The sequence below is a fragment of the Triticum aestivum genome, chromosome 6A (assembly GCF_018294505.1).
Source record: "Triticum aestivum cultivar Chinese Spring chromosome 6A, IWGSC CS RefSeq v2.1, whole genome shotgun sequence".
In the NCBI taxonomy this organism is placed as follows: Eukaryota; Viridiplantae; Streptophyta; class Magnoliopsida; order Poales; family Poaceae; genus Triticum; species Triticum aestivum.
The window spans coordinates 322,513,859-322,585,947 of record NC_057809.1 but is presented as its reverse complement, the minus strand read 5'-3'; positions in this window follow the sequence as shown (position 1 = coordinate 322,585,947).

The following is a 72,089-nucleotide window of genomic DNA, read 5'->3' as shown; positions in this document are numbered from 1 at the left end:
ATGGGCCGTGCTGGGCCCCCTTTCGAGCCACGCCGCAGGCCGCAGGCAGGCAAGTCTAGGGACCCCCGTTCCCAGAACGCCGACAGCACCGATTCATGGGAATCAGTCCTCCCTCGACCAGATCATCGATGTCGTCCTGACTAATCGCCGATCGAATCTAGTTGCCCTGGAACCAGCCGTGCGGCTGGCCGGACCTCGACGAAGATCCGCCCGGACTGGACTTCTTCCCCTTCGCCTTCGCTATCGCCTTCTTTGCGCGCTCCAGAACCACCATCTTCTCCTTCCCCATGGCCGCGGGCGAAACTCGAACAGAGCAGCGATGCTGGGAGTAGAGGTGGATGTGGCGGAGAAAACAGAGCAGGAAGAAGGAGAATGTAACGCACTGTGCAGAAAACCCCAATCCGACACCTTATATGAGGCCGCTTCCGAGTGGCTAACCTGTGGGTCCGGACGATCCTATCAAATCCCGCAACAGTCGTGCGTGAGGTACATGGCAAAAAACATGGCACGGTGATCGAGGTGGCCTTGCCTAATCCCATCCGATTACTATGGCCTCCTCCGTCCCGCGCGCTTCCCCAAAATTTGAATCCCACGATATCCACGAGCAGCAGGGCAACCTGTCAGATGGAAGATTTTTTCCATACCAGTACTCAAAACATCGCAGTGAAAGTTCTCTCAGCAGAACCAAGAATGGATCAAGGCGACCGAAAAAGAAGTTGAAGTCGTCATGATTGTTCATTTGGTCCCAATAAGATGCTTCCGAAGCGCGAAAATTGAATCAGAGGTGTTCTCAACTCATTCTCCACTCAAGACCGGAACCATTCGGGGGCGAATGATGAAGCTATGTACCTAGGGTAGGGTCATAGGCCTGACATAGACACCCTCCCCTAGGATGCCATCCTAAAACCAGAAGCTTTCAAGGGATAGCATCATCCACTTGACTACAAGTCGTTCCACTCGGAAGATTCAAGATCACTCGACCGCAACGGTTATCACTCGACGGACAGAAGACCTAAAGTCACTCTACACGGCAACGGTCAGATGTTTACTTCATAGACTTAATAGGCATTTATGTTGCTTAATTACTAGCATTACCAGTAACGCCTCCTTCTTAATGTACTTCAAACCCTTCGTAACTTGGGCTGGCTGGGGTCCTGGCACACTCTATATAAGCCCCCCCCCCTCCGCTGGCACAAGGGTTCGCACGCCCTATAAACACACACATACATAATCCAGTCGACAGCCTCAGGGCACAAAGACGTAGGGCTGTTACTTCCTACGCGAAGGGTCCGAACTCGTAAAAATCGTGTGTACAACTTCGCCATAGCTAGGATCTTGCCTCCTCATACCTACCCCCCATTCTACTATTAATCTTAGATCCACAGCAGTCACCCTTTGAAGGGATCTGTTTATTTGTATCCGACTGCATTTCGGATTGTTCGGGGTCTTCATTGTTATTCCCCGGACCCTAGGCCGCCGAAGTATCACCTTCGTGTAGCGTCTTCATCATCCCTGGCACCACTTGTTGGTCGGGGGAGACCCTCCGCGATGACACCTCAAGGTCGTCTGCCCCATTGGACGGAGAAGCCGGTGGGGGCGTCTCGCTTTCCATCATCTGCGGGAGAAGGTCCCCCAAGGAAGAGGATTGTTTAAGGGGACTACATGCTGAGCTGCAATATATATATATATATATATATATATATATATATATATATATATATATATATATTCCAGGCTTCATAAGAAAAGAACAGGATAGGTTTAAAACAACCTTGATCACTTACGATTTGGCTGGAGGCTCGTCCTCATCATGAGATTGCGCTTCGACGTCCTCCAGGCCCGGGCCGCCCCTAGAGGCATCTTGCCTCGCTTAGGAGCCTGCTTCTCCCAATCTTCGGAGGTGGCCCTCTTCTTCCTAGGAGGGAAGGAGATAGTGGCCCCCCTTCACTTTTTTCTTCGGATGAGGGGATTTTTATTCCTCCGGACACAAAGTCCAAGGTTACCTGGGAATAGAGGCCATCCTTGGTCCTCTTGCCCTCCACCTCGTCCTCCTTCTCCGGCATCTGGTATGGTGCTGGGGCCAGCATCCTTGTTAGGATAGGATTCGCTGGACCCTCGGGCAGAGGGGTCGAACACATAATCAGTTCCGCCTTCTTTATCTAGCCCTGGAAAAGATAGCTTGCTCAGTACCATATTACTGTATGCATGACCACAAAGTATTCGAAAGCCAAGTGCTTATCGGGGTATCCGGACGATTACAGTTAAGGCCAGCGTCCTCAGCAGTATCCGGCCAATGTTTCTGCTTCCCAAAAAATAACTTCCACATCCCTTCGTGTGTGGCGCCGAAGAAGTGTTGGAGGGTTTGTGGTCCTTCTGGATTAAACTCCCACATGCGGCGAGACCTGCGCTGGCAGTGCAGGATTCGGCGAACTAACATCACTTGGATCACATGGACGCGATCGATATCTCTCTCGAGGAGGGTTTGGATGCGGCTTTGTAAGGTCTGCACTTCATCCACTAATCCCCAGTCTAGCCCCTTGTTGACCCACGACACGAGCCGTAATGGTGGGCCAGGACAGAAGGTGGGCGAAGCTACCCATTTAGCACTGCGGGGCTCTATAATATAAAACCAGTCCCGCTGCCAGTAATTGTAAGCCTCAGAAAAAGAACCTTTTGGTGAGGGAGTGTTGGCGAGTGGGCTAATTGTAGCACCACTGCACTCCGCATGTTCCCCGTTGAGGGAGTCCTGGATTAGGGGGTCTACGGACAGCCGGATTATATCCTTTGGCCGGACTGTTGGACTATGAAGATACAAGATTGAAGACTTCGTCTCGTGTCCGGATGGGACTCTACTTGGTGTGGAAGGCAAGCTAGGCAGTACGGATATGTATATATCCTCCTTTGTAATCGACCTTGTGTAACCCTAGCCCTCTCCGGTGTCTATATAAACTGGAGGGTTTTAGTCCGTAGGACAGATCAATAACATACAATCATACCATAGGATAGCTTCTAGGGTTTAGCCTCACTGATCTCGTGGTAGATCTACTCTTGTACTACCCATATCATCAATATTAATCAAGCAGGATGTAGGGTTTACCTACATCAAGAGGGCCCGAACCTGGGTAAAACATCGTGTTCCCTGCCTACTGTTACCATCCGCCTTAGACACATAGTTTGGGACCCCCTACCCGAGATCCGCCGGTTTTGACACCGACATTGGTGCTTTCGTTGAGAGTTCCTCTGTGTCATCGCCGTTAGGCTTGATGGCTCCTACTATCATCAATAGCGATGCAGTCCAGGGTGAGACTTTCCTCCCCAGACAGATCTTTGTGTTTGGCGGCTTTGCACTGCGGGCCAATTCGCTTGGCCATCTAGACCAGATTGAAATCTACGCCCGTGGCCACCAGGTCAGGTTTGGAAGCTTAAACTACAAGGCCGATGTCCGCAGAGACTTGATCTTCGATGGATTCAAGCTTCTGCCTTGTGTGTCACGCGGTCACGATGAGTACGATTTAGCTCTACCATCGGACAGTGTTCAGGAGATCGCACCGGCAGCCGCTCCGACCCTCAATTCGGAGCCAGTTGCACCGTCCATGGACAGGTGGATGGACCCCGCCACGGAGGCCTTACCCTCAGTGGCGATCGAGCCGAACATCGACCTTACCTTGCACGAGAGCTGTATTGTTAAACTGTCGGATCTTTCTCCGGCCACGGACTCCGAACCGCCTGCGCCCATTACTATCGAATCCGATTGGGCGCCGATCATGAAGTTTACCTCCGCGGATATCTTTCAGCACTTGTCCTTCGATGACATACGGAACTCATTAAGGTCTCTCTCCCGGTCACGAGGATCCTGGCCGAACTATGTCCGGCAGGACTGGGATGCGTACGACGAAGAAATTCGCGGCCCACCCACCACCCACTTAGTAGCCACCGTCGATGACTTAACCGACATGCTCGACTTTGACTCCGAAGACATCGACGGTATGGACGATGATGCGGGAGACGAAGAGGAACCACTGCCCACAGAGCACTGGACAGCCACCTCATCATAGGATATATACATGGTGGATACACCCAAAGAAGGCAATGGCGACGAGACAGCAGAGGTTGACCCCTCCAAGAAGCAACCCAAACGCCGACGTCATCGGCGCCGCTCTAAGTCCCGCCAAAGAAAAAGTGGTGATACCGGCACAGGAGGTAATAACACTCCGGATAGTGCCGAAGACAACAATAACCCCCTCCAGCAAGAGTTAGAGCAGGAGGATGGAAGAGCCAGCCCTCCTGAGAGAGCGGCAGATGGAGATGCGGAGGATGATAATTACATGCCCCCTCCGAAGATGAGGCAAGCCACGGCGATGACGAATTCTCCGTGCCAGAGGATCCCGTCGAACAAGAGCGCTTCAAGCGCCGGCTTATGGCCACGGCAAATAGCCTTAAGAAAAAGCAGCAGTAGCTTCAAGCTGATCAAGATCTGCTAGCTGACAGATGGACTGAAGTCCTCGTGGCCGAGGAATATAAACTCGAGTGCCCCTCCAAGAGTTACCCAAAATGCAGGTTGCTACCTCGACTGGAGGAAGAAGTGTATGATGCGGCTGATCGGCCACCTTGTGGCTGTGATAGAGAGGCATTGCAGCCAAAAGCTCAGCCGGCACCCTGACGCCATTCAAATAAACAAGCATGGGGAAACACACCACTATGCGAGACGTATTGGTGGACAAAGCAAAACATGCAAGATCGATCTACGGATCACGAGAGCGCGCCACTATGCGAGACGATAAACGTCACGCCGGATACAGTAAAAGTAAATCCGGTTGGGCCGAACACAGCGGGCAAGACCCCTTATGCTTCACACACGAAGTAATGGATCATAAAATCCCAGAAGGTTTCAAACTTGTAAATATTGAATCATACGACGACACAACGGATCATGTGGTATGGATCGAGGATTACCTCCTCCACATCCACATGGCCCGCGGTGATGAATTACACGCCATCAAATACCTCCCACTAAAGCTCAAAGGACCAGCGCGGCATTGGCTTAACAGCCTACCAGCAGAGTCCATTAGCTGTTGGGAAGATCTGGAAGCCGCATTCCTCGACAACTTTCAGGGAACTTATGTGCGATCACTAGATGCCGATGACTCGAGCCACATAATTCAGGAGCCAGAAGAATCGGCCAGGCAATTCTGGACTCGGTTCCTAACAAAGAAAAATCAAATCATCGACTCTCCGGATGCAGAGGCCTTAGCAGCTTTCAAACACAACATTCGCGACGAGTGGCTAGCCCGTCACCTTGGTCAGGAAAAGCCGAAATGTATGGCAGCCCTCACGACACTCATGACCCGCTTTTGTGCGGGAGAAGACAGCTGGCTGGCTCACAGTAATAATATGTCAAAGAACCATGGTACTTCGGATACCAAGGACGGCAATAGCAGGTCACGTCGCAACAAACATAAGCGCCGCATTAACAGCGATAATACTGAAGATACGGCAGTCAATGGCGGATTCAAAGGCTCTAAACCCGGTCAGCGGAAAAAGCCATTCAAAAGAAGCACTCCGGACCCGTCCAGTTTGGACCATATACTCGATCGCTCGTGTCAAATACACGGCACCCCCGACAAGCCAGCCAACCACACCAACAGGGATTGTTGGGTGTTCAAGCAGGCTGGCAAGTTAATTGCCGTAGACAAAGATAAGGGGCCACATAGCGATGACGAGGAAGAGCCCCGGCAGACGAACACCGGAGGACAGAAGAGGTTCCCCCCACAAGTGCGGACGGTGAACATGATATACGCAACCCACATCCCCAAGAGGGAGCGGAAGCGTGCGCTCAGGGACGTATATGCATTGGAGCCAGTCACCCCAAAGTTCAACCCATGGTCCTCCTGTCCGATCACCTTCAATCGCAGGGACCACCCCACTAGTATCCGTCATGGCGGATTTGCCGCACTGGTCCTAGACCCAATCATTGACGGATTTCACCTCACTCGAGTCCTTATGGATGGCGGCAGCAGCCTGAACCTGCTTTATCAGGACACAGTGTGCAAAATGGGTATAGACCCCTCAAGGATCAAACCCACAAAAACGACCTTTAAAGGCGTCATTCCAGGTGTAGAGGCCCATTGCATAGGCTCAATTACACTGGAAGTGGTCTTCGGATCCCCGGATAACTTCTGAAGCGAAGAATTAATCTTCGATATAGTCCCGTTCCGCAGTGGTTATCATGCACTGCTCAGGCGAACCACATTTGCGAGATTCAATGCGGTACCGCATTATGCATACCTCAAGCTCAAGATGCCAGGACCTCATGGGGTTATTACAGTTAATGGAAACATAGAGCACTCTCTCCGAACGGAGGAGCACACTACGACCCTCGTAGCAGAAGCGCAATGCAGCCTCTCAAGGCTATCCACCAGTTCGGCGTCTCAAGACCCGAACACCTTCAAGCGCGCTCGGAGTAGTCAGCAACTAGACTGCTTGGCAGGATCTGAGCCTGCGTAGCAATGCGGCCCCCACTCCAGTCCCAGCCAAGCGGCGAAATCCGTGCCACACGTACATAATTATGCATTAAAAATACCATGGGCACAGGTGGGGAGGGGGGCACAACTACGGCACGCTCCAAGAGGCGGCCTAAACCGCACTAGGGGCTTCCCGCTTTGTTATTTTTCTCTTTCAGGACTTTAATCACTGGAAACCTTGTCCGGCAGCATGATTGCCAAACACATGATGCAGCAACCAAGAGAGGCAGAAAGCTACGTCACACCACGGAACTCCCAGGTGGATTACGATAACGAGTGAAATGTTTTCTTTAATACTATTCCTCAGCTTGCCCTTGGAAGGGACATAGTCCTACTTTTTGCTTATCGCACTATCTGTATCATTATGCTTTAACACACCTCTTTGTATAAACAACGCATAACATTACGACTATTATTGCATTCTTGTTATATATATGTGTTCATTAATGACACCTTCCAACCGTACACTTTGGTACGGCCAACACACTAGGGGCTTAAGTACCCCACAATATGGTGTGAGAAGTCTGAACACTTTCGCAAGTGCGGCACCCCGAACTTATAGCATTATATGCATCAGCTCCGAATCATGTCTTTGGTCAAATGTTGGGTTTGCCCGGCTCCTATGTTTTGGTACCTTACATTCCGCTCTATTGGCTAAGGTAGCGCTAGGAGAACTACTGCGATTGTGCCCCGGTTCTGCTGGGCTAAGTACCTCAGTAGAGAAAGCTAAAACTGACTGTCATGATAAGGCGAGAGACTGGTCGCTGTTCAGCGCGGTTTCGAGTCCCTAAAGACTTATGCCGCTTAGAGTGAGGATCCGGTCCTAACTGGCTTAAAGGCGTGTATCGTTCCCCGAATTTGGCCTTCCGAATACCAGGGGCTTCGCCGAAATTTAAAATTATTGAATTCTATGGCTAAGTGAGAGTGATAATGCATTATTAGTTCGGTTGCCTTATTCGCTGTGCTGAGCACCTCCCTCGAAGGACCCAAACATGGGAACAAGAGTGCTCAGGTTTATCCCGAACACCCCAACACTAGCGGCACGGGGGGCAGAAGCCGATGACTAGCCATCTCTCAGATTGGATAAACAGCCAAACAGAAGGTAATATTTTAAATTCAAACAAGCGTTGCATAGCGCATATGAAACAAGTTTTCATCATACAGGATCACACGAGCAAGTTTACTCAAATATTACATCCTTTGAACATTCGTCCGCTACAAGACGGGCACCCTTCAGGACACCCTCATAATAAATTTTGGGGGTGCGATGCTCCTTGCCCTGCGGCGGTCCCTCCTTGATCAGCTTCACAATGTCTATCTTGGCCCATTGCACCTTCATGCGGGCGAAAGCCCGTCGTGCACCTTCGAAGCAGACATACCGCTTGACGACCTCCATCCGTGGGCAGGTGTCCACAAGCCGTCTCACCAGGCCAAAGTAGCTGTTCGGAAGGGCGTCGCCAGGCCACAGCCGGACTATAAAGCCCTTCATGGCCTGTTCGGCCGCCTTGTGCAGCTTGACCAGCTGCTTTAGCTGGTCGCTCATAGGCACCGAGTGTTCGGTCCCAGTATATTGGGCCCAGAACAACTTCTCCGTTGAGCTTCCCTCCTCGGCCTGGTAAAAAGTTGCGGCATCCGACATGCTGCGGGGCAAATCTGTGAATGCTCCTGGAGAGCTCCGGATTCGGGTAAGTAACAGGTAATTTACTTTCACATGCTTGCTTTGCATATAGAATGCCTTAGCCGCCGCTATCTTCCTCATTGCATCAATCTCCTAGAGGGCCTTCTGTGCTTCGGCCTTGGCACTCTTTGCACTTTCACGGGCGGCGGCAAGCTCGGACTCTCGCATCTTCGAGTCACGCTCCAACGCCTCATGCTTCGACACGAGAGCTTGGAGCTCTTGCCGCACCTCGCCCACCAGTGCTTCTTGCCTTTCCCGCTCGCTCCGCTCCTTGGCCGCTTTGTCTTCGGCCTCGGTTAGCGCTTGCTTCAGGGTCGCCACCTCGGTCGTGGCCCCTAGCAAATATACGATGATCCTATCATTTTGCAATCGCGTCTTCTTTTATATATACATAGACAGGGTATTACCTACCCTTGTTCTCCTCGAGCTGCCTCTTGGCAAGGCCGAGCTCTTTCTTGGACCCCTCGAGGTCCTGCTTCAGTGTGGCGACCTCTGCAGTCAGTGTGGTTGAGGCCAGCAGTGAAGCTTGCATATGCATATAGACATAATTATGTTAGACTCCTGCGGTATTATTTGATCCTCTATTCGGCTTTTCTTTTTGAACACCGAACAGAGCATCAGGGGCTACTGTCTATGCAGTAATATTTTTCCTATATTTCGAACACTTACCTCAAAGCGTGTTAGAAGGCTGGCACAGGCTTCAGTCAATCCACTCTTGGTGGACTGAACCTTCTGGACCACCGCACTCATAATAGTACGGTGCTCCTCATCGATGGAAGCGCTGCGAAGCGCTCCCAGCAGAATGTCTGGCGCATCTGGATGGACAGAGGTCACCGGCACAGGCGTCTTGCCCCTCTTGGAAGGAGGCCGCCTGCTCGAGTCCGGAACCACTGGAGGTTCCGACGCGGTGTTCGGCTGAGGGACGAACTCGGAGCCCTCAGGAGCCTTGTTCCCTCTGCTCCCGGAGTCCGGAAGGTCGCCTTGAGGCGCCTCCGTGACTGTCTCCCCTCGACCCGGTGCCTCTTGAGACAATACCTCGGCGTCGTCCATAGGGCAATGGGAGGTGGCGGTCGGAAGTGGATGGCTATCCATATCCGACGAGCCCAGGGAGCCGTCCGACGATACATCGATACTGGCTCGTTGAGGCCCGCATAATCATATTCAGCGTTAGGGGAAGCAGTGCGACAAAGGAATGCTATGAGTTACTCTTGTATTTGAATACTTACGACTTCGCAAGGGGCTTGGCCCTGATTAGCCAATCGTCTTCGCCTTCGGCGGCGGTGGTGGAACTGTCCGGAAGGAGAGTCCTTCCCTTCTTGGACCCTTCGGCCTCCCCAGTTGGGGCGGCATTCCTTTTCTTGTCTCCCCCAACTAGAGGGGGAACATCTTCTTCTTCCTCCTCGTCTTCGGGGGAGGAGTGCGCCGCAGAGTTATCGGACGATGAGTCCGATGACGCCTGGTGTCGGAACTCTTTCGGGTTCCCTTGGCCTTCTTGGTCTTCTCTGGCACCTTCTAAGGGGCCGGAGTCAGCATCTTCGTCAGGAGAGCGTCCGCTGGGCCTTCGGGCAAAGGAGCCGGACAGTCGATCTGTCGGGCCGTCTCCTGCCACTCCTGTCAAAGGTACGGGAGTTTAGATCCCGCATAGAGTCAAACTATGAAAAACAAGTATCCTGCGAGAGGTAAAACAGGTTACCGCGCTGTCTTGGCGCTTCGCGCAGAATCTGCGATCCTCGGTAGTGGGAGGGGGAACCTCGGCACCCTTGAATATCACCTTCCAGGCATCCTCATGAGTTGGGTCGAAGAGCCTGTTCAGAGTTCGGTGCTGGGCCGGGTCGAACTCCCACAAGTTGAAAGCCCGTTGTTGGCACGGGAGGATCCGGCGGATGAGCATGACCTGGACTACGTTGACGAGTTTGAGCTTCTTGTTCACCATGTTTTGAATACATGTTTGAATTCCGGTCAGCTCTCCCGAACTACCCCAGGACAGGCCCTTCTCTTTCCAGGAGGTGAGCCACATGGGGATGCCAGATCGGAACTCAGGGGCCGCTGCCCATTTAGGATCACGCGGCTCAGTGATGTAGAACCACCCCGATTGCCACCCATTTACAGTCTCCACGAAGGAGCCCTCGAGCCATGTGATGTTGGGCATCTTGCCCACCATGGTGCCTCCGCACTCCGCTTGGCGGCCGCTCACTACCTTTGGCTTGACATTGAAGGTCTTCAGCCATAAGCCGAAGTGGGCCTTGATGTGAAGGAAGGCCTCGCACACGACGATAAACACCGAGATGTTGAGGATGAAGTTTGGGGCCAGATCGTGGAAATCCAGGCCGTAGTAGAACATGAGCCCCCGGACGAATGGGTGGAGAGGGAATCCCAGTCCGCGGAGGAAATGGGTAAGGAACACTACCCTCTCATGGGGCCTGGGGGTGGGGATGAGCTACCCCTCATCTGGGAGCCAGTGCGCGATGTCGTCGGGCAGGTATCCGGCTCTCCTCAACTTGTTGATGTGTCCCTCCGTGATGGAGGAGACCATCCACCTGCCTCCCGCTCCGGACATGGTTGGAGAAGGTCGAGGTGGGAAATACGGACTTGGGCGCTGGAGCTCGAGTGTGCGAAAATGGATGAGCAAGGGAGGAAGAAGGCGTGGATGAAAAGGTGAATCCTTATCCCTTTATATGGGCGGACGAAACTATGCGTCCCCACTAGCCTAGTAAAACTTGCTTATCCCCCAAGCGCCGTAATCGATGGCGCAGTTGGGTTACCCACGCCCATATTGATGAGAATCCCGTGATAAGGGGACACGATCTCTGCTTTGACAAGGCGTGTCAAAAAAACTGCCTCGCGTTATGTGCGGAACTAGTTAAAGGAAACGGTTCGAATAATCACCGGGCCATGACATAATGTCGTGCTGCCAAAACAAGTCAGCAAATTAGATTTGTGGAAATATTATTCTCTCTACGGTGGTATGTGGAACTTATTTTGCAGGGTTGGACACTATCCTTGTATTCAAATTCTTCCGTGGTGTATTCGGAGGAGGAACCCGCCTTGCAATGCTGAAGACAATACTGCGCGCCGGACTCATCGTCGTTGAAGCCTGGTTCAGGGGCTACTGAGGGAGTCCTGGATTAGGGGGTCTCCAGACAGCTGGATTATATCCTTTGGCTGGATTGTTGGACTATGAAGATACAAGATTGAAGACTTCGTCTTGTGTCCGGATGGGACTCTACTTGGCGTGGAAGGCAAGCTAGGCAGTACGGATATGGATATATCCTCCTTTGTAACCGACCTTGTGTAACCCTAACCCTCTCCGGTGTCTATATAAATAGGAGGGTTTTAGTCCGTAGGACAGAACAATAACATACAATCATACCATAGGCTAGCTTCTAGGGTTTAGCCTCTCTGATCTCGTGGTAGATATACTCTTGTACTACCCATATCATCAATATTAATCAAGCAGGATGTAGGGTTTACCTCCATCAAGAGGGCCCGAATCTGGGTAAAACATAGTGTTCCCTCCCTCCTATTAGCATCCGCCTTAGACGCACAGTTCGGGACCCCCTAACCGAGATCCGCCGGTTTTGACACCTACACCCGTCGACTACCTTCGGCTTCACACTAAAGGTTTTGAACCATAAGTCGAAGTGTGGGGGGATTCGAAGGAAGGCCTCGCATGTAATGATAAACGCCGAGACATGGAGGATAGAGTCCGGGGCAAGATCATGAAAATCTAGTCCGTAATAAAACATTAGCCCTCGGACAAAGGGGTGAAGAGCAAACCCTAACCCCCATAGGAAGTGGGAGACGAATACCACCCTCTCGCCTGATCTGGGGGTCGGGATAACTTGTCCTTGAGCAGGAAGACGGTGGTGGATTTCTGCGGTCAGATATCTGGCCGCCCGAAGCTTTGTGATATCCTCCTCTATAAAGGAGGAAGCCACCCATCGGCCTTGGGAGCTGGATCCGGACATGATGCGAAGGCTAAAAGCAATCGAATCGAACCTTGGTTGCTGGAACTCGGGGTTGGGGAGGCTTAGGAGAGGTTTTGCATAAAAATACGGCCCTTGGTTCCTTTATATACACCTCTGGTATTGAACGTCTCCTCCTAAGCCTAAGAACCTGCCTATTCCTGAGGAATCTTTCTCGCATGATGGTTGGGTTAGCCACACTCGTATTGATGAAAATCCCGTAATAAGGGGACACGATCTCTGCTATGACAAGACGTTCCAATGACAACCGCGTCTCGAAACATGGGATGAGAAATGGTTCGAAATTATGACCGGGCAGGCGTGATGTCACATTACTAAAGTTGTCAGTAGATTGTACTAGTGTGTTATTATATTCTCTTTGCGGTTGTGTGCAGTGTGTGTTATAGGTCCGTTCACGATCAATTCGTCTGGAGACTATTCGGGAGTTCGGAAGGAGGAACCCGCCTTGCAAAGCCGAAAATAGCACTACACGCCGGATACCGTGTCATTGAAGACAGGCTCAGGGGCTACTGAGGGAGTCCTGGACTAAGGGGTCCTCGGGCGTCCGGCCTACTATCTATGGGCCGGACTGATGGCTGTGAGGATATGAAGACCGAAGACTGTACCCGTGTCCCGATGGGACTCTCCTTGGCATGGAAGGAAAGCTTGGCCAACAATTATGAAGATTCCATCTTATGTACCGACTCTATGTAACCCTAGATCCCCCCGTTGTCTATATAAACCGGAGGGTATAGTCCGGACAGGATATACTCAATACCGTAGTCATATAGGCTAGACTTCTACGGTTTAGCCATTACGATCTCATGGTAGATCAAATCTTGTAATACTCATATTCATCAAGATCAATCATGTAGGAAGTAGGGTATTACCTCCATAAAGAGGGCCCGAACCTAGGTAAACATCGTGTCCCCTGTCTCCTGTTACCATCAACCTTAGATGCATAGTTCGGGACCCCCTACCCGAGATCCGCTGGTTTTGACACCGACAGCTCCCGAGTCATTGTTCCTCCTCTAGTCATTACCCTAACAACATGATGATTCATATTATTATTCATTTCATTAAATAACTCAATCCGAGATTTAGCAACTTGTTCTAACTAAGTTTGAACTATAGAAGCATGTTTTCCTACTCCTCTAACATCATTAGTGATTCTAAATAACATGTCACTCAAGTGAGAAATCATATCAGAATTTTTTTTTAACTGTTTCATAACATAGGCATTGAAGTGATCTTGCTTCATGATATAATTGTCAAATTCATACAAGTATTGACTTGGAGGTTTATTATGAAGGATGTCACCTTCATCAAACTTTAAGGGAGAATTTACCTCTACCACCTGTGGTGGTGTATCGAGACCATGTATTTCTTCAATAGGAGGTAAATTTTTAACATCTTCGGCTTTAATACCTTTTCCCTCATACATTTCTTTGCTTCTTGCGATCTTCAGGACTGAGAAATAGAATTCCCCTCTTCTTCAGAGTGGGTTTAGGCGGTGGATCAGGATGTGTCCAATCATCATAATTCTTCAATATATTATTCAATAAGTCCTCATCTTGTTCAACAGTTTGTTCCCTGAAAACACAACCAGCACAACTATCTAGGAAGTCCCTAGAAGCATCGATTAGTCTACAATAGAAGATATCAAGTATATCATTTTTCTTGAGAGGATGATTAGGCAAAGCATTAAGTAGCTAGAGAAGCCTCCCCCAAGCTTGTGGGAGACTCTCTTCTTCAATTTGCAAAAAGTTAAATATTTCCTGTAAGGCAGCTTGTTTCTTATGAGCAGGAAAATGTTTTTCAGAGAAGTAATAAATCATATCCTGGGGACTATGCACACAACCAGGAGCAAGAGTATTGTACCATATGTTAGCATCACCCTTTAATGAGAACGAGAATAACTTGAGAATATAGTAGTAGAGAGTTTTCTCATCATGAGCAAATAGGGTGGCTATATTATTTAATTTAGTAAGATGTGCCACAATAGTTTCAGTTTCATAGCCATGGAAAGGATCAGATTTAACCAAAGTAATTAACTCTGGGTTGACAGAAAATTCTTAATCCTTATCAGTAATAAAGACAAGTGAGGTAGAAAATTTAGGATCACATTTCATTCTAGCATTCAAAGATTTTTCTTTCAACTTGCATAATAATTCCTTAACATCATCTTTATCCTTACAAGCAAGAAAATCCCTAGCAATATCTTCATCCATAACACAACCCTCAGGTATCTCAGGAATTCATATCTAGGAGAGCTAGGTCTAATAGGTGTGTCATAATTCTCAGTTTCAAACAATTCACCAGTTTCACTAAATTCATCAGTTTCAGCATTGTCAATTTATTTAGCTCTAGCAAGTTGTTTACCAAGAAATTCTCCTAGTGGCACATTCTTATCAAGCAAGGTACTAGCATGATCATAAGCATCGTTCATAGCAGAAATAGCATCATCAATAAATTGTGACATATCAGAATTAATAGTAGGTGGTGGTGTTGCAAGTTTATTCAAAACATGAGGTGAATCAAGCATAGAGCTAGATGGCAATTCCTTATCTCCCCTCGTCTTAGAGGGATCGATCTTGGTTCTAGTATCTTTTAGATTCTTCATAGTGATCAATAGATATAAATCCCAAGTGACTCAACAAATATAGATATGCTCCCCAACAACGGCACCAGAAAATGGTCTTGATAACCTACAAGTATAGGGGATCGCAACAGTTTTCAAGTGTAGAGTATTCAATCCGAATTTATAGATTCGACACAATGGGAACCAAAGAATATTTGTAAGTATTCGCAGTTGAGTTGTCAATTCAACCACAGCTGGAGACTAAATATCTGTAGCAGAGTGATCGTAGCATAGTAGTATGATAGTTTGCACTACAAAAAAATCAATTCCGTCATGATACGTGTTTGTCACAGTAGGTCACATTTTCTGTCATGCATATACATCGATGACGATTTTATGACATAATCAAGATAGTCACACTTGTGCTGTCATAGAAGTGTTCCATGACATTACCAAAATTATCATCATAGAAGTGTCCACTTCCATGATGATAAATCGCGCGTCATAGAAGTGCTTTTGTCAAGGGTAACTGACACGTGGTATTGCTACCTCTTGAGCACTGTGTTGGTTTTCCCTAGAAGAGGAAAGGGTGATGTAGTAGAGCAGCGTAACTATTTCCCTCAGTTTTTGAGAACCAAGGTATCAATCCAGTAGGAGGCCACGCACGAGTCCCTCGCACCTACACAAGCAAATAAACTCCTCGCAACCAATGCGATAAAAGGGGTTGTCAATCCCTTCACAGTCACCTACGAGAGTGAGATCTGATAGATATGATAAGATAATATTTTTGGTATTTTTATGATAAAGAGAAATAAAGATGCAAGTAAAATAAATGGCCAAGGAAATAACTAAATATTGGAAGATTAATATGATGGAAAATAAACACGGGGGCCATAGGTTTCACTAGAGGCTTCTCTCGAGAGCATAAGTATTATAGTGGGTGAACAAATTACTGTTGAGCAATTGATAGAATTGAGCATAGTTATGAGAATATCTAGGTATGATCATGTATATAGGCATCACATCCGAGACAAGTAGACCAACTCCTGCCTCCATCTACTACTATTACTCCACACATCGACCGCTATCCAGGATGCATCTAGAGTATTAAGTTCAAGAAAACAGAGTAATGCTTTAAGCAAGATGACATGATGCAGAGGGATAAACTCATGCAATATGATATAAACCCCATCTTGTTATCGTCGATGGCAACAATACAATACGTGCCTTACTGCCCCTGCTATCACTGGGAAAGGACACCACAAGATTGAACCCAAAGTTAAGCACTTCTCCCATTGCAAGAAAGATCAATCTAGTAGGCCAAACCAAACTGATAATTCGAAGAGACTTGCAAAGATAACCAATCATACATAAAAGAATTCAGAGAAGATTCAAATATTGTTCATAGAAAAACTTGATCATAAACCCACAATTCATCGGTCTCAACAAACACACCGCAAAAGAAGATTACATCGAATAGATCTCCAGAAGAGAGGGGGGGTCTTTGTATTGAGATCCAAAAAGAGAGAAGAAGCCATCTATCTAATAACTATGGACCCGTAGGTCTGAAGTAAACTACTCACACTTCATCAAAGAGGCTATGGTGTTGATGTAGAAGCCCTCTGTGATCGATACCCCCTCCGGCGGAGCTCCGGAAAAGGCCCCAAGATGGGATCTCGTGGATACATAAAGTTACGGCGGTGGAATTAGGGTTTTGGCTCCGTATCTGGTAGTTTGGGGGTACGTAGGTATATATAGGAGGAAGGACTACGTCGGTGGAGCAACATGGGCCCCACGAGGGTGGAGGGTGTGCCTGGGGGGTAGGCGCGCCCCCCTACCTCATGCCTTCTTGGTTGATTGCTTGACGTAGGGTCCAAGTCCTCTGGATCATGTTCGTTCTGAAAATCACGTTTCCGAAGGTTTCATTCCGTTTGGACTCCGTTTGATATTATTTTTCTGCGAAACTCTGAAATAGGCAAAAAAACAACAATTCTGGGTTGGGCCTCCGGTTAATAGGTTAGTTCCAAAAATAATATAAAAGTGTATAATAAAGCCCAATAATGTCCAAAACAGGATATAATATAGAATGTAACAATAAAAATTTATGGATACATTGGAGACGTATCAAGCATCCCCAAGCTTAATCCTTGCTCATCCTCGAGTAGGTAAATGATAAAAACAGAATTTTTGATGTGGAATTCTACTTGGCATAATTTCAATGTAATTATCTTAATTGTGGTATGAATATTCAGATCCAAAATATTCAAGACAAAAGTTCAATATTGACATAGAAATAATAATACTTCAAGCATACTAATTAAGCAATTATGTCTCTTCAAAATAACATGGCCAAAGAAAGTTATCCGTACAAAATCATATAGTCTGGCTATGCTCCATCTTCACCACAAAAATTATTTAAATCATGCACACCCCCAATGACAAGCCAAGCAATTGTTTCATACTTTTGGTGTTCTCAACCTTTTTCAATCTTCACGCAATACATGAGCGTGAGCCGTGGACATAGCACTATAGGTGGAATAGTATGGTGGTTGTGGAGAAGACAAAAAGGGAGAATATAGTCTCACATCAACTAGGCATATCAACGGGCTATGGAGATGCCCATTAATAGATATCAATGTGAGTGAGTAGGGATTGCCATGCAACGGATGCACTAGAGCTATAAGTATATGAAAGCTCAACAAAAAGAACTAAGTGGGTGTGCATCCAACTCGCTTGCTCACGAAGACCTAGGGCATTTTAAGGAAGCCCATCATTGGAATATACAAGCCAAGTTCTATAATGAAAAATTCCCACTAGTATATGAAAGTTATAACATAGGAGACTCTCTATGAAGATCTTGGTGCTACTTTGAAGCACAAGTGTGGTAAAAGGATAGTAGCATCGTCCCTTCTCTATTTTTCTCTCATTTTTTTATTTGGGCCTTTTCTCTCTTTTTTTATGGCCTCCTTTTTTTATTTAGTCCGGAGTCTCATCCCGACTTGTGGGGGAATCATAGTCTCCATCATCCTTTCCTCACTTGGGACAATGCTCTAAAAATTATGATCATCACACTTTTTTATTTACTTACAACACAACAATTACTACTCAATACTTAGAAAAAAATATGACTCTATGTGAATTCCTCCAGCGGTGTACCGGATATGCAATGAATCAAGAGTGACATGTATGAAATAATTATGAACGGTGGCTTTGCCACGAATACAATGTCAACTACATGATCACGCAAAACAATATGACAATGATGGAGCGTGTCATAGTAAACGGAACGGTGGTAAGTTGCATGGCAATATATCTTGGAATGGCTATGGAAATGCCATGATAGGTAGGCATGTTGGCTGTTTTGAGGAAGGTATATGATGGGTGTATGATATCGGCGAAAGGTGCACGGTATTAGAGAGGCTAGCAATGGTGGAAGGGTGAGAGTGTGTATAATCCATGGACTTAACATTAGTCATAAAGAACTCATATGCTTATCGCATGAGAGGACTCTCAAAATAATCTAAGTGAATCATGAGATAACAATGGTTTCAATAAAACAAATCTACCAACGTGCTCTAAAAGATATAAGTGAAGCACTAGAGCAAAAACTATATAACTCAAAAGATATAAGTGAAGCACATAGAGTATTCTAACAATTTCAGAATCATGAGTGTCTGTCTCAAAAAGGTGTGTGCAGCAATGATGATTGTGGAAAACTAACAAATAAAGACTCAAATAATACAAGACGCTCCAAGCAAAACACATATCATGTGGTAAATAAAAATATAGCTCCAAGTAAAGTTACCGATGGAAGTAGACGAAAGATGGGATGCCTTCCGGGGCATCCCCAAGATTTGGCTTTTAGGTGTCCTTATATCATATTGGGGTTCCATGGGTATCCCAAAGCTTAGGTTCTTGCCACTCCTTGTTCCATAATCCATCAAATCTTTTACCCAAAACTTGGAAACTTCACAACACAAAACTTAAAGTAGAAAATCTCGTGAACTCCGTTAGCAAAAGAAAAGAAAACACCACTTCAAGGTACTGTAATGAACTCATTATTTATTTATATTGGTGTTAAACCTACTTTATTCCAACTTCTCTATGGTTTATAAACTATTTTACTAGCCATAGATTCATCAAAATAAGCAAACAACACACGAAAAGCAGAATCTGTCAAAAACAGAACAGTCTGTAGTAATCGGTAGCTAACACAATATATGGAACCCCCAAAATTCTAAAATAAATTTCTGGACGTGAGGAATTTATCTATTTATCATCTGAAAAAATAATTATCTAAATAGCACTTTCCAAATAAAAATGGAAGTAGTTCTCGTGAGTGCTAAAGTTTCTGTTCTTTTACAGCAAGATTAAAAAAACTTTCCCCAAGTCTTCCCAACGGTTCTACTTGGCACAAGCACTAATTAAACACAAAAAACACAACCAAACGAGAGGCTAGATAAATTATTTATTACTAAACAGGAGCAAAAAGCAAGGAATACAAATAAAATTGGGTTGCCTCCCAACAAGCGCTATCGTTTAACGCCCCTAGCTAGGCATAAAAGCGAAGATAGATCTAGGTATTGACATCTTTGGTAGGCAATCCATAAGTGGCTCTCATAATAGATTCATATCATAATTTAATTTTGTTTCTAGGGAAGTGTTCCATGTCTTTCTTAACAGAAATTGGAATTTAATATTCCCTTCCTTCATATCAATAATTGCACCAATCGTTCTAAGGAAAGGTCTACCAAGAACAATAGGGCATGAAGGATTGCAATCTATGTCAAGAACAATAAAATCCACGGGCACATAATTCCTATTTGCAACAATAATAACATCTTCTTCCCATAGGTTTCTTAATAGTGGAATCCGCAAGGTGCAAGTTTAAAGAGCAATCATCAAAATCACGGAAACCTAGCAAATCACACAAAGTCTTTGGAATCGTGGAAACACTAGCACCCAAATCACACAAAGCATAGCACTCATGATCTTTAATCTTTATTTTAATCATAGGTTCCCACTCATCATAAATTTTTCTAGGGATAGAAACTTCCAACTCAAGTTTTTCTTCATAAGATTGCATCAAAGCATCAATGATATGTTTGGTAAAGGCTTTATTTTGACTATAAGAATGAGGAGAATTTAGCACGGATTACAACAAGGAAATACAATCTATCAAAGAGAAATTATCATAATGAAATTCCTTGAAATCCAAAATAGTGGGTTCATTAATGTTTAAAGTTTTGACTTCCTCAATCCCACTTTTAACAATTTTAGCATCAAGATCTAAAGACTCCGAATTTTTGGAACGCCTTCTAGGTAAAGGTGGATCATATTCAGTCCCATCATTATCAAGATTCATATTACAAAACAAATATTTAATAGGGGACACATCAATAACTTTTAGATCTTCATCTTTATTATCATGGAAACTAGAAGAACACGCTTTTATAAAGCAATCTTTCTTAGCACGCATCCTAGCGGTTCTTTCTTTGCACTCATCAATGGAAATTCTCATGGATTTGAGAGACTCATTGATATCATGCTTAGGAGGAATAGATCTAAGCTTAAAAGAATCAACATCAAGAGAAATTCTATCAACGTTCCTAGCCAACTCATCAATCTTAAGCAATTTTTCTTCAATCAAAGCATTGAAATTCTTTTGCGAGGTAATAAATTCTTTAATATTAGATTCAAAATCAGAGGGTATATTATTAAAATTTCCATAAGAATTGTTGTAGGAATTACCATAATTATTAGAGGAATTACTAGGATACGGCCTAGGATTAAAGTTTCCTCTGTACGCGTTGTTACCAAAATTATTCATACCAACAAAATTCACATCCAAAGATTCATTATTATTCTCAATCAAAGTAGACAAAGGAATATCATTAGCATCATAAGAAACACTTTTATTAGCGAATAATTTCATAAGTTCATCCATCTTACCACTCAAAACATTAATTTCTTCTATCACATGCACTTTCTTGTTAGTAGATCTTTCAGTGTGCCATTGAGAATAATTAACCATAATATTATCTAGGATTTTAGTAGATTCTCCTAAAGTGATTTACATAAAAGTGCCTCTCGCGGCCGAATCTAAAAGATTTCTAAAAGCAAAGTTCAATCCAGCATAAATTTTTTGTATAATCATCCACAAATTCAAACCATGTGTAGGGAATTATGTATCATTAATTTCTTCCTCTCCCAAGCTTGTGCGACATGTTCATGATCAAGTTGCTAAAAAATCATAATATCGTTTCTAAGAGAGATGATCTTAGCGGGAGGAAAATACTTAGAGATAAAAGCATCTTTGCACTTATACCATGAATCAATACTATTTTTAGGCAAAGACGAAAACCAAGCTTTAGCACAATCTCTAAGCGAAAAAGGAAATAGATTCAATTTAACAATATCATTGTCCACATCTTTCTTCTTTTTCATATCACACAAATCAACGAAGTTGTTTAGATGGGTAGCGGCATCGTCATTAGGAAGGCCGGAAAACAGATCTTTCATGACCAGATTTAGCAAAGGAGCATTAATTCACAAGATCCAGCATTGGTAAGAGGAGAAATTAGTGTGCTAATAAAATCATTATTGTTGGTATTGGTAAAGTCACACAATTTGGTATTATCTTGAGCCATCGTGACAAGCAAGCAATCCAACACACAAGCAAACAAGAGATGAGCAAAAAGAGGCGAATAGAGAAAGAGAGGGAGGATGGAGAGAGAGGGCGAATAAAATGGCAAGGGTGAAGTTGGGGGAGAGGAAAACGAGAGGCAAATGGAAAATAATGTAATGCGGGAGATAAGGGTTTGTGATGGGTACCTGATATGTTGACTTCTGCGTAGACTCCCCGGCAACGGTGCTAGAAATGGTTCGTTGTTGGGAGTCCAAATCGTGACTTGACCTTGCGTAAGCCTCCCAGGTAACGGCGCCAGAAATCCTTCTTGCTACCTCTTGAGCACTGTGTTGGTTTTCCCTTGAAGAGGAAAGGGTGATGCAGTAGAGCAGCATAAGTATTTCCCTCAGTTTCTGAGAACCAAGGTATCAATCCAGTAGGAGGCCACGCACGACTCCCTCGCACCTACACAAGCAAATAAACTCCTTGCAACCAACGCGATAGAGGAGTTGTCAATCCATTCACGGTCACCTACGAGAGTGAGATCTGATAGATATGATAAGATAATATTTTTGGTATTTTTATGATAAAGAGAAATAAAGATGCAAGTAAAATGAATGGCAAAGGAAATAACTAAGTATTGGAAGATTAATATGATGGAAAATAGACCCGGGGGCCATAGGTTTCACTAGAGGCTTCTCTCGAGAGCATAAGTATTATGGTGGGTGAACAAATTACTATTGAGCAATTGATAGAATCGAGCATAGTTATGAGAATAATTAGGTATGATCATGTATATAGGCATCACATCCGAGACAAGTAGACCGACTCCTGCCTACATCTACTACTATTACTCCACACATCTACCGCTGTCCAACATGCATCTAGAGTATTAAGTTCAAGAGAACAGAGTAAAGTTTTAAGCAAGATGACATCATGTGGAGGGATAAACTCATGCAATATGATATAAACCCGGCCGCAAAAAAATATTTGATATAAACCCCATCTTGTTATACTCGGTGGCAACAATACAATACGTGCCTTCTGCCCCTACTTTCACTGGGAAAGGACACCGCAAGATTGAACCCAAAGCTAAGCACTTCTCCCATTCCAAGAAGGATCAATCTAGTAGGCCAAACCAAACTGATAATTTGAAGAGACTTGCAAAGATAACCAATCATACATAAAAGAATGCAGAGAAGATTCAGATATTGTTCATAGATAAACTTGATCATAAACCCACAATTCATCGGTCTCAGCAAACACACCGCAAAAGAACATTACATCGAATAGATCTCCACAAGAGAGGGGGAGAACTTTGTATTGAGATCCAAAAAGAGAGAAGAAGCCATCTAGCTAATAACTATGGGCCCGTAGGTCTAAAGTAAACTACTCACACTTCATCGGAGAGGCTATGGTGTTGATGTAGAAGCCCTCCGTGATCAATACCCCCTCCGGCGGAGCTTCAGAAAAGGCCCCAAGATGGGATCTCGTGGATACAGAAAGTTACGGTGGTGGAATTAGGGTTTTGGCTCCGTATCTGGTAGTTTGGGCGTACGTAGGTATATATAGGAGGAAGGAGTGCGTCGGTGGAGCAACGTGGGCCCCACGAGGGTGGAGGGCGCGCCCCCCTACCTCGTGCCTTCCTGGTTGATTGCTTGACGTAGGGTCCAAGTCCTCTGGATCATGTTCGTTCCGAAAATCACGTTCCCGAAGGTTTCATTCCGTTTGGACTCCGTTTGATATTCTTTTTCTGTGGAACTCTGAAATAGGCAAAAACAGCAATTTTGGGCTAGGCCTCCGGTTAATAGGTTGGTCCCAAAAATAATATAAAAGTGTATAATAAATCCCAATAATGTCCAAAACAGGATATAATATAGCATGGAACAATCAAAAATTATAGACACGTTGGAGACGTATCAGGCATCCACCGTAACGGGTCGCCGTTAAGCTATCAGGTTCCAGTTTGGATCCGATAACCCATTAATAGCCCGGACCAATGGGGATTTTCCATGTGTAAAATTCTCATTTCCTGACAGATCCACATGTCGGCCTAGTGTTCGGACTGTTGTCATCCAGCAAATGGACGGGACGCACCTATGATACATCGACACATGTCTCGGCCCAGCAGTGGCCCATTCGGGTTAAAAGGCCGGGCCTGTCAAAATAAGCGGGCCGGCCCATTAGCGGCCTACTTGACTTGGGCCCATTCACAAGCATGGCCCATACAAGTTACACAGAATCGGGCCATCAAAGGCCCATTCTAGATTTGACAGTTTCCAGCCCATCGTCAGTTTCAGCCTGTTAACGACCCGCTATGTCTTTGGGCACAATTACGGCCCGAGCTTCTTTCAGCCTGTTAACAGCCCATCGTGAGTTCCAGCCCGTTAATGGCCCAGAACGTCTTTCGGCCTTTTCTCGGCCCATTCCGTAGTTGGACCAACTTCTAGCCCGCTGTGACTTTAGGCCTGTCCTCGGCCCATTCGGTAAATGGGCCAACTCCTAGACCATTTTGTCTTTTGGCCTGTTAACGGCCCACACAACTGTTGGGTCTTTGACTGTGCAACCTAATTTTGGGTTCATTAGGGGGCCCACATTCCGTAGAGCAAAATTTCAGCCCGATGCTACTTTCGGCCTGTTAAAAGCCTAGTTTGCAAATTGGGCCTCCTCTGTCCCAAAACACTTTCGACCTCTTACTGGCTCGTAAAGTAAAAGGGACGAGACAAAATTGACATTTATTTCGGCCTGCTAGAGGCCCGCAGGCCATTTCCATTTATACGGTCCTATCGAGCTTTCGGCCTATTAACGTCCTGCTAAGAGTCGTTGTTACGATGGGCCACATAATTTGGGATCCACTAAATATTATTTTGACCAGCCCAATTAAGGCCCGCTTTGACTACACATGTTTGTTCGTTCGTATGGAGTCTAGGAAATGTTTGGGCGTGTTGGCCCCCGTTTCAACAATATAGCATATTCAAAGAATTATCCTACTCCATACTATCGCCTCTAAAAACATACACTCTACAATAAAGAGACTAAGGCATAGAAACGTAAAATACTCCTACACTATACAATAAAGAAATTATAGTTGATTATACCCACCGGGCATTATAGTTCGGCACCAGTGATAATAAAGCGTACACAAATAGAAAATTACATACACTGGGCAAATAAAGCTCATACATCAAGGACACGCATCAATAGAACTTATCATTTGAACTATAATCTCTTCAGAAAATAGGATTGGTCGGATTCAGATAGCACAAATTTCAGTCTGCAAAATCTCCAATTCCTTTGTGGTTACCTCAATGTCTCGTTTCTTTTTTTTACTCCTACATCTAATACCTGCAAGTCCAGTCTCAACTTGTTGATTGCTCTTTGAGAATCATGTACACGTTGTCTTGCCACCTCTAGTTGATGCTCGAGAACATCAGAACATTCCAATTCCAATCCATAATCATTTGGTAACGGCCATGCCGCACTGCTCACATATCTTTGTGTCAATGTCACTTCATCCTAAAATGTTTCTGTAAGTACAGATGACTAGGACAAAAATATAGTTACAATAGTGAAGCGAGCAAGACAGACTATTTTGTACATGGCAAAACATGACTAACAATAATGTTACACGACATGAATCATAAGAAGGTGATATTTTAAGAACTACAAAAATGGCAGTCTGTGCAACCTGCATACAGAAATCTCTCTTAGCTCACTAGAGGAGCATGATGTTGGGACCAAATCCAAAACATAGGCAGGTTACAAATTTAGACAACACATTGCGTATAAGTAAGCAAGTAGTTTGCCATTCTATAGCTCAATTAAAGTCTTAGGGAGCATAATGAACAATAGAGGGATTCATACAAACCTACTATAGCAAGGAAAACTATGCAATCATTAGCCTAGTATAAACTAGATTGTGAGCCTCATGCAGTAATAGTTGGTTAATAGACTTCAAAGCTTCAGGCACACTTCGCTAGAGTAATTAAATGGTAAGGCCTTTAATTATGTCAAATAATAGTTATACAAGTACCCAACATAAGCCATCATTGTTTGGGCATCTCATTAATTGAGGACAAATAAAGCAATTGAAAAGAGAAATTTAACTATGCCTGAAACAAACAAGCAATTGAACTATTGAGTTGGCAGCATGCGTACATGCACGCATCAATAACATCCATGCCCTAGCTACATTTACTATATAAAGATCAAGTAATGTAATATTGTTTTCCTGCTATGAAGTATCTTGACTAGTATGTAATCAATATCCTAGTAATGATAGGGAGGCTAATGATGTGAATATGCGTTTGGTTATGACATTTCTGACATCGACAACTCTGCCATGGCAGGAAGTAGTTTCACACTGTTCAGTACTATAAGATGTTTTAGATATTTAAAAGTAGACTACATCTGTAATGAGTGAACAGACACATTAAAATGTGTTTGCATGCATCTGATTTACAAAAAAGTTAGAACATCATATAGTAGTGAGTGAAGGGGGTTTTAATCAATGGCCCAATGACTGGGTTACACGTGAAGAACCCTATGCGAGCACAATGTCAAACAAATAGGACGTCCTGATAATTGTAATACAGTGACTTACCTTAACTGGTTGAACAGGCTCAGTGCTACTCCTACTTCTTTTGCAAGGCTCCTTCCTAACATCTTGTACTTGGAAATCCTCAATCTTATCTTCATTACACCCCCTATGCAAGGTGGCACAAACTAGTTACTGGTCTCCTTGGATGATAAATATGCATACTTTCCAGTCTGTGAACAACACAAAAGGATGATATTATAACAAAACAACACCACATAATGAAACATGCCAGATCTCTTGCACACAATGGAATGAGCATTTACTATGTGTGCACTATGTAAAAACTAGGCATACCTTCGAACTGCATCTCAAGGTACTCTTGGAGAGCCTACTTTAGTGTACAGCCAAACCTTTATGTCACCTATGAGTTATACAAGTCCCCACTACAGCAGCTCTGAGTGTTTAAATCGTTGACAAGCTCTGTTAGGTCAAGAACAACAAGTAATCAAATAAAACAATCCTAGTATGGCTGGCTCACACAAACAAGCAATTGAACAGATACGTGAGCAAATCTTACATATCAAGAAAAGAAGCATAGAAGGAGGCTTAAAGACCATCACTTGACTAACCAGATTTAAGGGGCATTTAAACATCATGTGCAACATATGAACTAACGTAAATATTGCATATTTCAGATTCTATAATGAAATGGACATGTATTGGGTTATGCCATGTATGATGATGCCTAAATGTACACTATAGTAGGCAGGAGTGATTCATCGTTGCACGCACAATTGAATTGCATGTTAAGTGCCAGTTCTATTCCGCCTTTTTAGAGCTTATTGTGAAAATAAACCATAAAACATGTAAAGAAGTCTTTCTTGAGTTATGGGCTTGGGCTTAACTTATTTGCTTTGGGGGTGTTTCGGGTAGAAGCTCACTAAAAATTGAAGGGAAGGGGAATGGTGAAATGACTCTGCTATCTGCCGATATTACACTCAAAATACCACTGCTCACGCCCGTGTCACACCTGAACCTCAATTCGCAACAAACACACAAACATTAATTGCCCTGCTTGCTTGCATCTCCTCTCCCTTTCCCTCTACCTCGATCCCCTGCCTGCAACACTAGGGTTCCTCCAACGAGTCATCACCACTGGTCCCATCTGGCCTGGTCCTCGATGATGCTTTGTCTAGCTAGGCTACATGGTGGCCGGTAGGGCCAAATCTCCCCGGCTGCTCCTCCCTCTGGCGCCGCCTCTCATTCTCATGGTCTCTAGCAGCTGCTCCACTGTGGTCCATCCAACGCACTACTCTGGCGGGCACCAGACAACTACGGCCAATGCCACACTGTGGCAGAAGGCACCTCGTTCCCCTTCCCCTCCTCCCAGGTCGTGGCCTTAAGGCGCTATTGAAGGATGAGCTCATCCAACAAGGTGAGGATCTCCTCGGAGTTTTTGCCAAATTTTCATTCTGATCCGTTATGCAATGAATTGCTATGAGCTGCTTCTGCTGCTGCTATATGATGCATTGCTATGAGCTACTCCTGCTGCTGCTATATGATGAATTGCTATGAGATGCTGCTGCTATATGATGAATTGCTATGAGCTACTTTTGCTATATTATGAGTTGTTATAAGCTGCTCCTGATGCTGTTATATGATGAATTGTTGTGAGTTGCTCCTGCTGCTGCTATATAATGAATTGCTATGAGCTGCTCCTGCTGTTGCTATATGATGAATTGCTATGAGCTGCTGTTGGTATATCATGAATTGCATGCTGCTGTTGCTGTATGATGAGTTGCTATGAGCTGCTGCTTCTATATCATTCTTTGAGATGGTGCTACTATATGATAATAACCAGCCACTTGGACCATCGTATTTCTATAAATAATTGTTCTTCATTTAAATTTAGGTCATGCGTTCTTCATTTAAATTAGGCGGGGTCTCTATGGAAGACATTGACCAAAGTAGATTGTGCCAAGTAGATGGTATCTTTGTATTTGCATTTTGAACAAATATTGATGGCATGTTTTCCTATCATATTAATTACCATACTAGGTTCAATTTGTGATGTTTGCAAGTCAAATTAATTTTCATATGGGCAGCAAAATGACAAAATATAATGCAATCTAGACTTTTCACTGATCATACCACAGATAAGCTGAAAAGGCAAGCAATGAAAAGAACTGGCTGGCTTATTACCTGGAGCTTATATTCAAAGGTGCTTATTTTCTTAGGATAACTCGAAATAACTATCCCTAAGAAACATGGCATATAGAACTGACATACAAATAACATGTCTCGATGATTGCAATGGAGGCTTAGTTCTTTTGCCAGATTCTCCTACAATCTGAACCCTACCGAGATTCTCCCAGAATATTTGATCCCCATTTGTTTTACAATCATATCTAGTTAGGGTCTAATTAGGTAGGATTGTAAAAAAAGGCAGTCAAAGATTTCAGGAGAAGCTAGATAGGGGCAGATTCTGGGAGAATCCTGCAAAAGAACTGGGCCGGAGAGACCTACCATAGCACACTGTATAGGCTCACCATTGCCTCTCCTTTTTTTGCGATGTTCCATGAAATTGCCACATACATCTTGTACTTTTTCATTGCGTAACCCTATCTACAAGTTGACACGGCTAATTTTAGACATCTGTACATGATAATACATTGCATATCCCTTGCGCATATTTAAACCACCAATTAACCATTGTGTGTGTAGCATCCACTAGCCATGACTCTATGTGCGGGACTAGCAGGCACTCTAAGCGAGCCTAATGTAGTGCACTGGAATCCCTACATGCCACCTATGGTTTTTTGTAATGTACTACCTCTGTTCCCAAATATAGGTCTTTGTAGAGATTCTAGTATGGACCACATACAAATGTATATAGATGCATTTTCAAGTGTAGATTCACTCATTTTGCTCTGTATGTAGCCTATATTGGAATCTCTAGAAAGACTTAAATTTAGGAAAGGAGGGAGTATCATGTTTGACATCTACATATCTAATTTAGCAGCCAGTAGTAGAAATCATTGTCTGCGCAAAGGGATTACTAGTCGAAAATCCTAGCAAAGCACGCTGGCAGGTACACAACAATACAAGAGAGACAGACGCACTTACAAGATCATAGCAATGCCTCAGTCCAAGATCTTGGTTGGACAAGCCGTTAAATCTAGAAGAAACATCATCCTTGTAGTTTTTGCCAGCTGCATAACATGTAACAGCGACCTGTTAGTCTATTTGAAGTACATCACGCAGGTGATGCTGGACGGGTTTAAAGGTGACAAGTACCTAGGCCGTGGAGGGTGCTTGGCATCTTGCCAGATGGTGGGAATCAGGTTAGAAATGTCAAGGGTGATGATGCTGCGTTGGCTGTCGAGGTCTGGTAAGGAGATGTAGAACCACCAAGTAGGGTGTTTGTGGAGCGGCTCCAGTAGGGTTGACTATGGTGTGGGCAAAGTGGATCTAAGGCCGTGGATGAGGTCGTCAATGAAGCTTCTCCTTTCGTTGGGTTCAGGATAGTGCCAACTATGCGGATCTGTGGCCGTGGACGGGGCGTCAGAAGCTGCTTCGGTAGGTTGGAAGAGGGTGTCATGAAGCGGATCTGAGGCCGTGGTCTTGTGCATTGGCAAAGCGGCCCCGGTAGGGTTAAGAATGGTAGAGGTGAAGCAACTCCGGTAGGGTTGAGGAAGGTGTCGGCAAAGAGGATCAGAGGCCGTCGATGGGGGCGTCGGTGGGGCGGCTCCGGGGTGTGTGGATGAAGTGTCTCTGGTGGGGAGTACGAAGGAGCCGTTGTAGATGCGCTGCGGTTGACAAGAGTACCATCGAAGTAGATCCGGTGTCGTGGACAAGGCTGGCCCTGAATGGGCTGGGGTACAATGGTGGATGAGGAGTCTACTTGTTTCTAGGGGAGGTGGGAGGGGTAGATGCGGCCACAAAAGCAGATTCTGCGAGGTGGATGCCGCTGGCAGTGAATGGGCTCTGATACGCGGTGGATGTGCAGTCTAGGGTTTTGAGAGGGGAGGGGTAGAAAGGAAAATGAAGTACGGACGGCATGATGTAAGATGCTCTGGTGCTGTAGAGTTAGTCGTTTTTGCGGGAGGGGGAGAGGAAATGGGGGTGTCGTATGGTGGGGGGAACCGGAACTTGCCAATGCAGCCCAACCTATTATCTAAATGAGGGTCGTATTGTAACTATTGTTCTCCATGCACCAGGGACAAAACGGGAATTTCTCATGCTAAAGACTAGGTGGCGGAAATTTTACAAGGAGGAGGGAGACTTTGCCGCCTGCGGGATCGTTCGTATCCAGTTTCAACTAATTTTGGGCAGTGGTAGCAGGAAGGTCATGCAAGACTATGTACATGGGGCACACGTCAGCAGTTAATAACTGGTGTGAAGTCCACCCCAGAAAAAAGACAAAAACTCGGGATGATGCACCGATAACTTGGACGTTCACACGGGCGCGGCCAATTGTACGGGTGTAGAGGCGCATTCACAAAAAAGGGATCAAACGCTCAGCCAATGGATTTCGCATGTAAATAGATAATTTAGTGCCATTGGTTATTTACTTTAAACATAATGCATTGACGTATTATTGTAGAGGCGCACAAAAATAAATGGATATTGTAGTCCCACAAAAGAGACGGATATTGTAGTCCGCTACTTAAAAGTGTTACCTCATATGATTACTGTCAGGACCCCGACTCAATGCCACATCGATCTAGCATGTAACACCTCATATCACTTTGCGGCCTCACGCACGGTATTCCCACGGGTGTCGCCTTACATTTGCCCGGGACCGTTTGCGCCTTTTGGCACACGTATATGATAGTGTCGCTAGCATCCATATGATAAGGAGCCCGGGCTGACATGGCTAGTCGTAAACCCAAAGTGGCACAGACTTACAGGAACAGGCATCCATGACCCAGCATCGAACGTGTCGGTCATCAGCGAGTGAATCCAGGCTGTAGCACTGGGCTAGCAGGACTCCGGTAAACCGGGCTGTAGCGGGCTAACAGGACTCTGGTATTCATCGCATGACATTTCCCCGAAGGGACAGACACAGGAACGAAGAAGGACACATGCCGGCCAGCCTAAGTGTTCCGGAGCAGTAGCAAGCTACCATGGCTCGGTGGAAACACTAGGAGACATTTCCCGGTAAGAGAGGCTACCAAGGATAAACAACTAGGTTGTCAGATCCCACACATACCAAGCGTTTCAATAACATACACACAATATGCTCGATATGTGCAAATACAACATGGCATCACAACATGACTCTACGACTCAAGTATTTTAATCAATAGGCTCCGAGGAGCGAGATATTACAAACATGGGTCTCATGACCCAACAATCAGAGCATACAAGTCAAAGCACAAGCGGAAGCTATCATGTCTGAGTACAGACATCTATAAATGAAAAGGGCTGAGAAGCCTGACTATTTATCAGATCCTGCCGAGGGCACAAGATCGTAGCTGAGGTAACAAGCTAAACGTCGAAGTCCAAGCGGAACTACTAGTGAGACTGAAGTCTCTCTGCAAAACATAAAATAGGCAAACGTGAGTACAAATGTACCCAGCAAGACTTACATCAGATCTATCTACACATGCATCATTATCAACAAAGGGGATGGTGGAGTTTGACTGCAGCAAGCCAGCTTTGACTCGGTGGCTAACCTAGACTACGACTGCAAGTAACTCTTTTGAGGTGGCGCACACGAGTCCACATATTCACCATATCAATACACCACTATGAATCCGCTCCCGTCTCCCTACGAGAATGCCATCCATAGCAATCACGCTTATCTTGCGTATTTTAGAGTATCCACTTTCACTTGTCTATGAACTATGCAAGGGGTCCACGTTTCCATATCCGAGGAATCCGGCTATTCGAATAGATATTGATAACCCTGCAGGGGTGTACTTCTTCACACACGCTCTCGCCACTTACCGCCCTGTACACGTCTTGTACCTCGGCAACCTTCAAGCGGAAGCCGGGCGAGGGAGTCGGCCACGACCTGACTAACCGAACAAGTCTCTAGTCCAGGTTTATCGCCTATTCGGGTTCCATCCGCAAGGAGATCCGGCCGGGGTGTCGCTCACGGCCCCAAACGATGTGAGCAGGGTTCCCAAGCCCACCATCCGGGTGCCACTTGGTACACCGTGCCACTGTGCCTAGTCTGTCCCAAGCCCACCTGTACCGGGTGCCACTTGGTAGACTACTAACACTACCTACAAACACCAGAAACTAGTTGCAACTCCTGGACAGAGATCATGTTGATTAATAAGTCGAGAGAGTCAATTAAGGATCCCAATGTGTGGTAGTAGCTGTTCATGGATCACAGGCACAGAACTCAGTTCCTGAGGACGGCTGCAATGAGACAACCCACCATGTACTCCTACATGGCCTCTCACCGCTACCTTTACCAAATCGTGTTCACACACTTAGCTCACACCCAGTAGGACATGTTCACCGCCTCTGATTCATCCCCGATGAATCAGACCTGACTCAACTCTAAGCAGTAGCAGGCATGACAAACAAGCATGAATGAGTAGGCACAACAGGGCTCAAACAACTCCTACTCATGCTAGTGGGTTTCATATATTTACTGTGGCAATGACAGGTCATGCAAAGGATAAAGGGGTTCAGCTACCGCAGCAAGTAACAGATGAATCGTTGTTGTCCTAATGCAGTAAAAGAGAGCAGGAGCGAGAGAGTGGGATTTTATCGGAATGAACAAGGGGGGGGGGTTTGCTTGCCTGGCACTTCTGAAGATAATATAGCTCCTCATCGGTGTCATCGATCACATCGTCGGTACACGTCTATCGAGAGGGGACAATTACCGGCAAATACAGAAAAACATGATCAATGCAATGCACAATATGATGCATGCTATGACATGGCAAAAATGAATGTGTTTTGAGCTAATGCAACTAAAACCAGATTAAATGAAGTTGGTTTGAATCCAAGATTCAAATTCAAACTCCATATGTGATTATTTAAATGCCATTTATTTGTTTTGTCCAAAACAGAGGACAAACATTGTTCAAACATGCATGAAAATGGTACAGATGGATTCCTTGAATTTTTCTGATAATTTTTCATATATAAATTATTTAATTTGGAGTTACGGTTGAATTTCTATGAATTTTAGAGGTTTAGGGCATTTTCTGAAAATATTAAATCATTTAAGATTTATTTAAATTCCAGAAAGGAATTATTGCGGCAGCATGACGTTGGCATGACGTCAGCAGGTCAACGGGCGCCGTCCAGGTCAAACTGACCTGTGGGCCCTGCATGTCAGTGTCTGGACTAACTAAACTAATTAAAATTAACCCTAACTAACTTGGTTAGCCGGGCGGGGCCCGCATGTCAGTGTAATTAGTCTAACTAATTTTTAGTTAACACTAATCCTAACCTAATTAACAGGCCGGCCCCACCTGTCATGGACACAGGGGGGGGTCCCGCCGTGGTCAGCGTGGGTCAAACCCACCGGCGGCTTGACGCCGGCGAGGCCAGCCGCGGTGGCGAGCCTCGGGTTTTGCCCACAGGGCTCGGTTTGGTGCGCGGAGCACAGCTTCGGGATGCGGACGCTCGTCCGCATCCAACTGTGGTGGTGGCGCAGCCGGGAAGTGGCCGGAGTGGTGCCGGCGACGAGCTCGGCGGCGGCCGAAGCTCGGGTGCAAGTGGGGATGGGGCTGCGGTGCGCAAACAAGCGCGGCGAAGTGCCACGGAGGCTCTACGTGATGCGGGGAGCGCGTTGGGCGCATGCCCGGGACCAAATGGTCACCGGAGCATCACCGGCGACGAGTGCGGCGGCGGCGAAGGTTCGGCCATGGCGGGGCTACAGCGTAGAGAGCGGGCGCGACCAGGGGAGAAGGGGGAGACGATGCGGGTGCTCACAGCGCGTCCGATGGCGTCGTCGGCGAGGTCGGGGGCGGTCGGGTTGCTGCGAATCGACGACAGCGGCTGTCGGTGCAGAGGACGAAGGCAACAACGATGACGGCGCTGCGGGGCGCTCCGGCGTCGTTTGACTCAGCGAAGATGAAGAGCAGGTCATGGCGGAGCTCCTGGACCGCTCGAGAGGACGAGGGGGAGGCGATAGCCGCGGTGGTGCTCGTCGGTAGCGTCGGCACTGTCCGGTGAGGTGGGGGAACAGCGAGGGAGAGAGAGCCAGGGAAGGGGAGAGAGCTCCAGGGAAGAGAGGAAGGGCTGGACGGCTCCGGGCGGCTGCGTGGCGTCTCCACGCATGGATAGGCTCGAAGGGGAGGCCTCCAGCACGAAGCAGGAGGTGGCCGGCGTCGGCGCGCGTGCGTCCAGCACGCAACTGCTTCGGGGCGAGGGGGAGGAAGATGACTGGCAGCTGGGCTGCACAGTAACGGGCCGCGCAGAAGCTGGGCCGGCTGGGCTACCAGGTGAGCAACAGGTAGGTCTTCTGCTCTTTTTTTATTTACTGTTTTCTATTTTCTGTAGTTTGTTTTGATTTAGTTTAGCAACTAAATCATTTAAATAAATTCTGTAGATTTTTATGTGGCTTGCTAAAATATATACAAAGCCACTCACAAACTTCCAGAATTATTGGAGTCATATTTAATATATATTAAATATAAATCCAAAGCAAATAGTTATTGGATTAATTCAAATGACCAAAATAATTATCTCTGTGACTCCAAAAATATTGGTTTAAATTTTACCTCTTACCAATATTTCCATGGAATAACAGGAACATTTTCTTGGACACATTTGAGAAGATTTAATTGTTGGTTATTTTTAGAGGTTTCTGAGGCTTTGAAAATTCCTTAATTCAAATTTCATTTGAAATAAAACATGATGCTCACATGAGGTCTAGCCTAGTGCATTACCAGAAGCTAGGGATGTGACAACTCACCCCCACTAAACAAGAATCTCGTCTCGAGATTCAAGCGTAGGGTAGGATGAAGGGGAAACGCAAACTAGCACAATCTTCACGATCCAGGTTGCACTTCAATTGAATGTTGATTCGTTCACCATCGTTGTCTCGAAGTCTTGCTCTGAGAAATCCTGCCAACATGACATGGAAAGAAGAAGGAGACTCTAGAAGGGTCGATCTTCTCGAAGATCGAACAACTCAAGATTAACTCACGGAATGAGACATAGCAACCTCTCTCGAGCTGAGAGACGAAGCACACATCCATAGGAATGGGGTGAAGCAGATGACAAAGGTTCACTAGGTAGACAACAACTTCAGACTTAAGAATGTGGTGATCGGTTGTCAACATAGCGAGGAGTTGAATTGCCATGATACCATAACGATGCACCTTAGGGAAGGTGACTCGTAGATATATCCCCTTAAGTGGCAAAAAGAATTACCTTTGATTCAGAGATCATTGAAACTCTTTAAACCAGCCTAAGGCAATTCTCGAGCGATCGTTTGGAGGGGGTCGGTAGAATGGCATACTCGGACTTGGATGATGTGGATTACCTTGTTGAAGACAACGTAATGGATGAATTTGCTTACCATCGGAAATGGAAGAGACCCATGGTAGAATGGCACATTGGCGGTGCAAGCTGGGAACAAAATGCAAATGCTGGGAATGATTCTAGTAACTGGGGAAGAACCCAACAATAGAGAGTGAATCCACTGTTTGAGAAGTTATAGTATAACCGAGGAAGGTGAGAGCAAACCCAGTTAGTGCCGATGATAACACCTAGCGCTTGTGCGTGCTCTCAAGAACTTGAGCATTTCCATAATCATCAAGGTTTTACCAACATCCGTGTCAAGGATCCTGGCAACACAACTTGCTACCATGATGAATGATGATGGATGATGCAGACGCAAAGGAAGATAACACCTTCTCAGACTTCACCCTTGGCGGGGCCAAGGAAATAAAATCTGGATGATCGACCGAGAGACATTTAGCACTCCGCTTCTAATGTTCTCCTTGACATGCTAGTGTAACCCATTCTTAGATATGGTTTGCTAACTAGAACATCAAGTAAAGGTCGGACTTCGGGAGCAATAGAATCCATAAGGAATAGTTACGGAGGTAAATCCTACGAAATCCTTATGGGGAGGTGGCCAACTTCCCCAAACAAGATACTACAATAATAGGTCTTCCGGCTGGGTGTGTTGGCCACGACATCCACTTTACCGGTTATCGAGGGACCAATATTATAGTTCTTGGGAAATGTTCCAACCATCATATCTGCCTGAGACTCAGATCTGGTTGGTGTCAGGATATTCCAAACTCATCGAGTCTAGGAAGAAAAATGAAAGTTTGCAACACAAATCGACGAGATGACGTTGCGAAATTCTCAGGAAATGAACTACGATAGCAAGCTCCAAAACATGAGCTGGTTCTGCTACACATGTGTGAACACGCGGTCTCAGACAAACATGATCACATGGTAGTCTTACAATAGAACACTACCGAGTTCTGGTAGGGAACCATCATTGAGGGTATAGGAATCTTGTGCATGAACTAGTATTTGCACAGCAACTCCTTTTTCTTGAACAAGTCAATCAGTGGCTTGGTGTGCTCGGGACACATATGGAATGAAGATGATCAGTCTAACAGACCACAGAATTCTTCGCACGTGCATGACCGACTTGGGATGATTCCAAAGGAGCAAAAACAAACTTTCTCGAATTCACGATGGCAACTTACATCAAAATGCACGTGAATCAAAGGAAGTCACTCCTTTCATCAAACAAGTACTTCATGAGCTAGCATGAAGAAAATGCTTTCAAAAGTTTCCAACACTAGCTTAATGTTCAACAAAATCATGGAAGAGATAAGGATGTTGTCAATGGGCTCAACAACAATTCATCTAGGTTTCCTTTTAAAAGGAATTCCATAGTTAAGTGAACACGGTGATAGCATTGGTCAGACCAAAGATGTAATGGTGTATGCTCGAGGGATCAACCACGAATAAGACAACATTACGAGCATCGTTGGTACTGATTTGATTTGACGATAGCCCACACTCAAATCAAAGGATTGATAAGACAATAGGTCCAGCAACTGATCACAAGGACCAATCGATGAAGATATCATCTTTCTTCAACACACACTACACAAGAATATCCCTTTGGAACGAACTAAGTCAGGCAAGCTTTTATCTTCCAACCCTCCAAGTTGTCGTTTAGCTTAACCAACTAGCTCAGGGATATCTAACACCGATTCTTGGAGAGAAGGTGGTTCACAAGAAACCAACTTGATCACAAACTCCACATAGCGATCAGGGGACAACCTGGTAATACTTCCGAGAAGATATACGGAAAATCACGAACCACCGATATGTTACTAAGCTCGAGAACAATCTTGCTTTTCAGGGCAAGACGATATGATCAAATGGGTGAGGACTTGACAAGATCCTAACTCATCAATCAAGGGGTGCACCAAAATAAGGACTAGGTAGCACGATCAATCTTAGAATGGTGATTCAATAACCAACATACTAAGAATAAGATTATTGTCCATTAACTACCAAGCAATGGAGTTGCTAGGAGTATTGATTTCACACCCCATGATTCACTTGTCGGCACTCCGGCCGCAACAACACGGAACCGAGGAATGGAAAAGGATGGCGAGAGGTATCACTATGTCAAGAATTCACAAAAGGTGGTGCAATTCTCATGAAATTCCTGTCATAAAGAAGGTAATACTTCAGGGTAGAACAGAATCAAAAGCTGGGCTGGCACTTTGATCTGCGGAGCACCATTGCTTTGACCCAATCCTAGATATGGATGAGGTACCGGAGTTTGTTTCTCCTAGTCATTTTGAAATAGAATGGCTTGGCGGACCACAAGGGTAATAGGCATCGACGAACGAATGCACGCATACTCTTGACTATCAATTGATAGGCGAGGGTCGGAAACAACTAAGATGAGACAACTCAAAAGAACATATGATTTTCTGAGTTGTGGATGCATGGATTAGCATGTCGAACGAAGTTCAACATATTTCTTCCGGATAACCCATGCAAAAAGGTAGAACTGGCAGAGTCACAATATATAATGGAGAACTCATCAAGAGCACTCTGGTTGTGATTGTTCAGTTCAACGAGGAACTTCTACCATAAGTAGTTCATGGTATTTGGAAGAAGAAGATACCACGGACTTCAAGGACTATCGCAAAGGTTACTAATATCCTAAAGGCACTAGCAATTACTATCAACATGAAGTAAGTAGGATGAATCTTGGGCTCAGAAACCCAGGAATAGAATACCTACTAACTAAATGGCATCACGGGATGCTTTCGAGAATAAAAGCCAGAATCATCACACTGGGATCACAAAACATTGCTAGGTTACTAGGTGACTCCCTAAAACACCTAGGGTCATAATAATTATTCCAACATATATGTCGGGACAAAGAAGTACCTCAACTCACTAATTTGTGTGATTAATCTGGCCCAAAGGAACATCAAAACGGGAGGATGGAATTTGCAAATTGCTTCAAACTATTTAGAAACCTGGGATGACTCGGAAAGCATAACGGCTGTAAATGCTCAGAAAAGATTTGAGACATTCACAAAAATGGTGGCATAGCCACTCAGAAGCACAATATCAAGGTTTCAAGATCAACAATTAACATACGGAAGTAGTAGGAACTGAACTGAGACTTAAATCCAATAATCTTATAAGTCCACTGAATAGTAACACGTGATCCTGATAGAAAGAAGAGATAGCCTAGTTCTTAATCCCCGTAGAAGAGAAGATGATGACTCAGATCAGAAGGCATAAGGTATAAGGAGTAAAAAGAGCCTTACGTTCCATCCCACAATCAATTCCCTTATATAACTAAAGAATTTCTAGACTCAACTTCGACCAGTTTGGATTGGTAAACCTACAGGCAGTCAAGCTCTGATACCAACGCTGTCAGGACCCCGACTCAATGCCACATCGATCTAGCATGTAACACCTCATATCACTTTGCGGCCTCACGCACGGTATTCCCACGGGTGTCGCCTTACCTTTGCCCGGGACCGTTTGCGCCTTTTGGCACACGTATATGATAGTGTCGCTAGCATCCATATGATAAGGAGCCCGGGCTGACATGGCTAGTCGTAAACCCAAAGTGGCACAGACTTACAGGAACAGGCATCCATGACCCAGCATCGAACGTGTCGGTCATCAGCGAGTGAATCCAGGCTGTAGCACTGGGCTAGCAGGACTCCGGTAAACCGGGCTGTAGCGGGCTAACAGGACTCCGGTATTCATCGCGTGACATTTCCCTGAAGGGACAGACACAGGAACGAAGAAGGACACATGCCGGCCAGCCTAAGTGTTCCGGAGCAGTAGCAAGCTACCATGGCTCGGTGGAAACACTAGGAGACATTTCCCGGTAAGAGAGGCTACCAAGGATAAACAACTAGGTTGTCAAATCCCACACATACCAAGCGTTTCAATAACATACACACAATATGCTCGATATGTGAAAATACAACATGGCATCACAACATGACTCTACGACTCAAGTATTTTAATCAATAGGCTCCGAGGAGCGAGATATTACAAACATGGGTCTCATGACCCAACAATCAGAGCATACAAGTCAAAGCACAAGCGGAAGCTATCATGTCTGAGTACAGACATCTATAAATGAAAAGGGCTGAGAAGCCTGACTATTTATCAGATCCTGCCGAGGGCACAAGATCGTAGCTGAGGTAACAAGCTAAACGTCGAAGTCCAAGCGGAACTACTAGTGAGACTGAAGTCTCTCTGCAAAACATAAAATAGGCAAACGTGAGTACAAATGTACCCAGCAAGACTTACATCAGATCTATCTACACATGCATCATTATCAACAAAGGGGATGGTGGAGTTTGACTGCAGCAAGCCAGCTTTGACTCGGTGGCTAACCTAGACTACGACTGCAAGTAACTCTTTTGAGGTGGCGCACACGAGTCCACATATTCACCATATCAATACACCACTATGAATCCGCTCCCGTCTCCCTACGAGAACGCCATCCATAGCACTCACGCTTATCTTGCGTATTTTAGAGTATCCACTTTCACTTGTCTATGAACTATGCAAGGGGTCCACGTTTCCATATCCGAGGAATCCGGCTATTCGAATAGATATTGATAACCTTGCAGGGGTGTACTTCTTCACACACGCTCTCGCCACTTACCGCCCTGTACACGTCTTGTACCTCGGCAACCTTCAAGCGGAAGCCGGGCGAGGGAGTCGGCCACGACCTGACTAACCGAACAAGTCTCTAGTCCAGGTTTATCGCCTATTCGGGTTCCATCCGCAAGGAGATCCGGCCGAGGTGTCGCTCACGGCCCCAAACGATGTGAGCAGGGTTCCCAAGCCCACCATCCGGGTGCCACTTGGTACACCGTGCCACTGTGCCTAGTCTGTCCCAAGCCCACCTGTACCGGGTGCCACTTGGTAGACTACTAACACTACCTACAAACACCAGAAACTAGTTGCAACTCCTGGACAGAGATCATGTTGATTAATAAGTCGAGAGAGTCAATTAAGGATCCCAATGTGTGGTAGTAGCTGTTCATGGATCACAGGCACAGAACTCAGTTCCTGAGGACGGCTGCAATGAGACAACCCACCATGTACTCCTACATGGCCTCTCACCGCTACCTTTACCAAATCGTGTTCACACACTTAGCTCACACCCAGTAGGACATGTTCACCGTCTCTGATTCATCCCCGATGAATCAGACCTGACTCAACTCTAAGCAGTAGCAGGCATGACAAACAAGCATGAATGAGTAGGCACAACAGGGCTCAAACAACTCCTACTCATGCTAGTGGGTTTCATCTATTTACTGTGGCAATGACAGGTCATGCAAAGGATAAAGGGGTTCAGCTACCGCAGCAAGTAACAGATGAATCGTTGTTGTCCTAATGCAGTAAAAGAGAGCAGGAGCGAGAGAGTGGGATTTTATCGGAATGAACAAGGGGGGTGGGGGTTTGCTTGCCTGGCACTTCTGAAGATAATATAGCTCTTCATCGGTGTCATCGATCACATCGTCGGTACACGTCTATCGAGAGGGGACAATTACCGGCAAATACAGAAAAACACGATCAATGCAATGCACAATATGATGCATGCTATGACATGGCAAAAATGAATGTGTTTTGAGCTAATGCAACTAAAACCAGATTAAATGAAGTTGGTTTGAATCCAAGATTCAAATTCAAACTCCATATGTGATTATTTAAATGCCATTTATTTGTTTTGTCCAAAACAGAGGACAAACATTTTTCAAACATGCATGAAAATGGTACAGATGGATTCCTTGAATTTTTCTGATAATTTTTCATATATAAATTATTTAATTTGGAGTTACGGTTGAATTTCTATGAATTTTAGAGGTTTAGGGCATTTTCTGAAAATATTAAATCATTTAAGATTTATTTAAATTCCAGAAAGGAATTATTGCGGCAGCATGACGTTGGCATGACGTCAGCAGGTCAACGGGCGCCGTCCAGGTCAAACTGACCTGTGGGCCCTGCATGTCAGTGTCTGGACTAACTAAACTAATTAAAATTAACCCTAACTAACTTGGTTAGCCGGGCGGGGCCCGCATGTCAGTGTAATTAGTCTAACTAATTTTTAGTTAACACTAATCCTAACCTAATTAACAGGCCGGCCCCACCTGTCATGGACACAGGGGGGGTCCCGCCGTGGTCAGCGTGGGTCAAACCCACCGGCGGCTTGACGCCGGCGAGGCCAGCCGCGGTGGCGAGCCTCGGGTTTTGCCCACAGGGCTCGGTTTGGTGCGCGGAGCACAGCTTCGGGATGCGGACGCTCGTCCGCATCCAACTGTGGTGGTGGCGCAGCCGGGAAGTGGCCGGAGTGGTGCCGGCGACGAGCTCAGCGGCGGCCGAAGCTCGGGTGCAAGTGGGGATGGGGCTGCGGTGCGCAAACAAGCGCGGCGAAGTGCCACGGAGGCTCTACGCGATGCGGGGAGCGCGTTGGGCGCATGCCCGGGACCAAATGGTCACCGGAGCATCACCGGATGAGTGCGGCGGCGGCGAAGGTTCGGCCATGGCGGGGCTACAGCATAGAGAGCGGGCGCGACCAGGGGAGAAGGGGGAGACGATGCGGGTGCTCACAGCGCGTCCGATGGCGTCGTCGGCGAGGTCGGGGGCGGTCGGGTTGCTGCGAATCGACGACGACGGCTGTCGGTGCAGAGGACGAAGGCAACAACGATGACGGTGCTGCGGGGCGCTCCGGCGTCGTTTGACTCAGCGAAGATGAAGAGCAGGTCATGGCGGAGCTCCTGGACCGCTCGAGAGGACGAGGGGGAGGCGATAGCCGCGGTGGTGCTCGTCAGTAGCGTCGGCGCGGTCCGGTGAGGTGGGGGAACAGCGAGGGAGAGAGAGCCAGGGAAGGGGAGAGAGCTCCAGGGAAGAGAGGAAGGGCTGGACGGCTCCGGGCGGCTGCGTGGCGTCTCCACGCATGGATAGGCTCGAAGGGGAGGCCTCCAGCACGAAGCAGGAGGTGGCCGGCGTCGGCGCGCGTGCGTCCAGCACGCAGCTGCTTCGGGGCGAGGGGGAGGAAGATGACTGGCAGCTGGGCTGCACAGTAACGGGCCGCGCAGAAGCTGGGCCGGCTGGGCTACCAGGTGAGCAACAGGTAGGTCTTCTGCTCTTTTTTTATTTACTGTTTTCTATTTTCTGTAGTTTGTTTTGATTTAGTTTAGCAACTAAATCATTTAAATAAATTCTGTAGATTTTTATGTGGCTTGCTAAAATATATACAAAGCCACTCACAAACTTCCAGAATTATTGGAGTCATATTTAATATATATTAAATATAAATCCAAAGCAAATAGTTATTGGATTAATTCAAATGACCAAAATAATTATCTCTGTGACTCCAAAAATATTGGTTTAAATTTTACCTCTTACCAATATTTCCATGGAATAACAGGAACATTTTCTTGGACACATTTGAGAAGATTTAATTGTTGGTTATTTTTAGAGGTTTCTGAGGCTTTGAAAATTCCTTAATTCAAATTTCATTTGAAATAAAACATGATGCTCACATGAGGTCTAGCCTAGTGCATTACCAGAAGCTAGGGATGTGACAATTACACAACCTCCATTTCATAAATTGCGCACCTGTTGAATTCATATATGAATATTACATATATTACTTCATAATAGAACCTAAAATCATCCAAGACTAGTGAATTTAAATGCAAGACTAACAATGGTGCATGTACATGATAGCTACATTGGTTGTTTGAAGAAACATCACTGTAACTTTGGCATGCACAATTGAAAAGGATTATTTAGAAAAAATGTGATATGTGAGTGTCCAAACTTTATAGCATTGAATCAATATTATATCTTTGGTCATGATACAAAGTAGATATTGATTTATGTTCAAGCAATGCACGTCCATGATCGCTAGATAGTGATACGTGAATGAATTGTGCAATCTCTCTCACACGCGTACATATCTCAGTTCTCCGTAGGCATCGGAATCACACACGTGCACTACGTGTATTTCTCTCCCTGTGTCAATGTTAGAATTCGTGTTTCTACCCCGTCCTACAAGTCTGAAGCACAGAAACATACACACTCTCTCTGTCGAACACGCCCACCCCTTTAATTCCGCCCACCCACCGCCACTAATGTCTCAAAGTATAATTATGTCTTGCACACATATGCCTAAGGTTAACTAGAGTCCCGGAACCATATGAATACATACAATGGGATTCCAGCAGAGCACCTTTCATTTTGATATTTCATTCTCTCTCTCTCTCAAACACACACACACGTGCTCGCGCGCCCGTAGACATTGTTTATCTCTTCATTTTTTCCGGCACTTGCATGCACAACGCTTGTTTATCTCCGTGCTGCTTTAAGTATGCCTCGCACACATGCTATTTACCTATCCCTTAATATAGATATGTGTCACACAAACTCCTTCTCCCTATATCTAAGTGTCACTGTCCCCCCCCACACACCCACACCCACACACACTTCCTCACACCGAAGGAGTAGGGTGACACCTCGATCTTGATACTTCTTTCGCTACTGTACTAATAGTGGAACCAACAAAGTACTTTGAATACATGATTAAGGATGGATGCAAGTCATGTACAATATTCATGCAATTAACTTTTTATAGAGGGAGAATCATACACTCAATTAACTCAAATGGATTGGATGTGACTCTATTATTTCTAGCATAAGAGCATCTCCAATTGCAGCCGGCAAATTTCTTCCCGCTTCTTTCCGTGGAGGACATCCAACACCAACGATATACATTTTCACAACTCTAACCAACCATAGGGAATTCGTGCAAACACAGACTAATTTCATATAAGCATGAAGGATTTTGTATAAAAAGCTAGATCTTCATATCAACATGATGGATTCCATTACATTTACATGAACTAAGCGATGCTAATCTGGCTCTTATCGTATAATTAATACCTATTCTAAAGGGCCGCCCGCAGATCCCTTTGTCTTCCTTATCGGATTTCGGGTTCCAAAGAAGACGAGACACAAGATTTATACTGGTTCGGGCCACCTTTGTGGTGTAATACCCTACTCCAGTGTGGTGTGGTGCATTGCCTCTTGGGCTATGGATGAACAGTTACAAGGAAAGAACAGCCTCCTAAGGAGAGGTGTTCTTGTGCTTGGTGAGCTCATGTGTTTTAGGATGATCTGGATCTTGTCCCCCCTCGTTATGGTGGTGGCTAGTCCTATTTATAGAGGCCCTGGTCCTCTTCTCAAATATTGAGCGGGAAGGGATCCCACAATGGCCAAATTTGAAGGCAGACAACTAGTACAAGTTATCCTGACAAAAGTAGTCTTCGCCTGACAAAGGCTCTGGTGGTGACGCCATCTTGGGCTCCACAGTGACCTCCATCTAGCCGTCCTGCTGCTCTTGGTCTTGTTGCACCGATATGGAAACATTTGCCTGATGCCTCGGGAATCCTCGCCCGCGCTTACCCCTTTAGCACCAAAGAGGAAACGAGGACACTGTGCGCGCTGGCGTCTGCCTGGCGCCTGCCTGGTCTTGATCGTCATGGCTTGCGTCATTGGAACCTCGTGAGGTTCGCCTTGGCTTGATCTCTCCGCCCCTCGCGAGCCAGCCTGGTGAGGATGCCCCTGAGGAGGTCTTGCGTCGTTTGCCTCGCGGGGCTTGGCCCCTCGCGAGGGTCTTGGTTGTTTGCTGGTGAAGATGGGTCATACGCGGCCGCTGGCAGGCAAGTCTGGGGACCCCCATTCCCAGAACGACAATAGTTGCCCCCGGGCCCAAGGCGCTTGGATTTGGCTTCGAGGCGAAGCCAAAGGGCAAGTGCAGGGTGCCGCAGGCCCCAACAACCTGCGGCCTTGATCGATGCGTGGCGAATTATTGCACATGGCGTCTCCGCTTCTCCATGCAGCCTTGAAATCCGCCTGGCTAGGCGGCCACGGCATCCTACATAGTTACCTCCCTGTTGCTGGCAACACACTCTCCGACTTCTTCGCTTCCTCGTACCTCTGCCTCCTCTTCCAATCCAACTCGAGCTCTGCCCTTATTGCCATGGCACCGAACCAGGCGGAGAAAGGGAAGAAGCCCCTGTCCTCAGCCAACTCAGCTCTGGTCGTCGAGCCTGCCGTCGGCCGATCGCGGGAGCTCAATCGAGAGGCCATGGATAAGGTCCGCCTTGCGCTCGCTACCAGCTTCAACAAATGGGGGGGGGGGCGGTGGCCTAGCCTGCGTCCCGAGCCTCCATTGATAGGACGGCCACCGAGGTCCCGTTCTTCGTCGACGCTCTTGGGCTGGCCTGGTTCCTCCCTTCTCCGCCTTCTTCGTTGCCGTTCTTTCTCATTACCAGATGCATATGATGCACCTTGATCGCCAATATGTCGCCCTTCTCGCCATCTTTGCCTTTGTCTGCGAGGCCATGGTGGGCATTGTTCCTTCTGTAGTCCTCTTTTGCCATTTCTCCTCGCTACACCTGACTAACCCATGACGGTGCTCTGGGTGCGTGAGCTTCTAGGCCGTGGCGGCGACGGCCGGATCGGGGATTGACTTCAATCTCCCGCCGTCCACAAGCGAGGTCGGAGGCGGTGGGTGTATGTCGAAGTCGGAGTACTCAGCCCCTGCTCTCGCTTTCGTCATCGTTCGCCGTCCCCAGCTCCGGCTGGGGTCAAGAGGAGCTTGCGGGCTCTCGTCTCACCTTCGTCTGGCTCCGGTTGAGGAGGCTGAAGGATCTCGATGTGACCGCACCCAAGGTGATGAAGGAGTTCCTATGACGCTGCATCGCCCAAGTCTAGCGCCATTCCCAGCCGATGTGGGCCCTGACTGGCGACCAGGATCGCATGAGGCTACAGGCGTCGGGGCTTTCGGCCGAGGCACGAAGGACGGTGCTTGAGGTATTGACCGGTGACCCCTCACCGAGTGATTTGCCGCAAGAGGATTGTTGCTTGTACAACTGCTCGAATAGGTTGGAGTTCGCGGCGCAGATGCCCCCCTTCGATGAATGGGGGCTGCGTCCAGTTGGCTGTGTGGGGCTCCGCGAGAACCCCGTCGTCGTGGTTCCTCTCCTTGTCACCGGCGCCGAGCTTGCCCCAGGAGTGGACGCAGGGAGGCAAGCACCGCTGGAATCTGGGGGCGCTGGTGCCGGGGTGTCGATGCTGCCTGGGGCTCCCGAGGCGTCGTCCTCGGGAACCCATGATTCTCGCCCTGGGGCAGCGGCTGAAGGGGCGACGCAGTCCGCCGTTCGTGAGGCCGAAGCTCCTGAGGCCTCGGCAGGTCTTCGCGAGGCGGAGTTCGATAGCTCTCCTCAGCATGGCATTCCCGAGGTCGTCTCCTTGGGTGCTTCGCCAGGTGCGCTCCGCACTAGTCGCCACGTGGAACTCTTGGGCCGGTTCTGCATGGAATTCGCGGCGCTCCGTAGGAGGAAAGGGTCTCCAACCTGCGGCGGTGGCACCGTCTGGCCGTTGAAACATAGGAAGTACATCACCATAGATGTGTAAGTACCTTATCTCTGTAATTCCTTGAGTGACGCTTCCCTTCCTAATGGTGGTTCTCCAGGATACCATCTGCCAAGGCCATGAAGCCCCGGGTGCCGCAACCTCCTCCTGCCTCGAGTCTTCCACTGGCCTTGAGCGTCCCAAGCCGGCACACTGCCCCCATCACAGGGTCGGACAGAGAGGCAGGTGCGCCGGCTTGGCGCCTTGAGCCCACGCTCCTACCGTCTCTTCTTCGTGGCCTCATCGGGGGTGTGACGAGCGTGCCAAGGTCTCCTCCTCTTCAAACGGTGAGCCTCATCTTCGATGGCAACTAGATGGCAACTGGATGGCTTCGGTCTTGGTCCCATCTTCAAAAGGTGAGCCTCATCCCAACCGGTCTCCTGCTGAAGCCCAGTCGGCGTCCGGAGGGAAGCCAGCACCTAGCCCCCTACAGGAAAGGGGCGAGCCGGTTTAGGTCCCGTCGACGGCCCCTGCTGTGGAGGACGGAGCCGGCTGCGCGCTCAAAGCTGCCTATGGAAGGAGCATCGTCTGCCACGAGCTCTTCCGGGAGGAGATGGGTGCGATGAACCGGCTTGGCGGGGAGCTCGCGGATGTAGACGCGCGCCTCGAGGCCGAGGGTCTTCGGCTGGTGGAGGAGTGGCATAAGTTGAAGGTGGACATCAACCTTGGGCGCCACCAATGTGAGCTTGATAATGCCAAGGCCGAGGCGTCTCTTGCGACCTCGTGCGAAGCTTGCGCCCGCACTTTGGAAGAAGCTCGGGAAGCTGATTGACGTCGCCAGATCGCAGAGAAGCGCGTGTGGGAGCTCCAAGCCTGGAGTGCTTCCCTGGAGCGGCAAGTGGAGGCGCGCAAGGCCGCCTTAGCATCGATGAGGGGGATGCCTGTCGAGGAGGAAGAGATCCTGAGGCGCCAGGAGGCGCTGGCGCTGGAAGCTACGGAGCGCAGCCTTGAGCTCGAGCGGTTGGAGATGAGGGATCGCCAGGTTGCCCAAGCTGAGGACGTTCTCGGCGCGCGCGAGACCAAGGCCCAGAAGGAAGTCGATCACCGAGCGGCCGAGGCTCGTGCAGACCTTATGGGCAGGTACAACCTGAAGTTGAAGCTTGTGGAAGCCGAGGCTGTGGGAAGGACCAAGGCCCTCAAGTCAGGGCTGGACGAAGCTGAACATTGCAAGAAAGCGGCTGTAGCCGCCCTGTCTTCAGTGCAAGACTAGCTGGCCTCCGCACGTGCCGAGCTATCTTCTATTCAGCAGCGGGTCGCCAGCACTAACTCCTCCGCACAGCGGGGCAGGGAGAAAGCGCTCCGGTGGTGGACGCTAGAGCGCAAGCACGCCCCCATGCTCCAAAACCTCAGGACTAGAGCTAACGCGATGTTGGGTGCCGTCTATGACGAGAATGCACCTCATCCCCACTCGGACGACTGCGCCAGTCACATCCTTTTCTTCACCGAAGTGGTGACACGCTTGGAGAATCGATCCGAGAGGGGTCACGTGCTTGTTCAGGAGAGGAGTTGTGGCCTTCTTAAGCGTGCTTTCTCCCGTGTCTTTGGCCATCTCCAGAACACCTACCCCAACTTTGACTTCGCCGCCGCCATTGCCCCTATGCCCCAGGCCATCCGGGATGACCTGGCCCACTGGGTGGAAGACAATGTGGGCGCCCTAGTCAGGGAATTCACCTCCGAGGATGACACGGTGGTGGTCGCTGCAGATGAAGGCGACGTGGTGGACGATGCCGAGGGCGGCGCCGGCGATGGCGACGATGATGCCGGTGATGATGACGGAGACGTCAGCGATGGCGACAGCAATGGCAGTGATGCGTCTGTGGGCGGCCCGGAGGACGCGGTGAGCGATATGTCCGATTGAACCACGCTTCCTTGTAGTTGACCTTGCATATGAAAGCTCGGGCACGGCCCTTATGCTTGTAAGAGCATTTTGGGAGGGGAACCCATCATGTAAACAGATTATTGCTTTTGTTCTTTAGGCTAGGCTAAAGATGTGTTTTCATAAATCCGCGAGTCCTGCCATTAGCCTACTGCTGTAGTTTACCTTTGTCCAGGCCAGTTCCAGACCGGGCCACCACGCCTTGAGTTCCGGAGGAGCCTGTCGATCAGCCCGAGGGGGCCTCGCGAGAAGCGAGCGTTTAGCCATGGAAGGACGTGTGCGCAGCACGCGCATGTCGTGCCCAGCCCCCACTTGCGAGGAGCTCGCGAGGGGGAGGCAGCAGGGGTGAACCCTGAACCAGGGCAAGGAACCAAATCGCAAGAAATCGTACGAACGAGAAAAGGCACCCCCCACGCTTATCAACGAAAATCCAGCTTCAAATCAAATCCGAAGCCAGAAAACAGGGCTAGAGAAATAGAAATTGAAAGCAAATGGCCACGTCCGACCTAGTGTAGTCTTCTTGTCTTCTCACCAGTGCGGAGCTAAGTGCTGCCACTAGTCGTGGGAGGGAGCCCCCGAGGCCCGAGGGCGGAACTCCTGAGACTCCGGAGCGTGTACAGCCCCACTCAATATTATGTGAGAGTGTCACGAGCGGAGATCTTCACAGGCGCGAGCCTTACTTCATATCGCCAGATGAGGGCCCTCGATCACCACTGGGGGCGATCGGCAACCAGGACGACACCAGGGGGCAGAGGGGATGCTAGTGGCGCCCTCGGCGACAACGGGTCCTCTGCCGGGGAAGGCTCACCGGCACCTCCCCAGTAGAGGGCCTTCCTCCGGGGGGTGTCTTGCTTCGTGCGATGCGGGGAGGGGCCTTGCTCCTGGCTCCTCCCCTGCAGCCCCGGTGCGCTCCCCCTCGAGGAAGGGGGTCGCCAAGCTGGGGCCGCCGTCCACCACCGTGACATGATCCTCCTGCGACCCACGGTTAGCGTAAGCTTGCTCCTGAGAGATTAGTGGTACCCTGTAGTTGTTGTTGCTGGCATGGTTGGTGAGGCTTCCGAGAGGCTCCTGGAAGGCCCCAGTTTCTAGTGCCTCCTCCTCCCAGCTTGGCTCGAGGAACAAGCTGGGGTTGTCTTGCGGCGCGTATTCTTGGCCCATCATGCGGGGTACGTTGGCCTCCGAGGATGGTAGGGTGGCATCCCGCCGGGGCCGTAGGCGTCGACACTCGTACCTGTGCTCGGTGGATGTGGCGGGCGTGTGATTGGGTGTCCGGTGCCATTGGCCACGCCTGTGTCAATGGAACCCAGAGGCGCGCCCGAGGGCGCGCAGGTGCGGCAAGGCCCGCCATGCGATCTGGCCGCGGCCTAAGGTGTAAGCAGGGAGTAGAAGGGAGGTGCTCCCGAGGCCACAGTGTCCAGTAGCTCGGCCATGCGCTCCAGTAGTTCATCCCGTCCACTCTCCATCAGCCCACATCGCAGCAGCTCGCGAGCCACCCTGAGCGCGGCCCTCATGTTTGCTTGTTCCTGTTGGGTGTGCGGCGTGGTGGCCGTGGCGTGGCTTGAAGCCCTTGCAGCTGCCTGTATTTGGCATGGAGTAAGGGTGGATGGCGCTTGACCGCGCCGCCCGTGCCCTACAGCGCTTGGTGGTGCGCGTGCTTTCTGGGGTGCGGGGTTGAGGTCGCCTTGGGTAGGCGGGGCCGCCCGGGCCGGCCAGGATCCCCACCAGTCGGCTTTGGTCCTCGGTTCGCCAAACATTAGAGCCGCGGAATGTCGGTGGATCGACTGGCGAAAGGAAGACTCCGGCGCACCCCTACCTGGCGCGCCAAATGTCAGATTTCGGGTTCCGGCAAAACCCTTGAGGTTCGAACACTAGGGTGCGCACGAAGATCTCCGCCCTCTCTAGCTGGCACACTCAACGATCTCACGGGCTAGCTTGACGAATCCAAAGAACACGAGACACAAGATTTATACTGGTTCGGGCCACCATTGTGGTGTAATACCCTACTCCAGTGTGATTTGGTGGATTGCCTCTTCGGCTATGGATGAACAGTTACAAGGGAAGAAAAGCCACCTGATGAGAGGTGTTCTTGTGGTTGGTGAGCTCGTGTGGTTTAGGATGATCTGGATCCTCTCCCCCCTTCTTATGGTGGTGGCTAGTCCTATTTATAGAGGCCCTGGTCCAGTTCCCAAATATTGAGCGGGAAGGGATCCCACAAGGGCCAAATACGAAGGGAGACAACTAGTACAAGTTATCCTGACAAAAGTAGTCTTCGCCTGCCAAAGGCTTTGGTGGTGACACCGTCTTGGGCTCCATGGTAACCTCCATCCTGCCACCCTGCTGGTCTTGGTCTTGTTGCACCGATATGGAAACCTTGGTCTAATGCCTTGGGACTCCTCGCCTGCGCTTGACCCTTTGGCACCAAAGAGGAAACGAGGACACTATGCACGCTGGCGTCCGGCTGGCGCCCGCCTGGTCTTGATCGTCATGGCTTGCGTCATTGGAACCTCGTGAGGTTTGCCTTGCCTTGATCTCTCTGCCCCTCGCAAGCTAGCCTAGTGAGGCTGCCCCTGAGGAGGTCTTGCGTCGTCCGCCTCGCGAGGCATGGCCCCTCGCGAGGGTCTTGGGTGTTTGCTGGTGAACATGGGTCGTAGGGGGCCGCTGGAGGAGCCACGCTGCGGGCCACAGGCAGGCAAGTTTGGGGACCCCCGTTCCCAGAATGCCACCATTCTACATGTCCAGCAGACACTTGCGGGGTCGACAAAGGTCCTCAGAAGAGACGAAGTAGCAAAGAAACCACCTGTATACGTAGTTGTGCTCGGTGTCAAAACCGGCAAATCTCGGGTAGGGGGTCCCGAACTGTGCGTCTGAGGATCAATGGTAACAAGGGACGATGGGGAGACAATGTTTACCTAGGTTCGGGCCCTCTTAAAGGAGTTAAAACCCTACGTCCTGCTTGATTGTATTCAATGAGTATAGGGGTTACCCCTACCTGGCGCGCCAAATGTCGGATTTCCGGTTGCGGAAAAACCCTTAAGGTTCGAACACTAGGGTGCGCACAAAGATCTCTCCCCTTCCCTAGCTCGCACTCGACACGATCTCACGGCCTAGCTCGATGAACCCAAAGAACAAGAGACACAAGATTTATACTGGTCCAGGCCACCATTGTGGTGTAATACCCTACTCCAGTGTGGTGTAGTGGATTGCCTCTCGGGCTGTGGATGAACAGTTACAAGGGAAGAACAGCCTCCTGAGGGGAGCCGTTCTTGTGCTTGGTGAACTTGTGTGGATGGGGATGATCTGGATCCGATCAGTTTCTATGGTGGTGGCTAGTCCTATTTATAGAGGCCCTGGTCCTCTTCCCAAATATTGAGCGGGAAGGGATCCCACAACGGCCAAATTCAAAGGGAGACAACTAGTAAAAGTCATCCTCACAAAAGTAGTCTTCGCCTGCCAAAGGTTCTAGTGGTGACGCCGTATTGGGCTCCATGGTGACCTCCGTCCTGCTGTCCTGCTGGTCTTGGTCTTGTTGCAGCGATATGGAAACCTTTGCCTGATGCCTCGGGACTCCTCGCATGCACTTGCCTCTTTAGCACCAAAGAGGAAACCAGGACACTGCGCACGCTGGCGCCCTCTTGGCGCCCGCCTGGCTCCAGTCGTCATGGCTTGTGTCACGCAAACCTCGCGAGGTGTCCCTTGCCTTGATCTCTCTGCCCCTCACGAGCCAGCCTGGTGACGCCGCCCCTGAGGGGGTCTTGTGTCTTCCGCTTCGTGAGGCTTGGCCCCTCACAAGGGTCTTGAGTGTTTGTTGGTGGAGATGGGTCATACAGGGCCGCTGGGGGAGCCACGCCATGGGCCGCATGCAGGCAAGTATGGGGACCCCCGTTCCCAGAACGCCGACACCACCACATCCATTCTTCCATCAATCCACTAAAGCAGGAGTAGGGTCTTACGCCTCGCGACAGCCCGAACCTGTGTAAATCGATTGTGTAGTCTCTGTCGCGCGACCATACGATGGTCTCCTCTTTGTGCAACACCATGTCCCCTGCCGAACCAACAAGAGGCCACCCGGTCCCATACGTGACATCTTTGGCACGCCGGGTAGGGGTGCGCTTGCACGAACGTGAAAGCTATGCCGCACGTCATCTTCATCGACATTTTCGTCCTCAACAGCACCATCGACCATGGTGCCCAAGAAGAAATCTGGCACATCAGCCCATCCATCCACCTCGAGAGCTCCTCTGCCCGCGGCCTCCAACACCGTGGGGGACGTGGGAGCTCACGAGAACGTGGACGCCGCTTGGGGCGTGGTTGGAGCGGGTGGCATCGTTACCGCCTCCCCCGTAGCCGACACCAGAGCCAGAGTTACCGGAGGAGAACTGCATCAGCAACGCCTCAAGGGTCAAGCTCTGTGAGGTGCGGGCGAGGCGGTGGCTCCATCCATGCCCCCTCTTCTCGCTGATGAGCACAGCCGCAGCAACGACGCTCAGTCCGGGGCGAGCCATCACCCTCCGGTCGCCCCCATCATGGGGGCAGCCGCGGCGCATGCCCCTCCTTTCGGACGAGCCAACCAGGCCGCTGCGCTCAATAGAGCCATGGATATTTGAGCACCGCTGCCACGCGACCCCGCTGCCCAGGTGGTCGCCCCGCCGCAGCGTGGGCACGGCGCCGTCGTCGTTACCGCTAGCACCATCCGGAGCCAGGCGACGGTGCGGTCGGCGTCATCAACATCCATGCCAAGCACGGCCACGGAGGCCATGGCACGAGCTAACTTGTTACTGAGGTTCCTGCCAACAGCCAAGCAGATGGATGAGTGGTGTGCCACCATCTAGAGCCTCATCAGCTTCGCCGAAGCTATGGGCTCAAGACGAGCTTGCCCATGGCAACCTCCTCAAGCAACAGCCATCGCCTGTGCCGCTAGCCGAACGAAGGGACCTGAGGGAGTGCTGGACAAAGGGGTCCTCGGGCATCCGGCCTGTTATCCATGGGCTGGACTGAGGGGCTGTGATGATCGGAGGCCTTACTTGTGTCGGGATTGGACTCTACTTGGCATGGAAGGCAAGCTTGGCGACCGAAGATTCTTTCTTATGTAACCGACTCCATATAAACCCTAGATCCCCTTGGTGCCTATATAAACCGAAGGGGATAGTCTGGAAAGGACAACACATATACTCATTACCATACCCACATAGGCTCGGCTTCTAGGGTTTAGCCATTATGTTCTCGTGGTAGATCAACTCTTGTAATACTCATATTAATCAAGATCAATCAAGCAGGAAGTAGGGTATTACCTTCGTAGAGAGGGCCCGAACCTGGGTAAACATCGTGTCCCCCGTCTCCTGTTACCATCGATCCTAGACGCACAGTTCGGCACCCCCTAACCGAGATCTGCCGGTTTTGACACCGACAGGGGCCGTCCCCATGGTTCAGTCCCCGCCACGGTAGCCAGTGAGGGCGCAGCAGAATCCAGACCCTGACGACGTCTCAATGGCCTCTTCTGACCCTCGAGCACGTCCAGGACAACATCGAAGGCAACGGGAGGACGCGCGGGTTGTTGCCGAACGGCGCCGCAACGATCCCCTCCAGGCCTACGGGTGTGACGACCTCAACATCGACGAGCCTGCGCTCGGTGTTAGCGGGCACCTACCCTTCGAGGTTAGTTGCCCTGCCTTTATGTGAGAATTGCGGCAAGTCCATTTGCCGTCCATTCGCACGTTCAAGCCAGAGATACCTGAGTAGTACGCCATGAGGTTGAACACGGCAGAGTTCCTGAGCATCTACACCATCGCTGTTCAGGCCGCCGGGGGAAGAGATGAGAAGGTGTTCGCCAACTACTTCCCTTTGGCCCTTTGGCCCTCATGTCCAATGTGAGGTCTTGGCTGATGCACCTGCCGGAGAACTCCATTTCGTCGTGGGCGGACCTGTGCCACAAGTTCATCGGTGCCTTCACAGGTGGCCACCAAGAGGCCGGCAGGCCCAGTGATCTGCAGCTTCTCCAGCAAAAGGAAGGACAAACTCTCCGTAAGTATTTGCAGATATTCAGTAGATTTCATAAAAATATTCCAAATATCCATCCAGCAGCTGTTATAGCAGCTTTCCAGTCCAATGTGCGCAACCCCGCATTCGTTCCAAAATGAACGTGCGGTTGCCCAAGACTGTGAAAAAACTATACACACTGGTGGACAAATGTGCCCGGATGGAGGAAGGAAGGAAGTTGCCCAGAGAGGAAGATTGCATTAATGTTGATTTAGAAGATGAGGATGAATCAACTAGTCAGAAGAAGGGCAAGAAGCATAGTAAGAAGCCAAGAGACAAGGCAGTGATCACTGTGGAAGGTTCAGGCACACCTAGTATCGACAAGGAAGCTGCCGCGTGCACTACCTGTCGGGAGGCCGCTACCGCGGAAAAAGTTGGGAAAGGTGATGGGCCATACTGCGAGATCCATCGGACCAAAGGCCACGACCTTCAGGAGTGTTATCAGGTTGAGCAACTTGTCAAGAGACAGAAGGCAGAATATGATAAGCGTGATAAGGAGAAAGGTCAGAATGCTGCTGGCGGTAAGGGCTGAGGAGGTGAAGCAAATCGCCTCAGCAAGCTCTTTCGGAACCAAGGAAAGCCCGCCAGGGGCCAAGAGAAGGAGACCTGTGATGATGTTAGTGATGGAGGTGATGAAGAGGAAACTAGTGAGCAAGAATTTCAGAAGGCCACTGACGCCCTATGCATTGATGGAGTTGCATCTTTGCACACCTCTCATCGCCAACTCAAGCGATGGGCACGAGAGGTCAATGTTGTGGAACCAGCACCAGAGGCCCGGAAGCCGCTCAGGTGGTCCCGCACGCCCATCATCTTTGATGAGGAGGATCACCCTTGCTGCACACTGTGGTAGGGTGTTTGTCGTTGTATGTCTCCCCAACAATTCACAACCTCCAGGTCATAAAGATGTTAGTGGATGGAGGGGCCGGGTTGAATCTGGTTTCCCCAACAGTTATCAGTAAGCTTTAGATAGGAGAAGAGGAGCTAGAGGCCACCGGCATGTTTCAAGGAGTTAACCCCTGGCAGGAGTCATCCTAAGGGGAAGATCACGTTGCTGGTGACGTTTGGGGGAGAGTTAAAGTTTCGAACTAAGAAGATTGTGTTTGATATGGTTGATCTCCCCCTAGCATACAATGGGATTCTTGGATGATCAGCCCTGGCCAAGTTCATGGCAGCATCCCACTGTGCTTACAACACCCTGAAAATGCCTGAGCCGTTGGGAGTCCTCACTGTCCCGTCAGATTTGAAGGATGCAATTATCTGTGTGGACGAGATGTATCGGGATGTAGTCACAGCGGAGGCTGCGGCGACAGCAGTTCCCGCCAATGAAAGCAAAGTAAAGAAGAGGATTGTAGGACCTCCAGCAAGGAGTCCAGGAAGCATGCCCCCTCCGAGTGCACGTCACCCATTGGCGACGTGCCGGAGTGTTCCAACAGCAAGAGATCCAAGGTTGCTGCAGCCCAAGTGAAGAAGGTCCCGGAAAGTCTGGCTGGCATTGATGGTACCTTCACGATCAGCGCCACCATCGATGACAAATAGGAAAGCGCGCTCGTTGCCTTTCTGCGGGCGAATGTTGATGTGTTTGCTTGGCAACCATCTGATATCTCCGGTGTTCCCAGGGAGGTAATTGAGCTCACCTTGTTGTATGCCCACATGCTCGACCCGTCTAGCAGAAAGTACGGAAGCAGGCCTTGGAGAGGCAGCAGTTCATTGCCGAAGAGATCAAGAAGTTGGGAGCAGCTGGTTTGGTCAGAGGAGTGTTGCATCCTACATGGTTGGCAAATTCAGTAGTGGTCCGAAAAGCTAATGGGAAGTGGAGGCTTTGCATTGACTTCATAGACCTCGACAAAGCTTGCCTGAAGGACCCATTTCCCTTGCCGCGCATCGACCATATCATGGACTCTACCTCAGCATGCAATTTCTCTCCTTTTACGATATCATCAGATATTCATGTCTAAGGGAGATGAAGAGAAGACGTCGTTCATCACTCCATGTGGTACGTACTGCTTTGTCCGCATGCCGTTCGGATTAAAGAGTGTCGGGTCCACTTTTGCAAGGGCAGTCCAGATCGGTTTTGAGCCATAGTTGCATAGAAATATAGAAGCTTATATGGATGATATTGTGGTGAAAACCAAGGATAAGTCCACCCTTATCCATGATTTGGAAGAGACATTTGCCAATCTATGCAGGATCAATCTGAAGCTTAACCCGGTGAAGTGTGTGTTTGGTGTTCCCTTCGGCAAGCTACTTGGGTTCTTTGTGTCCCATCGGGGGATCAAAGCCAAACACGACAAGATCAAGGCCATTGAGTAGATTCAAGCGCAAAGAATAGTAAAGGATGTGAGGCGCTTGACGGGATACATTGCCACGCAGAGCAGATTCAACTCCAAGTCTGTCGAGCATGCCCTGCTGTTCTTCAAGGTTTTGAAGCAGGCGGGACCTATGAAGTGGACCCTGGAAGCAGATGCAGCTCTACAAGAGTTGAAAGCCTACCTATCATCTGTGCCTACCTTGGTTGCACCCAAACTCCAAGAGCCATTGTTTCTATACTTTCCGGCAACCAACCAAGTAGTCAGTGCAGCTTTGGTAGCGCAGCGAGAGGTGGATGAAGCAGAAGGTGGCCAAGTCACGGCAGAGTAAGAAACGGATCAGGACAGCAGTGAGCACGGCAACGAGGGCAACCCTAAGGACACGGCAAGGAAGAAAGTGGTGCATCACCCAGTGTATTTCGTCAGCTCCTTATTACAGGGGGCTAGATTGAGGTACTCTGGCATGCAAAAGCTGATCTTTGGTCTCATTATGGCCTCAAGGAAACCGCGCCACTACTTCCAAGCCCATGCAATCACAGTTGTCTCTTGTTTCCCATTGCAGAGGATACTCCAAAACCCTGAGGCAACTGGCAGAATATTGGAATGGGCTTTGGAGTTATCCAGCTTTGGTTGGAAGTTTGAGAGCACTCCAACTATTCAGAGCAGGGCATTGGCAGAGTTTATTGCAGAATGGACGCCAACCCTTGATGAGGGAAGGATAGAAACAGCTCTCCCCGGCAAGGAATCACCCTAAGAATGGATTATGTATTTTGATGGTGCTTTTTCCCTACAAGGTGCAGGGGCTGGTGTGCTTATTGTTGCCCCCTCTAGGGAGAACTTGAAATACGTCATCGAGATGCACTTTGCCTGGGAAGAATCCACCAACAATACATCAGAGTATGAAGGGCTCCTTGCCAGTCTCAGGATTGCAGTAGAATTGGGAATTAAGAAGCCGATCATTCGAGGAGACTCACAGCTCGTGGTGAGACAATTCAACAAAGATTACCAAAGCCCATTGATTGAAGCATATGTTGAGGAAGTAAGGAGATTGGAGGAGCGCTTTAATGGGCTGCAAACAGAGCACGTACCCCGTGCGGAAAGCAACATAGTTGATCACCTATCAAAGTGTGCTGCGCAGAAGCTTCCTATGGAACCAGGAAATTTTGTTCTCCATTTCTCTCAACCCTTCATATCGCCAGCCACAACGGCCTGGAAAAGGAGAAAGATGGACTACGGTAAGCCTCTCCTGGCAGAGACCCTGCTAGAAATAACTCCTTACAGCCTGCTCGACCACCCCCTCCAGCTGGGCCAATGGAACCCGCGAACAAGGTTGGTGCTCCGCAGTCGAGGGGGTGCCTCTAGTCCTCGTTGCCAAGCCCCAGGCTCCAACATGGGCAAGGCACATTGTGCACTTCCTCCAAACCGGAGAACTCCCTAGCAATCGTGATGAAGCTGAAAGAGTAGCCCGACGGGCTAGTATGTATCAGTTTGTCAATGACACTCTATATAGAAGGAGGCCCAATGGTGTGAAATTGAAGTGCGTTTGCCGGGAGGATGGAAAGGAACTTCTGGCTGAGATTCATAGTGGAATGTGCGGCTCACACATTGGATCAAGGGCATTAGGTGGGAAAGCATTCCGGCAAGGATTCTATTGGCCAACAGCCCTCCAAGATGCAGTTGAGCTCGTCACAAAATGGGAAGCCTGTTAGTTCCATTCCAAGAGAACACACCTGCCTGCCCAAGCCCTTCAGACAATCCCTCTATCATGGCCATTTTTTGTCTAGGGGCTCGATATCCTCGGCCCCTTCCACCAAGCAATCGGGGGCTTTGAATTTTTTTTTCATTGCCATCGACAAGTTTACAAAGTGGCCGGAAGTGACTGCCGTGAGAAAGGTGACTCCTCGGTCAACTATCAAGTTCTTGAAAGAATTGGTGTGTCGGTTCAAAGTTCCGCCAAGGATCATCATAGACAGTGGCACCCAATTCACGAGCCACACCTTCATGAAATATGTTCGCACCCTCAGATGCAAAATCTCATTCACTTTTGTGGCACACCCCCGGAGCAATGGACAAGCTAAGAGGGCGAACACTGAAGTGCTTCATGGACTCAAGACAAGAACTTTCGATACGCTGCAGAAGCACGATAGGCGGTGGATCGAGGAGTTGCCGGTAGTACTCCGGTCCCTCAGAACGACACCTAATCGAGCTACCGGGCAGACTTCCTTCTCCCTGGTCTATAGGGCAGAAGCAGTTATCCCCACGGAACTCATTTACAGGTCACCTCGAGTGCTTGCCTACGATGAAGTAGTGCAATATCAGCACCGGTGTGATGACCCTGTGCTGCTTGAGGAGAACCATCTCTGGGCTGCTACGCGTGCCGCACACTACTAGCAACCCCTGTGTCGCTATCATAGCCGCAGGGTTCATGCCTGGTGTTTTGAGTAAGGTGGCCTTGTCTTTAGGCGCATTCAGTCCGCCAAGGGTACAAAAAAGTTATCACCGAAGTAGGAAGGCCCTTACCCGGCGGTACGAGTCACCAAACCTGGCGTAGTGCCGTATGGAGACCGGAGATGGCACATAGTTGCAAAACTCATGGAATATTGAGCATCTCCGTAAGTTCTACCCGTAAGGCGCAGAGGCTGCCGGGCCCTGCCCAGCAGCCACCCATTCTACATGGCCTTGCCGAAGTTGCATGTAACCCCCTGTACAAGCCGGGGCGATGACCCCGTGTGAGATAAAACAAAGAAATGTTGTAGAGGGCCCAACTAAGATTGCATGCATGCACAAGCATATCCAGATCATTGCATACGCATTTCATGAGCATTTGCATATGCATATAGATAGGACCGCATCCTGCATTCATTCTCATCTACATGGAGTTACAGGTTCCTTCGGTGAACTTGACTCCAACAAGGGACGAGAAGATTGCATGGCACCGTGGTCCCCAGCAAGCCAAACAGATAAGTTTACCTCTTATCCATTAGTATTTTGTAAGCTATAACTTGTGCGTAGAGAAACCTCACTACTCTCTTGAAACTAGGGTGCTCCCATCATTGGCTCGAGTGTTACTTCGTCCTGGATGGCTGCAGTGGCCCTTGATGAAAAGAGAGTGGGCAGGGGGCTGGCACCTCAGTCTGTTCCGCGGCAGCATGGTTCTCAGGCAGACAAAAAGGGTGCCGATAGGATATACTACCGAGAAAACTTGTTTAACTACAATAAAGAGGCACTCCACCTCTGCATGGATGTATACATGCATGAGTTCTTAGCAAGGTTTATTTCTTTCATTGACATGCAAATACAAGCATTATAGAACATAGAAATGGACTTGAGAGATTACATTATTTGAATTAAGATTTGGCAATTGCCTATAGATTTAAGATTGAAAAAAGATAAGTGCCCCGTGATCCCCTCTTTTCATTTTCCCTCCTTCAGGCACTGCGGCAGAAGGAGTAAAAGACGAGAAAAGGAGCACCCAAGCAGGAGCCCACCCCGGTCCCGTCAGGACCCGTCGGGCACGGCCTGACAAGACCGAGAGTGGTGAGGCTGTGAAGGACGAGCGCAGGGGACGGGGCGGCGCCTTCTGGTCTTCCCCTCCAGGGCTAGCAAGAAGCCCCGGCTTGAGAACTGGTGGAGTCATCCACCAAAGCTCAGCCGGAAGACTGCTGGAGGTGAGGAGAAGGCACCAAGAGAACATCGCTCCCCGGTTATCGCCCGAAGAGTCTGGTGATGATGATGCCGGGGAGGAGGGGAAGAGCGGAAAGACGAGGCGGTAGGCCGACGGTCAGAGGCGAAGGCAACTACGCCATCGTACTCCAACCTAATCCCTTGCCAGCTGCCTTCCCCATCTTCCCTCACTTTCTCCTCACCACCGCTGTTCCCGGGAAGCACCGATACTCCGGTCTGACGCCTCAAGCAGAGAAACAGCAAGCCGCCGGGATGACCAGGGAGCTCGAGGCATGCCGCACCCCACCTTGAGGCAGGAAGGCGCGCCTCACATCGACATCAACTCCAAGGCCTCCTGAAGGGGCGATGCTGGGATTACCAATGATCTCCAGCCCCTCCTCCCAGACGAGCACCAAAGAGACCAAAAGATTCGCCACGTCACGGACCAGGCTCACTCCCCAAGCGTCAGCACCAGCATGAGGCGACGTATACCCCGAGCCAGAGCTTGGAGGTTGGCCCTAGGTTTCCTTCTCAAGAATGACCAGCAGAAATAGAAGAAGAGGAGAGGAGGATCGCGGAAATTGATGACTCCGCCCTCCTATGCTCCTCCCTTTTTTAGGCCGAGCAAGGAGGGGTAGCGGCTCCATCCACAGGTGATCACCGCCCTCCTCCGCGAATTCAAGGTGGGCGGGCCCTTCCCAAGGTACTCTCCCATGACACGCTCCTCTATTACCTACCCCGTGCAGTGCATGTTGCATACGTGGCTAAGGATAAGAGTAAATTGGCAGTTTCTACCCCATGCGTTAAAGTCATTCACAAGCCATTACTGGAGCAACCCCACCACTATTGGCTTTATGCCACACGTGGGAAAACCAGAAACTTGCCCGGAATCAAGGCTGATAAAGCAGCAACGGAAAACTTAAGGGGCCAACCACTTCAGCAACCTTGCATGTGCACTTATTAGGCCCTACCCCGATGATGCTCAGCAGCGCGTTCTGGGCAGGCCCCGGGGCTTCTGTCGTTGCAACAAACCATGGGTCTGTTGACCAACTGTGCACAAGCACAAGATCAAGATTGAAGCACTAGCTTAAGCCAAAAATCAAAGAACCAAGGGATTTGAAGAACCAACATGCAGCTCAGAAGGACCAAGATTGAACCTGAGGGCAAGAGAAGGGCCTCCCTTGCCGGGCGGGCGAGCCCGACAAGGGGCGAGGCCGCCACCAGGAGCAAGCAACCAACGTTCCCTAGCAGGGTCTGCCGAGGCTCGTGGAGGCAGAACCTCCTCACCAACCACTCAAGCACGACTCACGTTGTCAATCAATGCGGTGTCAACCCGCAAGGTGATTAAGTGGCAGCCATTCGCCACATGGCGGCCATTTCCTACCGTGAAGCCTATAGGTGACACCTGTCCTGCAACGTGTCAAGAGAGCAGGTGCAAAGCTGGCAAGATAAGCCCGACAGGCCTTGTCGGGCGCCTAGTGATGTGACACCAAGCGGCGCATTTAATGCACCTTGTGAGCTCGCAAAGTTAGGTGTGATAGCACTATATGCTATCATATCAGTGGTTAATGACCACTTTGTCATTGTGGTGACCCCTTAATCTATAAAAGGAGGCCCATGGCACTCGTAGGAGGGGTTAGAAGGTTGAAAAGTTGACAACCCCGACCACCACATACACATAGTCACCACGGCCAAACCTTGTCGGGCAAGTGTACTACGCACCACCACATCCATTCTTCATTTATCCAATAAAGCAAGAGTAGGGTGTTACGCCTCACGGCGGCCCGAACCTGGGTAAATCAATTGTCTGCTCCCTGCCATGCGGCCGTACCCTGGTCTGCTCTTTGTGCAACGCGCCTGAGGGAGTCCTGGATTACGGGATCATTGGGCGTCCGGGCTATACAACATGGGCCGGACTAACGGGTCGTGAAGATATAAGATAGAAGACTTTCCCCCGTGTCCGGATGGGACTCTCCTTGGCGTGGAAGGGAAGCTTAGCGTGCATATATGAAGATTCCTTTCTCTGTAAACCGACTTTGTACGAACCCTAGTCACCTCTGGTGTCTATATAAACCGGAGGGTTTAGTCCGTAGAAGCAATCACAATCATAATCATATAGGCTAGACAATTAGGGTTTAGCCATTACGATCTCATGGTAGATCAACTCTTGTAACCCCTATACTCATCAAAGTCAATTAAGCAGGACGTAGGGTATTACCTCCATCAAGAGGGCCCGAAGCTGGGTAAACATTGTGTCCCTTGTCTCCTGTTACCATTGATCCTTAGACGCACAGTTCGGGACCCCCTACCCAAGATCTGCCGGTTTTGACACTGACATTGGTGCTTTCATTGAGAGTTCCTTTGTAGCATCAATTGAAGGACCAATGGCTCGCTTGTCATTAATGACAGTATCACTTCCGAAGGAGCCCTAATTCCAGGGCAAACCCTCCAGCTCGGCGACTTCATTATTGTAACTCCCACGATGCGGCTATATCTCCCACATGTCGGAGCACGACTTAGTGACATAACCGCATAGTAGGCATGTCGCAAGAGGGCTAATCTTTACACATCCCATGTACTGAATAAGAAAGGGATATAGAGTTGGCTTACAAACACCACTTCACACAATACATAAATATAGCATTACATCATCCAGAATACAATCAAGGTCCGACTACGGAACCAACATAAATAAAGACAACCCCAAATGCTAGATCCCCGATCGTCCCGACTGGGCTCCACTACTGATCAACTGGAATGAAACAACATAATGAACACGATCTTCATCGAGCTCCCACTTTAGCTCGGTTGCCACATCTGCACTGGAATCATCAGCACCTGCAACTGTTTGGAAGTATCTGTGAGCCACGAGGACTCAGCAATCTCACACCCGCGAGATCAAGACTATTTAAGCTTATGGGTAGGACAGGTAGTGAGGTGGAGCTGCAGCAAGCACTAGCATATATGGTGGCTAACTTACGCAAATAAGAGCGAGAAGAGAAGCAATGCACGGTCGTGAACTAGAAGTGATCAAGAAGTGATCCTAAAACTACTTACGTTCAAGCATAACATAAGAGCCGTGTTCACTTCCCGGACTCCGCCGAGAAGAGACCATCATGGCTACACACGCGGTTGATGCATTTTAATTAAGTTAAGTGTCAGGTTTTCTACAACCGGATATTAACAAATTCCCACCTGCCCATAACCGCGGGCACGGCTTTGAAAGTTCAAAACCCTGCAGGATATTCCTTCTCCCAGGACGACCCGATCAGACTCGGAATCCCGGTTACAAGACATTTCGATAGTGGTAAAACAAGACCAGCAAAGCCGCCCGAATGTGCTGACAAATCCCGATAGGAGCTGCACATATCTCGTTCTCAGGGCACACCGGATGAGCAATCCGTACAACTAAAACCAACCCTCAAGTTTCCCCGAGGTGGCGCTGCAAGGGGCTCTAGTTCGGACCAACACTTAGAGAAGCACTGGCCCGGGGGTGGGGTTAAAATAAAGATGACCCTCGGGCTCACGAAAACCAAAGGGAAGGTGATAGGTCGTTAGTGCAAATGTAAAACCAAGGTTGGGCCTTGCTGGAGGAGTTTTATTCAAGGCGAACTGTCAAGGGGTTCCCATTATAACCCAACCGTGTAAGGAACGCAAAATCAAGGAACATAACACCAGTATGACAACAACTAGGGCGGCAAGAGTGGAACAAAACACCAGGCATAAGGCCGAGCCTTCCACCCTTTACCAAGTATATAGATGCATTAATTAAATAAGATCTATTGTGATATCCCAACATATCCATGTTACAACATGGAACAAACTCCATCTTCACCTACAACTAGCAACACTATAAGAGGGGCTGAGCAAAGCGGTAACATAGCCAAACAACGGTTTGCTAGGTAAGATCGGTTAGAGGATTGACATGGCAATATGGGAGGCATGTTATAGCAAGTGGTAGGTATCACGGCATAGCAATAGAGCGAGCAACTAGCAAGCAATGATAGAAGTGATTTCGAGGGTATGGTCATCTTGCCTGAGATCCCGCAAGGAAGAAGAACGAGTCCATGAAGAAGACAAGCGGACGTAGTCGAACGAATCCTCACAAACACAACGTTAACGGAACTAACCCGAAGAAGCAACACCAGAAAGAAGCAAACAACATAGTAAACAACCACCACATAAACATGGCATGATACACAACCTAGTATGATGCATGTCCGGTTTAATGGGGCATGGCATGGCAAAATGCACAAACAATCCTACAAATTAAATGGAGCTCAATATGCAACTCCGTTGCATATTGACGAAACACCACATGACTTATTTAGTTCTCTCTCGTTTAGGTACCCAACAATATTAAATGTTGTTAAACATGGCAAGAGGTGAAGCATATGAAAACTACCTATCTAGGCATGTTTAAATGAGGCCGGAACAACAAGCAACAAGTCCGGAAAATCCTCATATGCATATTTTAGATTTGGTACTGTTCTGTCCTAAACCATATTTTAGAGTTGTTAAAAATGCAAAGTAAGGTCACCATGATAATCTATGCATTTTTCTACCCCATTTAAATATAAAGTTTGTTTAAAATGGAGCTACGGTTAACTAGTTATGAAATAAAGCATTTTAGCATGGCATTTAAGCAAATTAATGCAAACAACAGTTTAAACATTTTAAACAAGGATGATAGTGGCATATTATGAAACTAGATGAATGGCTCGGTCGCCGTGGATGATAGTGGCTCCAAGACATATTCGCCTGGCACCCTTCTAATATGCCAGGAATCCTACGCAGATTGGCCGAACACAGCCTCAATATATTAAAGGGATACAAGCCGGTCAAGCAAACACTGTGGCGCTTTTCCAAACCCTAATGACAAGCTATGGGTGAGGTGCTAGCCAAGTTAATTGACGTCGGGTTCATCAGAGAAATAAAATAGCCAGACTGGCCAGCAAACCTGGTGATGGTACCAAAGAAGGATAAATCTTGGTGCCTGTGTGTCGACTTCAAAGACCTCAACAAGGCCTACCCCAAGGACCCTTTCCCCCTCCCCCGCATCGATCAGATCATTGACGCTACTACAAGACACGACTCACTGTGTTTCATCGATGCATACTCCGGATACCATCAAATCAAAATGAAGGAATCTGATCAAGTTGTAACGGCATTCATTACCCCATACGGGACTTTCTCCTTTAACACTATGCCCTTCGGGCTGAAAAATACCGATGCCACATACCAACGCATGTTTCAAACATGCCTGGGGAAACAAATCGGCAAGACGGTCGAAGCATATGTGGATGATGTCGTCAGCAAAACTAAGCATGTCGAGTCACTAGTAGACGACCTGCGTCTCACATTCGACAACCTCCGTACATATGACATCAAGCTCAATCCGAAAAACTGTGTCTTCGGCGTCCCCGCCGGAAAACTGCTGGGCTTCATTGTTTAAAATAGAGGAATTGAGGGAAACCCAGCCAAAATCTGGGCTTTGTTTCAATTGGCTACACAAACATATCTGAAACAGGTCCAAAAACTAGCTGGGTGCGTGGCAGCCTTGAGCCGCTTTATCTCCAGATTAGGAGAAAAGGCGTTGCCACTGTATCGCCTGCTCCGACGCACCGACCACTTTGTGTGGATGGATGCTGCAATACCCGGGCTGGAGGAAATAAGAACTTTGCTAGCAAGCAATCCCATCCTGGCCACACCAAACATTGGTGAACCAATGTTGCTTTACATATCGGCAACTCACCAGGTGGTGAGTGCGGTGCTCGTCGTCAAATGAGAAGAGGAAGGACATAAATTTCCACTCCAGAAACCGGTAGATTACGTATCAACGGTCCTCACACTATGCAAAATCCGATACCCGCATTATCAGAAGATTGCATATGCGGTCTTTATGGCATCCCGCAAGCTACGACACTACTTCCAAGAATGCTCAATCACGGTGGCTTCTGAAGTACGACTCAACGATATTATAACCAACCAGGACGCCACCGGCAAGATTGCCAAATGGGCTACTGAGCTCCTACCATTTGAAATAACGCACAAACCACGCCAAGCCATTAAATCTTAGGTGTTGGCTGACTTCGTCGCTGAATGGACTGAGGCCGAACTCCCTGAAGATTATGGCACGTATTCCAACTCGGTGATGCACTTTGACGCCTCTAAAATGTTAGCCGGGCGGGGGGCTGGCGTCATCTTGACATCCCCCATAGGAGACTGATACATCTCCAACGTATCTATAATTCTTGATTGTTCCATGCTATTATATTACCTGTTTTGGATGTTTAATGGGATTTATTATGCACTTTTATATTATTTGTGGAACTAACCTATTAACCGAAGGCCCAGTGCAAATTGCTGTTCTTTTGCCTATTTTAGTGTTTCATAGAAAATGAATATCAAACGGAATCCAAATGGAATGAAACCTTCGCAAGGATCTTTTTTGGAACAAACGCAATCCAGGAGACTTGGAGTGGAGGCCAAGGAAGTAGCGAGGCGGCCATGAGGTAGGGCGGTGCGCCCAGGGGGGTAGGCACGCCCCCCACACTCGTGTGCCCCACGGAGCTCCACCGACCTACTTCTTTCGCCTATATATACTCTTATACCCTGAAAACATCCAGGAGAGCCACGAAACCACTTTTCCACCGCCGTAACCTTATATACCCATGAGATCCCATCTGGGGACCTTTTCCGGCGATCTGTCGGAGGGGGATTCGATCACGGAGGGCTTCTACATCAACACCATAGCCCCTCCGATGATGTGTGAGTAGTTTATCACACACCTTCAGGTCCATAGTTATTTGCTAGATGGCTTCTTCTCTCTCTTTCGTTCTCAATACAAAGTTCTCCTCGATGTTCTTGGAGATCTATTCGATGTAATACTTTTTGTGGTGTGTTTGCCGAGATCAGATGAATTGTGGTTTTATGATCAAGTTTATCTATGAACAATATTTGATTCTTCTCTATATTCTTATATGCATGGTTTGATATCTTTGCAAGTCTCTTCGGATTATCAGTTTGGTTTGGCCTACTAGATTGATCGTTCTTGCAATGGGAGAAGTGCTTAGCTTTGGGTTCGATCTTGCGGTTCTCGATCCCAGTGACAGAAAGGGAACAAACACGTATTATATTGTTGCCATCGAGGATAAAAAGATGGTGTTTATATCATATTGCTTGAGTTTATCCCTCTACATCATGTCATCTTGCCTAATGCGTTACTCTGTTCTTATGAACTTAATACTCTAGATGCATGCTGGATAGCGGTCGATGTGTGGAGTAATAGTAGTAGATGCAGAATCGTTTCGGTCTACTTGACACGGACGTGATGCCTATGTTTATGATCATGCCTAGATATTCTCATAACTACGCGCTTTTCTATCAATTGCTCGGCCGTAATTTGTTCACCCACCATAATTTATGCTATCTTGAGAGAAGCCACTAGTGAAACCTATGGCCCCCGGGTCTACTTTACATCATATAAGTTTACGATCTGCAATTCTGGTTTACTATTTGTTTTGCAATCTTTACTTTCCAATCTATACAACAAAAATACCAAAAATATTTTTATTATTATCTTTATCAGATCTCACTCTTGCAAGTGGCCGTGAAGGGATTGACAACCCCTTTATCGCGTTGGTTGCAAGGTTCTTATTTGTTTTTGTAGGTACTGGGCGACTTGCGTGTCGTCTCCTACTGGATTGATACCTTGGTTCTCAAAAAATGAGGGAAATACTTATGCTACTTTGCTGCACCACCCTTTCCTCTTCAAGGGAAAACCAACGCATGCTCAAGAGGTAGCAAGAAGGATTTCTGGCACTGTTTCCGAGGATATTTACACTAAGTAAAGACATACCAAGTACCCATCACAAACTCGTATCCCTCACATTACATTATTTTCCATTCACCTCTCGTTTTTCTCTCCCCCACTTCACATTTGTTGTTTTATTTGCCCTTTTTCCGTTAGTCTCTTTTCGCTTGCCACTTGTTTGCTTGTGTGTTGGATTGATTGTTTTTCACGATGGCTCAAGATAATACCAAATTATGTGACTTTCCAGTACCATCATTAATGATTTTATTAGCACTCCGATTGCTCCTACTACCGATGCTGAATCTTGTGAAATCAATACCGCTTTGTTGAATCTTGTTACGAAAGATCAATTTTCTGGCCTTCCTAGTGAAGATGCCACTACCCTTCTAACCATCTTCGTTGATTTGTGTGATATGCAAAGGAAGAAAGATGTGGATAATAATATTGTTAAATTGAAGCTATTTCCGTTTTCGCTTAGAGATCGTGCTAAAACTTTGTTCTCTTCTTTGCCTAAAAATAGTATTGATTCATGGAATAAGTGCAAAGGTGCTTTTATCTCTAAGTATTTTCCTCCCGCTAAGATCATCTCTCTTAGAAACGACATTATGAATTTTAAGTAACTTGAGCATGAGCATGTTGTGCAAGCTTGGGAGAGGATGAAATTAATGATACATAATTTCCCTACACATGGTTTGAATTGATGGATTATTATACAAAAAAAATTATGCTGGATTGATTTTTGCTTCTAGAAAACGTTTAGATTCGGCCGCGGGAGGCACTTTTATGGAAATCACTTTAGGAGAAGCTACTAAACTCCTAGATAATATTATGGTTAATTATTCTCAAAGGCATGCCGAAAGATCCACTAGTAAAAAGGGTCATGCGATAGAAGAGATTAATGTTTTGAGTGGAAAGATGGATGAACTTATGAAATTGTTTGCTAACAAGAGTGTTTCTTCTGATCCTAATGATATGCCTTTGTCCACTTTTATTGAGAATAATAATGAATCTATGGATGTGAATTTTCTTGGTAGGAACAATTTTGGTTACAATGCTTATAGCGGAAACTTTAATTCTAGACCGTTCCCTACTAATTCCTCTAATAATTATGGTAATTCCTACAAAAACTCTTATGGAAATTTTAATAGGATGCCCTCTGATTTTGAGACTAGTGTTAAAGAATTTATGAATTCTCAAAAGAATTTCAATGCTTTGTTTGAAGAAAAATTGTTTAAGATTGATGAGTTGGCTAGGAACGTGGATAGAATTTCTCTTGATGTTGATTCTTTGAAACTTAGATCTATTCCACCTAAGCATGACATCAATGAGTCTCTCAAAGCCATGATAATTTCCATTGATGGGTGCAAAGAAAGTACCGCTAGGATGCTTGCTAAAAAAGTTTGCTTTGTGAAAGCGTGTTCTTCTAGTTTTCATGATAATAATGATGAAGATCTAAAAGTGATTGGTATGTCTCCTATTAAGTCTTTGTTTGCCAATATGAATCTTGATAAATATGGGACTGGAGATGAGTCAACTTTAGTTAGAAGGCGTCCCAATGATTCGGAGTTTTTAGATCTTGATGCAAAAATTAGTAAAAGTGGAATTGAAGAGGTCAAAACTTTACATAGCAATGAACCCACTATTTTGGATTTCAAGGAATTTAATTATGATAATTGCTCTTCGATAGATTGTATTTCCTTGTTGCAATCCGTGTTAAATTCTCCTCATGCTTACGATCAAAACAAAGCTTTTACTAAACATATCAGTGATGCTTTAATGCAATCCTATGAAGAAAACTTGAATTAGAAGTTTCTATCCCTAGAAAACTTTATGATGAGTGGGAACCTACTATTAAAATTAAGATTAAAGATCATGAATGCTATGCTTTATGTGATTTGGGTTCTAGTGTTTCCACGATTCCAAAAACTTTGTGTGATGTGTTAGGTTTCCGTGAATTTGATGATTGTTCTTTAAATTTGCATCTTGCGGATTCCACCATTAAGAAACCTATGGGAATGATTAATGATATTTTTACTGTTGCAAATAGGAATTATGTGCCTGTAGATTCCATTGTTCTTGATATAGATTGCAATCCTACATGTCCTATTATTCTTGGTAGACCTTTCCTTAGAGCGATTGGTGCAATTATTGACATGGAAGAAGGAAATATTAGATTCCAATTTCCGTTAAGGAAAGACATGGAACACTTTCCCAGAAACAAAATTAAATTACCTTATGAATCTATTATAAGAGCCACATATGGATTGCATACCCAAGATGACAATACCTAGATCTATTCTTGTTTTTATGCCCAGCTAGGGGCGTTAAACGATAGCGCTTGTTGGGAGGCAACCCAATTTTATTTTTGTTCCTTGCTTTTGTTCCTGTTTAGTAATAAATAAATCATCTATGTTGTGTTTATTATTGTGTTTTTTGTGTTTTATTTTGTGTTTGTGCCAAGTAAAGCCTTTATGATCTTCTTGAATGATTGTTGTTTGATCTTGCTAAAAAAACAGAAAGTATGCGCTCACGAGAATAATTTTCACTTTTTACTAGGAAGCGATAAAATACCAATTCCAACTGCAGTAGATCAATATACAAATGTTTTAGGACTTCCTAATTTCTAAGGATTTTTGGAGTTACATAAGTATTCGAAACCTACAGATTACTATAGACTGTTCTGTTTTTGACTGATTCTGTTTTTCGTGTGTTGTTTGCTTATTTTGATGAATCTATGGCTAGTATCGGGGGGTATGAACCATAGAGAAGTTGGAATACAGTAGGTTTCATACTAATGTAAATAAAGAATGAGTTCATTATAGTACCTTAAGGCGGTGATTTGTTTTCTTATACTAACCGAGCTCATGAGATTTTCTGTTGAGTTTTGTGTTGTCAAGTTTTCAAGTTTTTGGGTAAAAGATTTGATGGATCTTGCAAAAAAGAGTGGAAAGAGTCTAAGCTTGGGGATTACCAAGGCACCCCAAGGTAAAATACAAGGACAACTAAAAGCCTAAGCTTGGGGATGCCCGGAAGGCATCCCCTCTTTCGTCTTCATCTATCGATAACTTTACTTGAGGCTATATTTTTATTCACCACATGATATGTGTTTTGCTTGGAGCGTCTTGTATGATTTGAGATTTTGCTTTTTAGATTACCACAGTCATCCTTGCTGTACACACCTTTTGGAGAGACACACATGAATCGGAATTTATTAGAATACTCTATGTGCTTGACTTATATCTTTTGAGCTAGATAAATTTTGCTCTAGTGCTTCACTTATATCTTCTTAGAGCACGGTGGTGGTTTTATTTTATAGAAATTATTGATATCTCATGCTTCACTTAAATTATTTTGAGTCTTTTAGAACATCATGCTAATTTTCTTTGGTTATAAAATTAGTCCTAATATGATAGGCATCCAGGATGGGTATAATAAAAACTTTCACATAGAGTGCATTAAATATTATGAGAAGTTTGATACTTTATAGTTATCTTGAGATATAAAGGTGGTAATATTAGAGTCGTGCTACTTGA